This window comes from Ambystoma mexicanum, chromosome 8 (assembly GCF_040938575.1).
Source record: "Ambystoma mexicanum isolate Mex_15411 chromosome 8, UKY_AmexF1_1, whole genome shotgun sequence".
Taxonomy (NCBI): domain Eukaryota; kingdom Metazoa; phylum Chordata; class Amphibia; order Caudata; family Ambystomatidae; genus Ambystoma; species Ambystoma mexicanum.
The window spans coordinates 809,896,382-809,968,470 of NC_090929.1; positions in this window are offsets into that span (position 1 = coordinate 809,896,382).

Sequence of the window (72,089 nt, forward strand, 5' to 3'; positions counted from 1 at the left end):
AAGACATGTATGTACGCAGAGAACAGTTTTCACTAACTCTAGCATACGCAGTTACCATTCACAAATCACAAGGTCTTACCCTAGATAAAGCATTCATAGATATTGGTAGCACAGTCTTTAAAGAAGGCATGATCTATGTAGCACTATCACGCTTACGTACACTTGACAGACTATTTCTAATCAACTTTGATGCAAGTAAAGTAAATGCAGATATTCCTTGCATTCTAGAATACAATAGGCTGCGTTCACTCTACACCCCATCTAAAAACCTATCCTGTTCCACAAAAAGCAAAACGTTGTAAAAGAAAACTACTTCAAACTGAAACGATACAGGATATCACTGCGCAATAAATATTCTATTCCAATTGCCACCAATTATTGAGAACATTTACTTACACAGTACAGACCAATTGTATTTGCAAATGTTAGTCCTTCATAGAAACACAACCAACAATCCAGACAACACTTACAGTGTTCATGAAATAAGACAAGAATTGGACTACTGTGCTGGAATGATCACACTCGCTATCCATTCACAAGAAGATCCACAAGAATTTTTAATGTACCTACTACAGGTACTGGAAAACAAAAACATACCTATAAATGCAATCTTCCAGATTTCATACATGTGGAAACATGCATGCACTCTCTGCAGCCATGTGGCACAGGAACAAGTCCCTAATGAACGCTTCGTGTATGTATCCATACCTAACTGTGAATCCATTCCATTTCAGCAACTTGTACAAAATGCAAGCCATGGCAGATTATGTACTACCTGCAATTCAGATAATCGCTCCACCTTACAAATACAGACACATAGTAAATATGTAATAGTAATGCTTCTACGTTACAATGCAGATGGTACCAAAAACAACTGTAAATTGGCTGGATTCACACATGGTCAAGTATCACTTGGTAAGAAAACCTTCACAACAATAGGTATAATCTACCACGCAGGAGCCACAACCAATGTAGGTCACTACACTGCATATATAAAAAAATAATTGTGGATGGTTCGAATGTAATGATAGTACTATTACTCTAAAGCAGAGATTACCAGCAAATCTTGTAAACGCTTACTTAATATTCTGAAAACCAAAATTTAATACGTAATCTGTGTATGAACATAAGCAAAACTTCAACTTCAAAACTGTGCACAGTTAGAATACGCCAACATGTATCTAACTGCCCCAAGATTCTGCAACAAGCAAACAGATAAATAAATGCCACTAAAATGTAACAAGAAATACACAGTTAGAATACACCAACAAGTATCTAACTGCCCCAAAAAATCTGCAACAACCCAACAGATACATGAATAGCATAAAAGTAGAAATAAACAATTAGAATACGCCAACAGGTATCTAATTACCCCAAAAATCTGCAATAAGCCAACAAATAGAAGATTAGCAAGAAATAAGAAATAAACAGTAAAACAATGAAAGAAATATATTGTACCACAACATAAGTTTTTTTTAAATCCAGCATGGATTTTTTTCCCACGGACCCAATGATTTAGAAAACAAATGCAGAACCTGAGCAAATTGCGCAGTACACTGTTTTGAACTATAGTACTTTTAAAGTACTAAATATGAGGGTCAAAAAAATACAGAAATGTCTATTATGCAACGCAATAACTAATTATGAACTACCTACTCTAACATATGATCTTTTCTTTTATCACAGAGATCGAAAAAGTATGTCTGGTCCAGTTACCCATGTCATGAAAAAACTGCATACAACCACAAAAAACTCAACCAGTAAATATAGAAAAATGGACTCACAAACACTGCCGCATAACACACCCATTCAAGCAAACATCTAACCATGCACCACAATCCAAAATGTTTTCTTCCAGGGCTATCTTATGACGCAGTCCTTGTTACAAACACTACAATCTTAACTGCATAGCTTAGCCAAAACTTCACATACAAACTCTACAAATGAAACAGTACACAAACCTTTGGGTTGTGGATATTTGATGGGTGTTTGATTCTATGGGTGTGTTATGTTGCAGTGGTTGTGGCCAGAGCCTAGAGTCTTGGGTGCATGGCCTGCGGCCTACGGCCTTCAAGCATGCACCCTAATGTATGAATGTATCCTTTACTATGTCTGCCTATTATTATCTATGCACTAACTGCTTTCTTGTCAACTATATATATGCTTCACTACTGTACAAATGTTCCTTACCTCTGCCTGTAACTTATGTTTAAGCACCCATATACCCCTGGGTCAGGAGCGCTATACAAATAAATAAACAAACAAACAAACCACCGCAGCAAAACACACCTATGCTACCAAACATTTTGACTGTGGTATGTGGGCTGCTTATAGGGGATATTAATTATAATCATTTCTCTACTAACAACCCAAAACCAACATCATAGCTAGTAGTTCATTTATTATGTCCGCGGAGAGCCGCGGACATGGCGAACACATCAGGGGCACCTGCCACCTAAACAAATACAGTATTTGACCAATCTCTTACTTCCCAACCCTCCCCAAGCACTCCTGCACACCAACACACTCCCCAAAATTGCATTTTGCCTCTGTTCACCGCCGCGCTGTGATCCAAGATGGTGGGCACATCGAAACAATGTGACGCACCTCATGCTTCACCGTGGACATGACGCAAGCCGATTAGCCAATCGGTGTCCTGTCCCCGGAGCGAACAGGGAAGTGTGTCCACGGAGTGGACATAGATATCACTAATTTTTTTGACTTACTTTTTGGTCATTTTAAAAAAAACTACTGGACGGATTTACACCAAATTAACAAAAGCACGCTTTCGGGACTAAGCCGCCATCCTACTGTAAATTTGGTGGAAATTCATCCAGGGGTTTGAGCTGTAGGCGTGAACAAAGTTTTTTCCCATTTTGTCTATGAGAAGAAAATACATTTTGGAACCCCCCCTATAACTTTGCCCCCCCCTGGACCAAACCTCACCAAAATTTGCAAAATAATTCAGAGTGGGCCATATACACTATACAAAGTTTGGTGAGGATTCGTCCAAGGGGAGCGAAGTTATAAACTGGCCAGAAAGCAAAGCGGTCTTCCTATGGGATTAGCAACTTAACCATAACTAGACGGCCACTACTGTGGGCCATGTAATTCAGTGAAACAACTTTGTTAAAAGGACGTTATGGTTACAAGTAAAACCGGAAACCCCCTGAAATTCGCCAATTATGGTAAGCTAAGCAACCATAACTTGCGCCACCACTGTGCACTGGTAGGAATGACACCCATGATATCAAAGATGGCATCACAAATATGACTGGTGACATCACTGATGACATCACATGTCTAGCCCCTTCTTTTTATGTTCACGGACATATCTAGGCCAGGTGGGTTTATTCACTAAAAGTCAGAAACTTAAAATTCAAAAGGTATTACTTTTGTAGACGTCACCATTCTCACTTGTTCTTACATTACTTTCCTTAGAGTTCAATCGCATCTTATGATGCACATACATAGGGGAAGAAGCAGGCCTGAAACACAGCAATCATTTCTACATGTGAAGATAACCATGTTGGTTATACACAGTTGCTAACGACACTGCTTCTTGTTTACTTACTCTACTCTCCCTGTAGAAGCCCCTTATTTGAATGCATTGTTGTCTAGTAATGAATTGTGTGTAGTAGTACAAATATGTAGTAAGTGATGCATTATTACCTACTTAGTATATGTTTCACAATACGGAAAAGTCTGATACAGAAGCATTCACTGTTTTACTATTCAACATTGGAAAATTACAAATATTACACCTCTATGGTGTATGCTGCAGCCAATGTCTGCGTTTCTGTACGTGTAGGTTCCTGTACTAGAAAGAACACTACAATGGAATGTTCTGTTCTTTGGAGTAGTACATTGTGTAATCAAGTATGTAGTTCATCACACATCTTCTGATCACCCCTGACACGTTCTTGCCAACATTACATTCACAGACCCTTTTAGGGACCTCCTATGAAAAGTAAATGCACATGTAATGTCATCAGTGATGTCATCAATCGTTTTTGTGATGTCATCTTTCATAACTGGTGAATTTCAGGGGGTTTTCAGTTTTACTTGTAACCATAATGTCCCTTTAAAAATGTTTTTTCACTGAATTTCATAGGTTTTTAGTAGCGCAACTTAATCATAACGTCCCTTTAACAACTTTTTTTCACTGAATTTCATTTCACTAAATATAGATATAGATATCATGATTTTGATAGGTTTTTACTACCATACCCATAGTTTATATAGATATACCATACAACATACTGAACCCCCTTTCCCATGCTAGTGGCTGCAATGTCTGCGGACCATGTGAATGTCCACAAACGGATTCGGTCAACAGCACCACTGTCCAAAAGCTCAGGGGATATCTTACATTTTTGTATCATACAACAAACACACTGAACATGTTCAAAGAGCAGCATATAAATAAATTACATTAAAAAATAAATAAGAAGTACAAACTGTATATGTAAGACACCAACAGTCCAATTACATAGCATATGAAACATAATGGAACCTACCAAAAAAAGAAAATAATATGTGTCTCCAGCAGAACAGGAAAACTGAAAAACAAACTGGTAACTACAATACATTAATTCCTATAGTTATGAACTTTCTTTAGTAGGATACAATACAAAATAATTTATCTTTTTTTACACAGGAATGGCTAGCACTCTGGAGTGGCTTGAAGAAAATGTTCCCCGGGTGAAATGAGTTAAAACAGTGATACTAATGGTAGACACTGCAGTTTTCAAAGTAAGCCAAGTAATACACATTATTTTATATGTACCTAACACATTTTTCTTTCTTTAACAGTAGATAAGAAAATAAGAATAACACTCAAACAGTACATCATGTACTAATGGAACAACAAACGGACACTCTGGAAAATCATCTACAGCATTTAGAACAAACAATTGATCAATTAATGACCAATTTCATTATTTTGAAGAACTTTGTAGAAAACCCTATCATGGAAAAAATTCAACATCACTGTCCCAAGTGCACCTGTACCCGTTCTCCATGTCCCAGACAACAATCCCCAAAAAATCCCCATCACCAAAAACGTTATGATGAGAGCTCAATCCCTTCCTCCACTACCATCCAATATGTAGAAAACCCTAATTCCCCTTTATAGGTCTTCTTTTCTGCTTCCTCCTCTCTTTGATATTTTCTGTATGCTTGTACATTAATAAAGTATTATGTATACTGTTCCTATATGTCTCTGTGTTTTTTTTTTTTAAAGGCCGTTTTGGTGTCCACAGACTGTGCGACTGTCCGGGATGTCCGCAATTAATCAAAATGGGGTGTCCTAAGGACACTCCCCCTGTTCGTATTGTCTGCAATCAAAATGGATGTGTCCGTAAAACAGATAACAAGTCCGCATGTCTGCAAAGTTGTGATGCACCTTTAATTAGTTTGGGGACCCGAACCCTGTCCGTAGAACACCCATGCGCATGCGTACAAACGATCCTGCACATTAGGTCTCCTACGGACAGCCGTCCCATTTGCGAACATGTCCGCAATGTCATCATGTGACCGCACCCACGCTAAATGCAGGCCCTTGTCAGCGGACACAGTCGGGGCCCTGGACACTAAAAAAGTGCTTTTTTGAGCAATCCAAGGTATTTTACTGTGAAACTTCACCCGTACACATGTCCCAGACCATGTCCCTAGCGATCTGGATATTTTTTGGAACTTTTTTAGCCCTTTTGAGTGTTCGAAGTGTTCGTGGACAGCACGGGTGTCCACAAAGCGTGCACCCCTATAAAAGGCCACTCCCCAGAACTGCTTCTCATTCTGTTTTTCGAGTTCCAGGACAGACACTGCTCCACATTGCCGGATTGCATTGCTCTTGCTTGCTCTTTTGGTGGTTCCTGACACCATTGAAGATGGCAACCATGGCTGGTGCTGCTCATGCTAGTTCTGCCTCAGCATCACCCCCTCTACCACCAGCACCTCCCCAAGGGCCTGGAGAGGGGAACAGGCATGGCGATGTAGAGAGTGATGGAGAGGATGACTAGGTTGAGGTAGTGGAAGTCCCTACTACTCACAGCCACCGTGAATCTTGGGTGTAGATGGTGTTTACCACTGAGGAAGGGATACCCAAAGCTTGTGCACACAAGGTGCACTGCACTGAGGACCAGATGGAACTCAGTCATGGCAAACCGGGTTTGTACAGCTGCGGGACTACTTCCATGCAGCAACACCTAAGATCTTTCCACACGGCAGCAATTCGGGGGGTCGTCCCCTGCGATAAAAGTAGTAGGTTGAGTTCCTCTACAGCAAGCTCCATTTCTGCTCCTGCCACCACAAGAAACACTCCTGTGAGGCAGCACATCCCTGAACCAGCCTCGCAGGCCATATGCACCACAGGAGACCCTTACCTTTCGAGGGTCACTGTATTGCGAATGTACTGCAATGCAGTACTCTGCAAGGGGGAGGCACTTCAAAGTGCTTTCGAAGCTACAGTCTGGGAGCATGAGAACGCCTGCCACCTACCTGATTAAGGCCCACCCAACATCTTCCTCTCTCCACCTGCCCTTTCTTACTTTCTTATCCCCGTGGTTGGTGCCCCTTCCTTACCCGCCCTTCCCTTCCTTGTGTGTCTTGTTAAAAAAAAATACTAAACAACAAAAAACGAAAAAAGGGCTCTTTTCAGAGCCACCTTTCACAGTTTAAAAATAGAAGTGCCAATTAAATGCTGCATGGCCCTGTGCATTTTTAGAAGTCAGCGGACATTAACATTGGTGTAATGCACTATCAAAACCATTGCACTCTTCTCCGGGAGGAAGTGGTGGCTCTGAAAAGAGCCTTTTTGTGGTATTTTTCTGTGTTTCAAAAAATTCAAGTGTTTCGAAAACTTCACCTACTGGAAAAAGGATTGCTATAATTCCAAAAAGGGTCGCAATGCATTCTGTATATTTCGCAGACAAATCTGATTCCCAGCAGGAGTAAGATGGATTCCATCTTTGCGAAAAAATGTGTGTGCTATGAAACAATCTTTTCATTGTGAAAAGAGGGTATAGCAACATCTCTCAAAAAAGCGCAAACAGCCTTGTTAACATTGCACCTCGCTTTCTCCATTTGTGGACCAAATGAACAAGAATGCAGGCACATTTGTCTCTGCCCAATACGAGAACAAATTACTTAGGAGTTTGGAAACATGTCTGACTTTCCAAAGTCCTTTTTTCATTGCAAATTGCTAGGAAATCCCAGAGACATGTCCTAAACTGTCCCTCCACAATGGATAACAATAATGTCTGAATGACAGTGTGTCATCAAAGTGGGACAATGAGGAACCAAATCTAAGCCCTTCATTCTGCGCACTCCATGCAAGTGCATAATCACATGAGGGAATCCAAGATGTGCATCCACTCCACAGCGATCTACATGCACCTCCAACCAAATGATCCACGAGTCACTCAAAATCCAGACAATCTGCCTTCTGAATGACACAGCTATAGCTATCTGCTCTCCTCTCAGGAAACAGACTTTCTGCCAAAGGGTACACATCACACCCAGTAATCCTTATTGACCAATCCCTTGGCCTGCACAGTCTCATTTGCATGTCTCTCAGCCTCAAAATCCCTGTATGTAACACACAATCCGCAGAAAGCCGCGGTGTACGCAGACAAATCGTGAAATCTGTGAGTGGAGAATGAAAATTTAAATAGTGTACTCCTCTTCCCCTTTGATGGTGGCTCTGAAAAGAGCCTTTTTTGTTTTTTTGGGGATTTTTTAAGGCTTTTTTCAGATTGTGTCTGCTACATGACTTCACAACAACGTTCTGATTGAGTTCTGAATATTACTAAGAAATATTGCATTACCACAATCTGTGAAAGTCATTCCATCACAAAAAGAAATTGCACCATCTTCCAAAAGGTTCTCATTTTGGAATGATGACATGCCTACAGACTACATAAAAAAATATATTCCTTCATTAACAAGACATTTTGCTATGTCTTGTTGAGGATTAAAGACACCACAAGACATCCATGCAGTCCTAGTAGTATTTGGGAAACAATTATCTTTGCAGATGGAAATAGGTACATCAGTTCCTTTAGCAACTGCTTTAGTGCACCCTGCAAACTTATTGCACTCAGATACCCCAAATACATTCCTCCACAATTTACCACCAGGATATCTGGAGTGTTAAAAACAGCCATATTTTTGACAAAGTGTAAATACACCTTGCATATTTCTCCCTGGCACATCACACCACATAGCCTCCACTCCCTGCAATCCAAGATTGTCAGAAATGCCACACATGTTTGCATACCACTGCAGATTGGTGATAAAACCATCTCCCACTATCCACACGCTGACTCTGTCCATCTCTGCAACCACAGCCATCTTCACTAAATACAGCAATGAAAAAAATTGATTACCCTCTCTCCCTATGAATGACACCCTCAGCACCTGATTGGCTAATCCCCCTAGTCCTATTTCCATGTCAGGTATGCTGAGAATGCCCCGGATGTGGCACGCCCTGTCCACAGACAACTGCTGTGTCCGTGGACCCCATAACATGGGGGCAGCTCTTCTTCCCTTTCCACTTCACTCTCTGCACCATTCCCTCATTGGCTACTGTTAAACAGTCACACAACCATCCAACAATCTCATCCAAGAACTCTACATCTAACTCTGTCATCAAAGTTTAGCACTTTAGATGTGTTGTACATCACTCTGAGTACAAGTGTCCTGTGATTGCAAAGCACCTACAGCTAAAACTACTGTAAAACTCTTCAAGATTTCTCCTGCCAGATTCATCCACATCTATATACATCAATACAAACTACAGGTTTGAATATTTTGTTTACAGTAAATTTGCAATTTATAAATGCATATGAACAGGATACCTGCCATTCACCTTGCATAATCTGCAAAAAAGGATACTATAATTTCTCCCATCTCCAATAATCAAGTTCACTTACAAATCTGTCTGCTTTCCAAATTTTAATTTACCCATATTACTCATTGCTATGTCCAACCTATAATTCTCCTATTTCCTTCTGTCATTTTCACAACCACTTACCTCTTAACACACTATTATAAATTCCTGGAATGCACACAAAACAGGAGACCAGCTTTTATCTTACAAAAGCATTACAAGTGCATAAAATGCATGTATTTAAACAGAATGCCTGACACTTGCCATACTTGCAAAACCAAACAAATACAAGTGTACATTCAGAACAGTGCTAATAGAAATGTGGATAACAAAGTCAAAGAACTGATAGGTTTCCAGCACTCATATTGGAAACATCTATGCACAAAAAAAAATAATGGGATTACACCCGCAAACACATTCTCCTTTCCAATCTGTACATTTTTCCAAGCTTTTTTCCTCTACCTACTACAACCTCCACTAATCTATTACCACACTAAACAGTGCAACAGCAAAACATACTTTCAAAAGTGCACCTCATAGGACACACCTATAAAAACTTCACTAACCCCCTTAGCAATGAAGCTGGTGCTCCAAAATCCCCATTCATATACAAAGCTATGCAATTTAACACATACAGTACCTCTTCCTACAATTACTTTTGCAAGTGCAATACTGTCATAATGTTCCAACTGTTACTCAAACACTGTCAAATTCTAGTATTGTAGAACAAACACTTTTATCAACCCTACAGCATTAAATTCAGTATTACTGATTGCACCTCAACAGGTGCACACTTTTATTGTTATCTCAACACCAGTAGAGCAACACACAAATACGAGAATAGCCTTCCCAACCTGAAGTAACAGCTCATTCAACAATCACACACCTCTACATACATGCCTACCATCATATTCAGACACTCATGCACACATACATTGCACAACATCCCAACCCAGACTTTGTTTTTTCTCTAACAGACCCCAAAGAATGCCTACCAAAAAGCTACTCCATAGGAAGCAACGCAGAAATAGAGCAAATCAAAATAAAAGTGTACAAAATAGGCATCTGCCTCTAGCAGAATTTATACAAAAAATTCAAAACAAAACAGTTAATACAGTCACTAAGCGAAACTAAAGCAGCTTGCAGTAAAGAAACATTGACTCCTCTTTCAAAATGTAAACCTAAACAGACAGTTGTTAAAAAGACTGCAGCTACCACTAGTGCTAATACTGCACCTATAAATCTTGATGTAGCCACAAGTAAACATACCAAAAAATGATTTTATAAAAAATGTTCAGCCACAGAATCCTTCCGAACCTTATAAAAACAGTAGAGAAATCATGCTCAACCCTTAAAACCTTCAGCAGAAAACTAATCCTGGAAGCTCTCACAGACAGTGCAATCCTTCTCAAAAGGAAATGATTTATATTAGTTTTAAACAGAATGAAACCACTAACAAAACTAGCTACTAAACTACAACAAGGACTTCTCAACAAATGGAATATCAACAAAGATAGCTTCGCTAACATCTGTGCAGGTCAGTGGAGTCACACCACCAGCACAGAACCATATTTCAATGAAGAAGCATACAAACAAAAGCAAACAAATCCAATTGCCATACATAGCAGTGGACGAGGGTATCAAAAAAGGTTAATACCACCATCATGGAACAAGAAATGCTGCTCACACAAATATCTCCAGCAAGCTTAGCATCAACTCTCCATTCCACTGAACCAATACGTCCAGTCTACAAATGGCTGTGCACATCAATGTGTAACATAGGCAAAAAATCTTTCACATCTTTACACCAGTTCCTCAATCAGTATGTGAAAGGCAAAGACAAATTGAAAATAAAACTATTACAAACTATGGACTCCTGTCCAGTGCGAAAATACACAGGACTACAAGGCTGCATTTCTGGACCTATTTGCAAAAGCACCTTCCACAAAATCAAAATGATAGGAACACACCATTCAACTGTAAGAAATCTCGTTCATAAACTGACCTATGCCACAAGTCCTGCTTTAGCACTGGACAATTTAAATAACATTCTTCTACATGGTAGGTACAGCCAAAGAACTACTCGAAGAAATAGAGCACATCCAGAGAAAATATTTTGGAAGTGAAAGCCACTTACAAAATTCAATATCTTTAGGACAGACTAGCAACAACTTTACAGATGGCAACCTTCTACTACACACATACAAAAAAAGAAAAACTAAAGTTTTTCCCGCAGGACTTTTTATAAAAACAGTAAAAAATAGAAGACAATAAAGATTCCAAGTGGTTCCAATTGGCTGTCTATCTTATAGCAGAAAACAAATACGAAATTACTAACCCCGCAATAATTTGCAGATACTGCACTGCAAAACTTGACAACAATCAAATACCTTCACGTGCTATCACCAATAACTTGGAATTATTCCCACTTCCAAAACCACTGCAACAACTTAACTTGTATGAGAGCATTATAATTCAAACAGTGCACCCGTTTCAAGCAATAATACACCTTCAACCAAAGACAGCAGAACTACCTCCCTCTGAATTACTAAAAGGCATTTGTGGCAAAGTAGTTTATTTGCCATTAGATCTCAAAGAAAATATACACACTCTGGGAGTGCAACGGCCAATAAATCAATCTTTGATTATCCTAGTAAATGGCGTACCTACAAAAGACAAAAAAATTGGCAGCAACTAGTGGACTTACATAAAGTTAGAGGAGCCATGCGATATCTAAAAGACCACAATGAATAATACAAAGAAATATACATTGAAGAAAACCTGAGGGAAACCACCGAAATAAATCAAGACTCATCACAAACTGGCCAATTTCAACTTCTAGATCCTACAACAGAATCCAATATTTTAGACCATTATACAATTCACCCATTGCACTCTAAAGACACCATAGATGAGGCACTGGAAACTTACCAAATGCGGCAAGCCAAAGGATCTCAAATCAGCATATGGGGAAAAAGTGTAGAAGCACAAGCCTTTCCTCTACTCTTTCCTCCTGGAAAATGAGGAAGGTACGATGAAAGAACCACACAAATAACAGCATCAGAATACCGCTCTTTACGAATGGATTCTGGAGACCCCAGATTCAGACAAAATGTGGAATACATATTCCACCTTATTTTTGAAAGTGAACTAGCAACTCTATGCTACGGAGTTGCACATACATTGAAATCAGGTAACAATTTTCAAGATATGTCTGCTACGCAATTACTACAAAAAGTGCAAGAAAAAGATGAAGTTTTACAGTTGAGCATTACAAACCTTTTAGCAAACATGCATGGTACAAAAGAATACTGGTTCAGATGACACGCAGAAGTACGGTGTATGATAAGAAACCTCGGCCCACCCACATGGTTTGTAACATTAGGTTGTGCAGAATATGCATGGGAAGATTTGCACGATTTCCTACGCATAGCAAACAAAAACAAAACAAATATAGATATAAAAACACCAGGAGAACTCTGCTCTCTAGATGCTGTAAATGTATCAAGAGTTTTCCATCATCGCTTTATTGCCATGCTACACTTCATTTGTAATAAAACAGTGCCTCCCCTCAGAGAAGTGCAACACTTCTTTTGGAGACAAGAATACCAAGCCAGAGGAGCACCACACATCCACATGCTTTTGTGGATTAAAGATGTTCCTAAATTTGGACAGGACAGTGATGCCACTGTTTTGCAGTTCATTCAGAAATGTCACTTGTCTTCACAAATTACACATAGTGACCTACATGCACACATTTTAAAATTTCAAAGACACAAGTGTGGGAAGTTTTGTCAGCGCAAATGTAAAAACAAAGGGAAATACTACATCAAATGCTGCTTTGGTTTCCCTAGACCAGTTTCAACAACAGGTCAAGTGAACAACTTCATGTCCTCAGTTAGAGTGTCAAAGGTAAATCACCCAAGAACACATTCTACATAAAAAGAACAGAAGGATCAAAGTACATCAATGATTACAATGCAATCATTGCCCTCCTATTCAATGCAAATATAGATGTGCAATACATTGCAGATAATTTCACTGCAGTTGCACGATATGTCACAGCCTACACAACCAAAGCAGAATAAACAGAGCTCAAAGACCTCTGTGGCGACATATCATCTGACAAAACACTGTCACAGAAGTTGTACAGTTTAGGCATAAAAATGCTCTCCCATAGAGAATGTGGCTGCTACGAAGCCGCAGACCGTTTAACCGGTACTGCCTTGTATGGAAAATCTGAAAACATAGTATGGCTAAGCCTTGGTCCTGCTAAATCCAGAAAAAGAGTTGTCAAATCATATGACGACCTCGAAACAATAGCCAAAAAGGATACCAACAGCCAAGAAATTTTGAAAAACAACTTACTAGACACAACTACCCAAACAGGAGTACCACGTTGGAAACCATGTGTAATACCACCTAGCCCAAAACATCACATACAAAAATATAAACCAGATGAGAAGAAATGTAGATACAGAGTCAAAAATTGTGAAGGCAGCCTACTGAAACTTACCAAACGAAGCTTAATTAATCATATGAAATTGTCATTAAAACCTCCTCAACATAAATAACTGTGTTACATGTCCCTACTACAACTTTTTAAACCATGGAGAAAAGAAGAAGATTTGGTAGATACCCATGTGTCCTATGAAGATGCTTTCAAAGCAAATGAAAGCACTATAACAGACAAACTTTACACAGTACAAAACAATGTTAAACAATGAACAGCAACAAGAGGAAGATCATAGGCACAACTAAATATAAACACTCCTGACAGCAGTCAACCTTTTCTAACAGGAAGCCAAGAACCACGTGGACAGCCACTCATAGCAAATGAGGCTGAATTAGCCATGACTGAAGTAGAAAACATCATGTACCAGTATGAAGGGTCTACAGACGACTTTGCTATACTCAAATCAGAATTAAACAATGAACAGCATAGCATTTTCCTAGAAATAACTAAACAAATTGAACATGGTATGCAGCACGAAACTAAAACTTGTACCTGCCAAGACTACAAACCTATACTGCTATGTGTGAGTGGTCAAGCTGGTTCAGGCAAAACATTCTTAATAAAAATCATCAGCAAGTTCCTCCAACAATTGATAAACAACAAACTGTCAGCTGTTGTAACTGCCCCACAGTTTTAGCTGCCTACAACATAGGCGGTGTCACTTTACACCGATTACTACTCCTTCCAGTAGAACACCAAAACAAATTAGACTGCTACAAACTTTCTCCAGTAGCTGCAATGGAACTAAGTAGAGTTTTGAAAATGCTGTTAATAGATTATGCGAGCATGGTCTCCAACCTAATGTTGGCTTTGATTCACCTCAGTTTACAAGAAGTCCTCAAAACAGACTACGAAGAGCTCTTTGGAGGAAAACACATTATTTTTTTCAGAGATCTTCTTCAATTAACACCAGTTAAAGATGAACCTATTTTTAAAACCTTAGGGCACAAACTATGCCGTAAAACTCTCGGCAGCATAGGAAATGTCAATCTTTGGCAACATTTCCAATACAAAGAATTAACTGAAAACATGCGTCAGTCTGCAGACATCACCTATGCCAACATTTTGAAAAAGTATTCGGATTGGTGTACTATCTAAGGAAGCACAGAGTATATTGAATACCAGACGCATCCATGACCTATACGGCCATAACTCATGTGCTACTGATGTCATGGAACAATTAGCACACAAAAATGTAAACTGTATGTTCTTGATGCCAACTCTTGCAAGCTGTGCACAATTCAATGAAACAATATTGAAAAAAGAAATGCAACCAATAGTTCAAATTTGCTCCACAGACAAACTGGACGTGCACGGTATGACACTACCCATGTGCGAACAAGCCACAGATTGACTAAATACCTTAGAAAACTATCTCTAATAGAGCTGATTTAGAGAAAAAATTGAAATTATATTTAAACTGTAGAGTAATGCTCAAACGTAAACTTGGCGTGAAGCAAGGACTAGTTAATGGAGCACTTGGTACAGTTGTTGGCTTTCAAACATACCCATGTGACAACAACATTCCGTTTGTCAATATTCACTTTGACAAACTGTCAGAGGTTAAAAGGATAGGACGTTCAACTGCCCAATTTCTTCTTTTCAAAGACATGTATGTACTCACAGAACAATTTTCTCTATCTCTAGCATACACAGTCACCATTCATAAATCACAAGGTCTTACCCTAGATCAAGCATTGTTAGATATTGGCAGCACAGTGTTTAAAGAAGGCATGAGCTATGTAGCACTATCACGTCTAAGTACACTTGAAGGACTATTTCTAGTCAACTTTGATGCAAGCAAAGTAAATGCTGATATTCCTTGCATTCCAGAATACTATAGACTACATGCACTCTAGGCACCCCATCTCAAAACCTATCCTGTTCCTCAAAAAGCCAAAGTTTGTAAAAGAAAACTAGTTCAGACTCAAATTATACAGGATCTCACAACCATACCGCCAAAGAAATTAAAAGAAGCTAATACTTCATCATTGACCACAACCAAAGAAGAATCTACTGCACAAACAAAACCAACTACCACTTCAAAGAAACAATGCACACTTCCAACAAATGACTTAGAAACAGAACTGGCTGGTCCATTCACATTTTCAAATACAACTGGTGTAAATTGCTATGCAAATGTAGCAATCAATATTCTATTCCAATTGCCACTAATTATTGAAAACATTTACTTAAATGGGACAGATCAATTATGTATAGAAGTGCAACCAACAATCCTGACAACATTTACTGTGTTTCTGGAATAAGGCAGGAATTGGACTACTGTGCTGCAATGGTCAGATTCACTATAAACACACAAGAAGATTCACAAGAATTTCTAATGTACTTAACTACAAGTACAGGATAACAAATAAATATCTATCTATGAAATCTTCCACTCTCTGCAACCATGTGGCACAGGAACAAATCCCTAATGAACGCTTCGTGTATGTATCCATACCCAACTGTGAATCCATTCCATTTCAGCAACGTGTACCAAATGCAAACCATGAGAGATTATGTACTACTTGCAATTCTGATAATCGTTCCACTTTACAAATACAGTCACATAGTAAATACGTAATAGTAACTCTTTTGCGTTACAATGCAGATGGTACCAAAAACAACTGCAAGCTGACTGGATTCACATATGGACAAGTATAATTTGGTAAGAAAACCTTCACAACTGTAGGAGCCAGAACCAATGCAGGTCACTACACTGAATACATAAAAAAGAAATGTGGATGTTCGAATGTAATGGTACTTCCATTACTCTAAAACAAACATTACCAGTAAATCTTGAAAATGCCTACTTAATATTCTTAAAACCAAAATGTATTCACTAATATGAGCATAAACATATACAAAATGTCCTAAATAACCTTTAAATCCATAAACTAATAGAATAAGACAACAGCTATCTAACAGTGAAAAACTATAAACAGTTAGAATACTCCAACTGTTATCTAACTACAACCAGACAACTGCAATATACATTTTTCTAAGGAAACCGCATAACATTTATTACGTATAAAAAGACCCTCAACAACTTCAAAACTATCAACAGTTACAGTTAGAATATGCCAACAGGTATCTAACTGCCCCAAAATTCTGCAACAACCAAACGGATAAATGAATACTGCTAAAATGCAACAAGAAATAAACAATTAGAATACGCCAACTGGTATCTAATAACAATAGTACCACCACTTTCAAACCAAAAACCATACACCTATTCAATTCCTCCTACTGAAATCAACAAACACAAAGTATTGTACCATAAAACCAAAAACCATAAACCTATTTAATTCTTCCTACTGAAATCAACCACTGAAAAATATTGTACCATAACGTAGAAAGTTTTTTTTTATCCTGCATGTTTTTTTTCCCACAGACCCAATGATTTTACGAACAAACACAGGAACTGGGAAAATTGCACAGTACACTGGTTTGAAGAATAGTGCTTGTAAAGTACTAACTATGAGGGTGAACAAAGTACAGACATGTCTACTATGTAATGCAATAACTCATTACAAACTACCTTAACTAACATCTTTTCTTTTATCACAGAGAATGAAAAAACAATGTCGGCTCCAATTTCCCATACTATGAAAAAAATGCATACAACCTCAACAAAGCAAACAGTAAGTATGCAATGATTGGAGTCACAAACACTGCAACATAACACACCCATGAAAACAAACACCTGACCACTCATCGCAAGCAAAAATGTTTGCTTGCATGGGTATCTTATGCTGCGGTGGTTGTGACCAGTGCCTACAGTCTCTGGTGCATGGCGTGGACAAAACACAGCATACAGCCTCAACAAAGCAAACGGTAAGTATACAATGAATGGAGTCACAACCACCGCAACATAACACACCCATGCAAGCGAACACCTGACCACTAACTACAACCCAAAATGCCTACAGTCTTAGGTACCAACATTCTGAACACAATCCTACAAACCAACTACCACACACCACGTCCACTGTCCTATAAATACTATTAAACTACTGGCAACCAGTACACAAACCTTTGAAAACATACCCCCTATGCAGCTCACATACCACAGTTAAAAATGTTTTCTTGCATGGGTGTGTTATACTGCAGTGGTTGTGGCCAGGGCCTAGAGTCTTGGGTGCATGGCTGACGGCCTTCGGCCATGCATCCAAGATTATAGGCCCTGGCCACAACCACCGCAGCATAACACACCCATGCAAGCAAACACCTGCCAACTGACCACAACCCAAAAACATAAGACAACCACCTCAAACCCTATCCACTTCACTTGACATACTAAGACAGTACTTTCAGCCAATGCACAAACTCTTGCATGTCCTCACCACCCAATACTCGACTAACTACCAAAAACCAATACATTAGAGCATAATAAAATACCCAGTAGTGCAGTCAGTGGTTGGTATGTCCGCAGTGACCGTGGACACCGCAATCACATCACAGCCTTCTTCCACCTAAACAAATATAGCATTTGACCCATCTCTCACTCCCCCACCCTTTCCAGCTACTCTTCCACACCAACATACTCCCCAAAATGTGTTTAAAAAAACCACTGGACGGATATCCACCAAATTTACAAAAGCATGATTTCGAGACCAAGCCGTCTTGCATGCTACAAATTTGGTGAAAATCCATGAAGGGGTTTCGGCTGTAGGCGTGAGCAAAGTTTTTCTCCATTCAGCATATGGGAAAAAAAGAAATTTTAGGATCCCCCTGTAACTTTGCCCCACCCTTGACCAAACCTCACCAAACTTTCCAAAACATTCCAGAGCAGGACATATACTTTTTTTTGTGCAAAGTTTGGTGAGGATTCGTCCAGAGGGAGCAAAGTTATAAGCCACCCAAAAAGTGCTCTTCCTATGAGATGAGCAACTTAACCATAACTACACGGCCGCTACCGCAGGCTGTGCTATATATATATATATATATATATATATATATATATAGCGATCCTGTAGTTGTGGTTAAGTTGCTAAACCCATAGGAAGACCACTTTTTCTGCGGCTTATAACTTTGCTCCCCCTCACCACACTTTGCAAAGAAAAGTATATGGCCCGCTCTGAATATTTTTCGGCAATTTTAGTGAGATTAGGTGCAGGGGTGGCAAAGTTATAGGGGGGGGTATATTTGCGCACGGCTACAGGCCAAACGGCTGGACGGATTTTAACCAAATTTACGGCAGGAGCGGGGGCTTAATTCAGAAAGCATGCTTTTGTGTGGGTGGTGGAAATACAACCAGTACTTTTGTTGCAAATAACTGAAATGTACGTCTCAAATAATTAGTGATATCTGGCTCCGCGGATCCATTTCCCTGTTCACTCGGCGGACAAACGTCTCCTTGGCTTGCAGTATGCCGTGTTGTCGGCAAACACATTTGACGCGGCCGGTGGTTGGCTGGACGGAGGGATACTGTGCGTCAACATTTTTTGGGAAATGCCATCATGGTGTATTGGAGGATAGTGCCACGCTGAAGGGGTTGCAACACATGATTTGCAGGATTGGGTGGGTGAAAGAGGGGATGAAAAATTTGGGGGAGTGAAAAGCGGAACATATGCTATAGTTGTATAGGTCGAAGAAGACGGTGGTGTGCGAGTGGTGTACACGAGCACTGCTGAAATTTTACCACACCAGAACGGGTTGCAAAACATGGTTTGCAGGATTGGGTGGGTGAAAGAGGGGATGAAAAGTTTGGTGGAGTAAAAAGTGGAAAATATTATATATTTGTTGAGGTCAAAGAAGACAGTGTGCGAGGGGTGTACGTGAACAATGCAGCAATTTGCGGGTAGCTCCTCAGGCGACAACCTTCTGTGGCGACTTCATGGACGCTCCTTTGGGAATGGGGACTGCATTGATGATGCAAAGAAATTGACAATTTGTTATGGTGGTGGCTAGGGGTGTCGGTGCTTATGTTGTCTTTGTGAGTTTCTGCTGTGTTGTGGCAGTGGGTAGGGATGTCGGTGGCAGTGGTAGGTTAGGCAAGTATGGTACATGGCCAAATGTTCCCATGCATGCCTCCATTGCCTTGTAGTGGTTGTGGGCAAGGCCTAGGCTTTTGGGTGCATGGGCGGAGGCCGTAGGCCTCTGCATGTACCCAAGAGGCTAGGGCTTGGGCACAGCCTTGCTTCAGGGAGGGCAGTAAGACATTGCCACATGAAAGGAATTTGTTTCCATCACACATTTGCGTTATGGACCATTTATGCAGCTACTCGCATATACTTTGTCGAGTAGCTGCACAGGCGACTCTTATTTTTTTGTTGAGTGTAGGCAGACTCCATTGGGGATGGGGAGTGCATTGGAGACAATATGAGAATATTTCTAGTCAGTGTACTATGTTGTGTTGTGCCTGCAAAGCCCGTACTGCCTTGTGTGCATGGCTAGGGCCCTTGGACCTAACAGTGTGGCCACTGGTTGGAAGTAGGTTTCAGAATGTTGCCTTGTTTGAGTCCGTTATTATACCCATATGTACCTGTAGTCAGGAAAGTTACGTGGCCACATGTTCCCATGCATGGCTCTATTGCCTTGTAGTGGGTGTGCCCAGGGACTAGGCTCTTGTGTGCATGGGTGGAGGCCATAGGCCTCCGCATGTACCCAAGAGCCTAGGCCGTGGGCACAACCCCCTCAATGCAATGCGGCCATGTATGGGAGCACTGTGCTATTGGTATGTGCATTGCACACATATGTATACAGAGTGCATTTCTTTTGATTTAGCTAATTTGGATAAATTATTATAACCATACCTACTTACATCCCACAGACTTTTAAATATGTAAGTGTTCTAAGGTACTCACGTTTGCAGAATCATTGTGGAGGACATGTTAGACTTCTTACAGCAGCAGTGATGAGACATGCCACTATTTCACTTTGGAATTGTGTGGCCGTGAACAGAGCCTTGCTTCAGGGAGTGTAGTAAGCCATTGGGACATGTAAGGATTTTGTTACCATCGTACTTTTGAGATATGGACCATTTATGCAGCTACTCACATGTAAATCATTGTCGGGTAGCTGCACATGCGACTACCTTCAGAGCTCATTGGGGATGGGGAGTTTATTGCAGATGAGATTGGGATATTTCCATTCGGTGTACAATGTTGTGTTGGGAGTGGCAAGCCCCTACTGCCTTGTGTGCATGGCTAGGGCCCTTGGAACTAACAGCCTGGCCACTGGTTAGAAGTAGGTTTGAGAAATGTTGCCTTCTTTGGGTCAGTTCCTATACTGATATGTAACTCCAGCATACACTCTTGGAACTATGTATCTCTCCTGTGGGTAGTCACCATTACATAATGGGTGTGGAGGACATTTTGCAGTTGGTACACCACCAGAGGTGGTGTATACTGCCTGCACTTGCATATGATGTATGTCATTGGACTTGTTGGCGTTCACAGACTGACATGCCACCATTTCTGTTTGGTATGGTGTGCCCCTGATAATACCCTGTGCTTTGAGAGTGAAGAAAGATATTGCGACATGACATGAGTTACTAAGCAGCACACATTTAAAGTATGGATAATGTACCGACCGACCCACACAGAGCTGCACCGGACAAAACCATCTTCGCTGTTAAGTCCTGCTATATACAGGACAGCAGGACATCACACTGTTAGATTTCTTTTGCGTACTTGTTTAGCTGGCCAACGAACACGGTTGCCATTCCTATTGTGAGCAATTCTTAGGTGTGCATCGCTTCCATTACCTATATGTGTGGGCGTGATACACCATCGCAACAGTCACTGGCATAGCTGACTTTAGTTGTGGAGAGTTGTTGCTCACGGCGGGCACTCCAGGTAGTTTCGTAACGTGTGTGGCAAGTGTAGCGCACTCTGTCATGTGAGTACATAGCTCTAAAAAGGAACATATACAGACATGCGCACACAGAGCATACGGTTCCAGAACATTGCCATACTTTTCGAACAACACTGAATTGTTGCAAGAGCTTTATTTTGCTACAGAACGATCACGAGAACGTGCAAGGTGGCTGCAATCACCGCGCTTTTATTTATCAAACAAAATCCAGTGTGCAATGTCGTCTCTGCACTTCTGTAGTTCTTTTGTCACCTGAGAAAGTGGAAAGTGGAGTAATTTATGATCCTTGGTGGGTTGTGTGGAAGAAGGTATTTTATTTGCAAGGTAGACAAGGTACCAGCTGTTGCCTCTGTGAGGCCTTATATCAAAAACGTTTGCAGGTTGGTTCGTATTGCCGGAAGCGCAAATGGACATACAGGCCCATATCGGTCGGCCCAGATAACGACAACAGAAAACACATTGCTTATGGTAATCTTGGTATGCTTGGTCCACCACCCGTCTGTTGGATTGTGGAAGAGGAAACACGCGCAGTAAGGTGCAAGGTATCTAAGAAAAAACAGGAATAAGAATAGAAGTAAGTAGCCATTATAAGTGGTAGCGTACAGGATAAGAGTTTGCGGGAAGGATGTCGTAATAGGTATCTGCCTCATGGACCCTGTTCTGTGTGTCATTGAGTAGTGTCATATGTTAACCCACTGTCTTGCTCTCTGCTTTGTAGGTGATACTGTCCTTGTACGGCTCCACACAAGCAAAATGTCTTTGAAACGTTGCCACCAGACGCTCCTTTCATGCGTTTCTTTTTTATAACAAATGACAGTGCTAGCGACTGTTGTTAGACCCACGGCACAATGTCTCTGTGTGTGCCGAAAGGAAAAAAGTTTTTTAAAGAACCATCGTGGGGGTCCCCTTGGATTGCAGGAGAATGCAGGAGCTGTTTTGCTAAAAAAATGGAATATAGATATGTGACCTGTCCATGTTCGTGTGCCAGTTGACTGCTGCATGCACCTCTGTCCGCTATTACTTTGAATACAATGAGGATGCGTAGAACTGGTAATTGTGTTAAAGGGCATAATAAGGGCAAAACAGGGAATGTAGCACTGCACGAGTGAGTTTAAGGTGAGCTGTTTCACACCACGAATTGCGTTCCCTTTTCATCTTGTCCTTTATGTCTGGATTTTCAGGGGCTGAGGAAGAATGGCAAGAAAACAAAGTACAATCACAGTTGCAATGTACGGGGAATGGTGGAGACATGGCACTGTAATGGTGTGTGATTACTGCCATGACAAACCTCCGTACAATGCACACAGAGAAAGTGTGCAGTAAAGTAAATTCATAATTATGCATACAGAACTGCAGCCTAGTAAATTTGTAATCCTAATACACATTTGATGTAAAGTTGTACTTACATAACTTCGGCAAATTGCATGCTTGTATTGGGTGGACAACAAATTGGAGTGCACGGTGTATTGAATCGTTGCAGACTACCTCTGGGGCACATGGGCAGAGCAACTGCACTGTAAGTTATCTTTCCTTTTTTTCTACAATTCCATACAATGTCTTCCCTTGGCGCTAATCATGCTTCCCACTCAAGGCTGTTTTACAATGAGCATTTGTCCTGTTGAACGAGAGGTATGTTAGGTTTCGCTTTCCGGAGATGATGCTGGAAAAAAAAAAGGATCCAGATGGGAACGTGTTTCGATTGTACCATGCATTTCTGAATGTTGTTAGTGTCATTACAGTGAAGTTAGTACAACGTATAAGGAGAAATGATGGTGCCGTACACATGCTGCACTGAATGCACAGATGGCAACATACATAGAATTTGCATTTACAGTCCGTAAGGAACATTTATATGTGTAATGTGTTACAAGGCGATGGTGGACGATGGCAAACTGTGTGTGCACTGGATCAGCATACGTGAGTGGCTGGGCCAATGTACGCAGTTTGGTGTCTTGCAGTATGAACATGTTTGGGATTGTGGTTGAAGAAAGAAAAGGAATTACTTTGTACCTCCTTCAAACATTGGGCCTGTGCTGTGTTTTGTGTATGGAATGTGAAATGTTGTAGTACTCATTGTTGCCTTATCTATGGGAAAAGAGAATAGAACATGTTGGAGCAGGTATTTTGTTACTTTGCAGTCCACACCATTGCATATATTTATTTACTTTGTGGACCCTTGTAAATAGTAGTTCATAAGTACTATGCTGTGAACCAGTGTACTGTGCAATGTGCACAGTTCCTGTGTTTGTTTGCATAATGATTGGGTCTGTGGGGGAAAGAAATCCATGCTCGATTAAAAAAGAAGTTCCAAATGTTTTTGCTGCTATGGTGCACAATGATTTACAGTAACGTTTGCAGTGGTTACAGCAATTTTTAAGGTGTGCTCTTGAAGTTTACAATTTCTGGCATATACATGTTGGTAGGATGGGTGGAGTTCTATAGCAGTTGGTGTTTTGTAAATGTTTACCTGCTTCCTTTTTGTAGCACTGTTTCTTTATGCGTTTGGTTGCTGCTGGTGTTTTTGTCACGATTCCAGTGTGGGTAGAAGGCAGATGGGTCAGGGCCAGGAGGATCTTCCCCCCATGACAGTGTAGGGAGATGATGGGTTTGTGGGATAGCTGTATGGAACAAGACTGCAAACCATCACAACATGGCTGCCAAAGAGGAACCCACTGTGCAACCCAAGATGGCACCGGAGAGATACATGGATCTGACATCCTTGGTGGTCTAGTGCTGACAGGGCACGGCCCGTGGCTATTAAAGCATGCCCCGGACCACACCCTGCTCTTAGCGTTTCATCTGCTTCCTAACAGAGCAGTGTTAGCCTTACTGCTCCTGCTTATTTAGCATGTGCGATTGGCACCTATGCGAATTTGCAGCATTCTCACCCAGAATTGAAAAACTACTTGACCCAGTGGACTCCTGCTTCGTGTTTGGTCTTGATCCTTACCTTGACCTCGGTAGAATTGTGGCGTCCCATTTTGGTAACCCGGTGTCTCCGGTCCTTTGTCTGCAGTCCACAGTAATCACAGCTCCTGGGAACCTGAAATCAGAAAACGACAATAGTAAGAGACTGAAATACCACATACTTCCCAGTTCCGGTACGCGGTTTAACTTGGACTCACTTGCATACAAGTTCCAGCTTCTTCGCTCCGCTCTGAGTCCAGACAGCTTGCCGGTGTTTTGCCTAGAAGTGACAAAATAAAGAGACTATTAATATTCAACACATCAACAAAGACATTGTACATACAAGCTATGTTTTCCGTTGAGAAGTGGCTAAGATCTGGAATAAGGCCTCACCAGAATTTACCTGCTCATCATCCGAATCCAGTGCATCACAGCTGGTCTGGACCACTAGTCTTCAGTGAAGTAACTGGAGTCGGATACCTACCAGCTACCATTGGCCTTCAGTCCTCAGTTAATTACGGTGAGCAAAAGCCGTAATGTGCCAGCCAGCTACCTCAGGGAAGGGGAGGGACAGGAGGAGGAAGAGAAAGCAATAGAAACCAATACTAAATACATACACTTACCTTTAGGTTATCCAGACCCCCCGAACACCCTTTTCTAGAGAAACCAAGTTCATCCAGGTCCCTCCCAGCCTCAGGGTCCTCTGGAGTTTAAGTTACTGGCAGACTGCTGGGGAAGAGAGTGGCTGGGGTATTCATCAGTGCACAGTTAACCCGATTGAGCGGGCAACGCGTCAGAACAATCCAGAGCAGGCACTCCTGCTGGGAAACAGAGGTAAGCGGGACAGTTTTGCAAGTATTGTGGCATTTGTACTGTGCTACTGCAGAATTGTGGCGGTAGTTACGTACCTGTTGGCGTACTGTAACTGCTCATACTTTGGAAGTGTTTGAGGATTTGTTTGTAGCGCAGTGGTTGTTGAAGGATGAGTTGGGTTGTTGTAATGCTGCAAATAACTTTGTAGTATTCTAGTTTAAGTTACATACCAGGTGGCATATTCTAATGTTTACAGTGTCCCATTCCTGTAAGGTAGGTTTACAAGCTTGTGCATTCCTGTTGCTACTTTCACATCTGTGTTCATTCTGAAGTGGTGATGTACCACTATGGGTTTACGTAGTGATAGTTCCATATGTATAGCATTTGTATGTGTATTCTCAGAGAGACAGTGACTCATTTGCGTACTTGGTGGTTTCAGAGGTTACTGAGGATAGTTTTGAACCCTCATACTTAATACTTTCCCTTTTAAGTATCATGTGGAAAATAGTGCTACTGTCGTTTGTGTACACGTATTGTTTGTCTGAGTGTACTCATTGGGTTCATTGGGGATAGAATTATCCAACACACACTTTAATGCATTTCTTGAATGCGTGATATGATATGATATGATATGGTATTTGTAACGCGCCTATACACAAGTGTTTCAAGGCGCGACGAGGCAGGGAGGGGGGGACAAGGGGAGACAGACAACGATCCTACTAGGCCAGGTGTCATTCAGATCGCGCAAGTGCAGGGGTAGGGGAGGGGGAAAAAGTGCAAGGGGAAGGGGAGGGGGAAAAGTGCAGTACAAGGTAAGTGGCGTACGTAATAAATAAATAAATAGGGCCAGCTGGTGGCAAGTGTGAGGTAAGTGCAGAACAAGTGCTGGGGGAGGGGGGGGGCTGTAGGGATACAGAGACAGTCCCGCAGTGCAAAGGGGTTCCAGGGCATCAGTGCAAGTGGAGAGTGGCAGGGCCCAGGACCGAGGCCGTTTAGAGTGGTCCAGTTGCAGGATCAGTGCAGTTTCAGTGAAAATTAATTAGCAGTTCAGCAGGGGAGAGGGAGAGGGAAAGCAGAAGCAAAGAGGAAGGTTTTGAGGTGCTTCCGGAACCGGAGATGGTTCTCCTCAAGTTTCAGGGAGGCAGGAAGGCTGTTCCAGAGGGAGGCCCCTGCCGCGGAGAGAGATCTACCCCCAGCTCGTTGCTTCGAGAAGCGGCTAACCCTGAGGGAGTTGGAGGCGGATGAGCGAAGGGCTCGGGAAGGAAGATATTTGGGAAGAGAGAGTTGAAGGTATTTAGGACCCAGGCCCCAGAAGGCCTTGTGGACAATGCAGAGGGTTTTGAACTTTATCCTCGCAGCCACTGGGAGCCAGTGTAGAGATTTCAGTCCTGGAGAGATACGGTCCCCGGGCTTGAGGCTAAGGACAAGTCTCGCAGTTCTGTTCTGGATGAGTTGCAGAGGGCGGAGAGTGGAGGCAGGCAGATTAAGATAGAGGCTGTTACAGTAGTCCAGCTTCGAGAGAACCAGGGCTCGGGAGACAGTGAGCTTCTGGGGGAAGGAGAGGAAGGGAAGAATACCTCTGAGGAGGTGCAGCTGGTAGTGTGACCTCTTGGCGACGTCAGAAATATGAGGAGAGAAGGAGAGTGTGGAGTCGAAGATGACCCCAAGGTTTTTTGCCTTGCAGGTAGGAGCAGGGAGGGGGCCAAGGGAGGCAGGCCAGAGAGCTACAGGGAAGGAGGGAGTGGGAGTACCGATGAGTAGAATCTCAGTCTTACTGGCATTAAGGCAGAGGTCATTGGCGGCACACCATTCTTGGATAGCAGACAGACAGTCAGAGATGAGGGAAGGAGAGGGGGAGGCTGAGGGTAGCCTGAAAATGAGCTGGGTATCGTCCGCATAGCACTGGAAATTAGGGCAGAGAGCGGCGATGCGGTGGGCAAGGAGTGCCAGATACTGGTTGAACAGCCAGGGAGAGAGATTAGATCCCTGGGGGACACCACAGGTGGAGAAAAAGATGTCGGAGAGGAAGGACCCCAGTTGGACCTGGGAGGGTCGATTTGAAAGGAAAGAGGTCAACCATGCCAGAGCCTGACCAGTGATACCCAGGTTTTCCCGGAGACGGTTGAGCAGGATGGCATGGTTGACAGTGTCAAAGGCAGAGGAGAGATCGAGCAGAATGAGAACACACGGGGTGTTGGAATCAAGGTTCAAGAGCAGGTCTTCACGGATGTTCAGGAGAGCAGTTTCCGTGCTTCTGGCAGCTCTGAAGCAAGGATATCAAGAGTAACAGATATAGCAGAGTGGAGCATGGAGAGGGCTGTGTCAGGGTGGGAGTCAGCCGAAGGGGTAGGGGGAGGCGAGAAGGTAGCAGCGAAAGCCTCAACTGACACACGCTTCATGGGTCGGATGACCGAGAAGGTGGGTGGCAGTGATGAGGGTGGCTTTACCTGTGGGGTAGGCAGGGTGAGGTGGGAGGATAGGAGAAAGTGATCACTCCAGGAGAGAGGAGTGGAGAGAGGGACGGAGAGGGGAAGGTCAGAAGAGATCAGAGCATCAAGAGTGTGCCCAGCAGAGTGAGTAGGCCCAGATGGGAGAATAGAGAGTGAGAGAGAGTCGCAGAGGTCACGAAAGAGACCAGTGGGGGGACTGGAGGCATCAAGGTGGATGTTAAAGTCGCCAAGAAAGAGGAGTTGAGTGGTTGAGGACAGGAGTGCGGAGGAGAGGTCAGCCCACTCAGAGAGGAAGGAGGAAATTTGACCAGGTGGCCGATAGATAGTAGCCACGGTAAGGGAATGGCTAGGAGAGAGAGAGAGTCGGCAGACAAGGCATTCAAAAGAGGAGTAGGTCTGCGTAGGAGTGACAGTGGCAGGAATCCACTCAGGGAAGATAAGGGCAACACCACCCCCTGCACGGTTGGGCCTGGGCACGGAGAGGATCTTGTAACCGTCAGGTAGGAGTGTGTCAAAGCTGGTGGCAGAGCTGGCTGTGAACCATGTCTCAGTGAGACAAAGGACGTCGAGGTCCAGTTCCTCAAGAAGGTGACAGATATTGGAGGAGTGCTTGATGGCAGAGCGAGTGTTTAGTGTGGCAATGTGGAGAAGGCTGCCATCCTTGAAGAACTTCCGGGGAGGGGTACAGATCAGAGGTACGCCCTGCGGAGGTATTGAAGAAGGAGGTGAAGAAGAAGGAGCACGAGCATGAGGTGAAGAAGGAGCACGAGAGGGGGCAGGGAGGGAGGGTAGAGGCAAGGTAGCCAAGGATAGAGGAGGGGGGACAGCAGGAGAGGAGAGGAAGTTGATGAGGTGTGGGAAGCGTCTATCGAAGAGGTGAAGGTTGGCCTGAGGGCCTTGGACCAAGACGGTCCCGTTAGCGTAGACATTAATGATGGCCTTAGAGGAGTGGAAGGGGGCCAAGAGGACATCCCAACGGGTGCCACCATTAATGGGAGAGGAGAAAGGAGAGAGCACAGAGACCATATGAAGGGTCCATAGGTCAGGCGAAGGCACGAAAAAGAGGATGTCAGTGAGAGTTTCCTTAGAGCAGGCATTAGTGTAGGTGTCAGCGATAGGGAGGCCTGGGTTGGAGACCAGGATGTCCTTTTTAAACTTTTTCCTACCAGATTTAGTGAGGAAAGCAGGATAGTCAATGGAGAAGCAGTTAGAGAAGATAGGCGAGACGGAGAGCACCATGGAGTAAGGAGGGAGGGAGGTGGGGGGGGGGACAGACGAAACGAGAGCACGCAGACAGGAAGTGAGCGGCAAGCACAAGTTACCACAATTAGAGCAGCACCCTAGTATACCACAAATCAGAGCAAACAGTAATGCGTATTAGGTACCGGGCCACCTAAGTTTGAGAATCCTGCGAGGGGAGAAAAAGCACCCTAGTATACCACAAATCAGAGCAAACAGTAATGCGTATTAGGTACCGGGCCACCTAAGTTTGAGAATCCTGCGAGGGGAGAAAAAGCACCCTAGTATACCACAAATCAGAGCAAACAGTAATGCGTATTAGGTACCGGGCCACCGAGTTTGAGAATCCTGCGAGGGGAGAAAAAGCACCCTAGTATACCACAAATCAGAGCAAACAGTAATGCGTATTAGGTACCAGGGCCACCTAAGTTTGAGAATCCTGCGAGGGGAGAAAAAGCACCCTAGTATACCACAAATCAGAGCAAACAGTAATGCGTATTAGGTACAGGGCCACCTAAGTTTGAGAATCCTGCGAGGGGAGAAAAAGCACCCTAGTATACCACAAATCAGAGCAAACAGTAATGCGTATTAGGTACCGGGCCACCTAAGTTTGAGAATCCTGCAAGGGGAGAAAAAGCACCCTAGTATACCACAAATCAGAGCAAACAGTAATGCGTATTAGGTACCGGGCCACCTAAGTTTGAGAATCCTGCGAGGGGAGAAAAAGCACCCTAGTATACCACAAATCAGAGCAAACAGTAATGCGTATTAGGTACCGGGCCACCTAAGTTTGAGAATCCTGCGAGGGGAGAAAAAGCACCCTAGTATACCACAAATCAGAGCAAACAGTAATGCGTATTAGGTACAGGGCCACCTAAGTTTGAGAATCCTGCGAGGGGAGAAAAAGCACCCTAGTATACCACAAATCAGAGCAAACAGTAATGCGTATTAGGTACCGGGCCACCTAAGTTTGAGAATCCTGCGAGGGGAGAAAAAGCACCCTAGTATACCAAAACGTGCTGTATGCTAACTTGCTTTCGGGCGACAGTGTGGAAGGTAATTCTTTATTTGTGCATTTACAAGGGCACTGGTTGGTGCTGGGGAGTAAGGTATAGTAGTTTTGTACCAAAATGACTACATTTTGGCTTCAAGAATATTAAGTAGGCATTTGCAAGATTTGCAGGTAATCTCTGCTTTCGAATGATGGAAGTATCATTGCATTTCCACCATGCGCATTGCTTTCTAATGTATGCACTATAGTGGCCTCCACTGGTTGTGTCGCCTGTGTGGTAGATTATGGCTACTGTTGTGAAGGTTTTCTTGTCAAGTGATACCTGGCCATGTGTGAAGGCAGTAAGTTTGCAGTTGTTTTTGGTTCAATCAGCATTGTATCTTACGAGCATTACAATTACATATTGACTATGTGAGAGTATATGAAGCGTCGACCGATTATCAGAATTGCACCATGTACACAAAATGCTATAGTTTGCATTGTGCACCAGTTGCGGAAATGGAATGGACTCACAATTAGGTATTTCTACATACACAAAGTATTTGTTGGGGACTTGCTCCCGAGTGAGATGGTTGCAGAGACTGCATGTATATTTCCACATGTAGGAAATGTGAAAGATTTAATTTATGAGTATGTTTTTCCTTTCCAGTATTTGTAGTAAGTGCATTAGAAATTCCAGTGGATCTTCTTGGCGGTTAAACGTGACTTACATCATTCCAGCACAGTAGTACAATTCTTGCCTTACTCCTGAGACACTGTAAATGTTGTCAGGATGACTTACTGCATTTCTGTGAAGGACGAGCTTTTGTAAACACAACTGGTCTGCACCATTTAAATACATGTTTTCCACAATTGCTGGCATTTGGAATACAACATTTATTGTGACATTTGCATAGAAATTAACACCTGTTGTATTAGAAAATAAATTAGAATGGACCAGGTCCTTCTCTGTCTGAGTACTTTGGTGGAAGGGTGTGTGGTGTGTTTGAAGAGGCACTTTATTTTATGTGTGGATTTGGGTATGTCTTGTCTTTTTTACTCCTTTTGTCTGTGCTTTTGGTAGTTGATGAGTTCAATGACAGTTCTTTGGCTAACCACCCCATTACAATTGCAACTTCCCCGTGAGGTAATATGGGTGCTATCCAGCTCCCACCGCCACCCCGCAGAAATCCCCAGCCGACAGAATTGAAGTCATTGAAGAACTTCCTAGGCATCGCAATTCGAACATTCACAAAGTGCCAGAGGAGGCGGGGGACCACCATTGTCAAGAGGGCTGCCCTACAAATCATTGACAGTGGAAGCCGTGCCCAAAATCCCATGGTTTTCACTATTCTATCCAGTGTTACCTGTGTATTGTGCTCATGAAAGGACTTAGGGTCATGCCAAACATCGACCCCCAAATACTTATATTAGTCAGTCGACCATTGCTGCGCCAAACTGGGGAGCTGTTCTCGACATCACTCCTTCAAACCAGCAAGGGGGAACAAACTGGACTTTTCAAGACTGACAGTAATGCCAGAGAGCCCCCACAAAGTGGTCCAAAACGTCCAGCAGATATTGTAGATTAGTCTCTGGGTGCTGAACATAGAGCAACTTATCAGTATACATTGATACCACCTGCGTTACCCAGTCTATAGAGATACCAGCATCAGTGTATTCCACTCTCAGAAACACTGCAATCGGCTCCATTGCAAGAATAAATAACAGAGGGGACAATGTGCATCCCTGTTTTGTGCCCTTCTGTAGCTCCCAGGCCCCAGAGTCATGTTGGCCGGTCCTGACCCTAGCCATCGGTTTATCATAGACCAACTCTACCCATTTCCGGAAGCCTGGCCCAATACTATATCACTACAGTGTAGTGTGTAGCCAGTCCCACTTAATCGAATCAAATGCTTTTATTGCACTGAACAGAGCCACTGCCATGGGTTCGCTGGAGGACGCGGCCTATCAATAATATGGGGCAACCTTTGCAAGTTCCAGGCATTTCTTCTTCCCGGGACATAAGCCGTCTGGTCCGGGGGTATCAGGGCACCAAACACAGATTTTAACCAATTGGCTAACAAAGCCGTAAGAATTTAACAGTCCTGATCAATCATCGACAATGACCTATAAGAGCCACAATCCAGCTTGGGTTTATTAGGTTTAATCATAGGTACAATGATAGATTCTCTAAGACTCAGGGAAACAGGCCCTCCTCAAGCTCCCTCCAACGTTACCAGAAGTATAGTCGCTAGCTCTGCCTTAAACTCTTTGTAAAACTCGCCCGGCAGCCCATCCGCCCTTGGGACCTTGCCCGAGGGCAGCCACCGCATGGTGAACCGCAGCTCCTCCACAGTCAATGGGGTGTCCAGGGCAGCCACCACATTACTATTTAAGCTGGGTAGCACCATCTGGGAAAAGGCTTCATTTAGACCTGCATCGCAGCTACTAACGTCCGCCAAGGTCAGAGAGCTATAGTATCGCAAAAAGACGTTGATCTCGCTCTGGGCATTGCAGGTAACGCCACATTCGTTCTTGATAGCATGCATCACCTCTCTTTGGCACTCCAGATGACACAGTCACACCAGTAACCTCCATTGCTTTTTTTCCCCTCATGCAGCTTCTCTGTATATTTTGCATAATCAAACTTGACCAATCTATCCCAGTACGCCATGCATTTGTTTCAGCACTGTGAAGTCCTGAAGAACCACGCCAGCATACATATTTATGCGTAGTACAGGCTCGATTTCTTGTTTGGTTTTGGAGATGGCGTGCACTAAGTCCTTCTGGACACCCCCCATTTTCCCAATTGCAGACCCCCGAGCACAGATTTAAAGGCATCCCACAGAATACTAAGTTTGTCCGGCATTGGTTTCAAAACAGCGCACAAGGGTATCCCTCATGCATTCTCTAAACATCTCATTGTGTAGGGAGACGGCCCTCAACCACTGTGTGGGAATCGGTAGTCTACCGGATGACCTTTGCCATGTGATCAGTAGCGGTGCATGGTTCGAGCGGGCCCTGTATTCCACCTCAATAAAAAAAAGAAAAATAATGAAACTCACCCAGATGTTCGCTACCTGTAAACACATAGTCGATCCGAGTATATACAGGGGCGCAGAACAGTGTGAGTAGCCCCGATTGTCCACATGCAATGACCTCCAGACGTCAGCCAACCGAAGATGCTGCAATAAGGCACCCAGTGTCTTTGCAGGCAGAGGTGTCAGACCTATTCATGGCAGGGCAAAGCGTGCAATTGAAATCCCCACCCCATAACCACATCCATGTTTGATAGGGGGAAAACGTAGGATACCAAGAGTGGGCAAAGGCTGAGGCCTCACGATTAGGTACGTAGTTACAAACCAATAAATTTCCCTGTTATCAAAGTATCAGTGGACTAGTACCATCCTACCCTCGTCATCCCTCTTTGATCGTAGAACCTTGAAGGGCACTGACGGCGCTATCCAAATAAGCAACCCTCTGGTGAATGTCGAGTAGGTAAAACGAAAGGACGTCCCACCCCACTTTTTCGCCATCACCTTTTGCCGCTCAACAGTGAGGTGTGCTTCCTGCAGCATCGCAACCTAAATCTTGTTTCTACACAGGTAACTGAGCACTCTATTCTGCTTCACAAAGCTATTAAGACCACGCGCATTCCATACAACTGCCCGCACTAGGTGATCCATGAGTTACGTACACCATATGGGGGAACCTCGCATCTAGGCCCTCCCAGAACAGCCACCCGATTCATAAGCGGGTCCAGAGCACAACCCGGGTAGGAGGCATCGCTAACACCATGATGATCAGAAAGGGGCCACTGAAAGGGCCCACGGACCGGCAGGGGCAAACCACACAAATCCAACCCACCAAAAAACAAAAAAAGAAAACCAAAGAGGAAAGGAAAAAATAATGAATTCACTAAAACCACACAATAGCCCAATAGTACACAGCGTATTCACGCTCAGCCGCTTTTTCCACATGCCTTACAACCTAACTCTACCCAGGCCATGAGTAGCAGCAGACACCTCTGAACTGGTGTCAGAAAGTCAACAGCAGCGGGGGTACCCCAACTGCAGCAGCCGTAAGCCAGTAAAAATGAGCCAGCAGACTAGACAACGCCATAACTCCAGTCCCCTGCACCTCGCAAATCCTCCAATGTCATGCACATCGTTAAGAGTGTCACTGACTTTCTTTCCTCGTGGGACACACACCTGCCATCGCCCTGTCCCTCCGGGAGCTAAGTGATCCCATTTGTGTCCATCCAAGCATTCGCTTTGTTTGTGTCCTCGAAGAAAGTTGCCCTGCACTTGTGCAGCACCTTCAGTTTGGTGGGATATATCAACATATACCACAAAAATTTGCCTTGCGCAGGCACTTCTTGGTGGGGTTGACATGGCTCTTTTTCTTTGGACCTGCAGCATGTAGTCAGGGAAAATGGAGAGTCTCGTGGAGGACCATTCTATGATTCCTCCATCCCAGCCAAAGGCAAGAATTCTTTCCCTATCTTTATAATTCAGGATGCATGCAATCAATTGTCTCAGAGGGGCCCCCGGGGGAGGCTGTTTAGCAAGGGATCAATGCACACACACTGCTGCAAAGCCCTGCAAGAGCCTGCAGGGACCCACCTCCTGCAATAGCAAAGTCACAACATACCCCGTGGGGTCTTCACCTTCCACACCCTGCGGGTGCCCACTATTTTTCCTCCTGGCCCGGCCTTCCTGATCCTCAGCGCAGAATTCTAGGATCTTGTCAACTGTCGAATTTCCGACTGCACACTCATGACATTTGTGGTAGTCACTCGCACCTGCATCTCCGCCTCATTCACACTATCCGCCAATGTTCGCACAGCCTGCCTGAGCAAGCCAACATCCACAATCACTTAGTCAATCTTGTGCTGCACTGCCGACTGTAACACCACTATCGCAGCCAGCACCCTGGAATCTGCATGCTGCTCCACTGGATGGGCGGGGGCCGCAGCACGCTTCTCACCAAGCGAGGGGTCCCCAAAATCTACATTCGCACATGCACAGGCCTCCATCTTGGTTTGCTTGTAGTGTCCCTTTGTATGTTTCCGAGGCAGGTGTGCAAAGGTGAAAGCGGCAAGTAGTCACAATATCCAGGAGCTACATGCTCTCAGAGGCAGGCACAGCAGGATTCCACACACAGTCAGGAAGGGACTCCGCAGGCCTCCAACCTTCCCCAGCAATGGTGCAGCCCACAGGGGCCTCTGTCGTGCCCGCCAAGCAGGTGTCTCTCAAACAGGTCCAGGGCCCCGCCAAGATCGCTATGCACCAAGGGAGGCCCCAACCATACCTCCAGGAGACCAGCCAAGTTACGTATGGCAAGCCCTGACTCCGAACCAAAAGTCCACCAAAAGCAGATCACAGCTCCCCATCTCACCCACAAATCGTCACAGGAGCAGGCGTGCAGGTTGGTCCCAGCACGTCAAGCACATGCACCACTTCTGTCCCGCTGAGCAGCCTCTAAAAATGGCTTTAACGTGCATCCACCCAGCAGGCGCTAATTTAAAAAAAATAATAATTTCAATAGTTCATTACAAACTTTTAAAATATAAATTAAAAGCCAAAGAAAGAACAAAATCGTCACACTTTTTCTCTCTATTTTTCTCTTATGAGTCCATCTGTTGTCGAGTGACATTTTCAACACTACCTAGAGTCTTTTCCATTGCTTCCAAAAAGAAAGTTAAGGCAACCGTTACTTGTTTATTTTCACCTTTGTGGAATAGACTCCAGGCGTCGTCCATATTTTTTCAGGTTTTTAGTATGTTTACTCTCTCAAGGATGGATTGTCTGATGTCTTCAAACTTAGGGCAGAGCAAAACCAAGTGTTTTAACGATTCATTTGGTTTTTCGCAGAAACGGCAATGTTCATCAATTGTTAAGCCCTTATTCCAGATATTCTTTTTTTCCTTAGTTCGATACAGGTTTAGATGGAACATCATAAATGATCTTCTCTTAAACTTGGAAGGACATTTTTTGAGGTAGTTTGGCATTTTGTGGCATTCAGGAGCTTCAGAAGGAGCGTTCTTCATACACCGGTGTGCTCTTCGTTGTTCTGATGTTTCAAACCAATCTTGGTCCCATAACTTCCTTTTGATGTTATTGGGTTTTGGATTAGCGTGTCAATATCCGATGCCAGGTGGATTAGTATTTTTTCACAGGCTTCTTAACCCAGTCCAAATATGAAATTTCTCTGCTTAGGTCTTCTAGAATCTAAGATTTGGAACTGCGGCAGATCATCCGCCCCCATGATTTTTCGGTATAAAATTAAGGTGTTCCATTGAATTCGGGCATTTATCGAGATCATGCCGAATTCATACCGGAGACCCGCAAACGGGGCTCCCTTTGGCAGTTGCAAAATCCTGGTCCAAAGAGTATTTTCACACCATTGCCAAATTTTATGGGTGCAGCCCAGCATAGTTTTGGCTCCAAATATGAGTGATGGTATTACTTTGGCTCGATAAAATTCCATCACTGGTTTTAGACTGAATTTGCCATATTTCCTGTTAATCACTGCCCCTTGGGCCATTAACACTATGCACTCTCGCCTTATTCTTTGAATCCTTGGGTCGTCAGTTATATTCGAATTAATTGTTACGCCCAAGCATTGAACTTGGTTTACTCGGGCTACTAAATCGGCTCCAATATACCACTTTGGATCTTTCGTATTTTTCTTCACCTTCTTGGTCCTCAGGTTTTGTAGAATCAAGATCTCCGTTTTGCTCGCATTGATTGTTAGACCATTTTTTTCCATGTAGATTTTCACAGCAGTTAGTTTTCGCTGCAGTCCGATAGGGATTTGGTCTAATATAACCATATCGTCTGCATAGACCATGTGGCCCAAATCTCTTTCATTGATCTTGGGGGGAAAAGATCTCACTTTGGAGAAAGCCCCACCCACATCGGAAATTAGGAGATTAAACAGCGTAGCTCCGAGCGGACATCCCTGCTTTACACCCCTAGATGTCGGGATTTGGGTGGAGAGAAACCCAGCCTGATTTAATCTTATCCGGATTGATGTCTCGGAGTGTAGATCGTAGATTGCTGTGATGAGGTCTCCTGGGCAGCCTAACTGCTCGAGCTTTTGCCATCGAATTTGCCGGTCCACACTGTCAAATGCATATGCTAAATCTAGGAAAGCTACATATACCTTGCTGTTGGTCTTAATTGCTTCCATCTTTAGAATGTTCAGCATCAACAGGTTTAGGGAGCATCCTACTCCCTCACAAACCCTGTTTGTATGATGTCGTATGTCTTTGTTTCTTTTATCCACTTGACTAGTTGGTTAAGAATCTGAGTGGAGAAGATTTTACCCACTACATCAAGCAATGCTATTGGTCTGAAATTTCCTGGCTGGGCTCTACCTCCTTTTTTTAAATATAGGCACAATGATGCTCTTCTTCCATGAAGTTGGAATTCTTTTTTTTGTTTGTATGTTCAGGAATAGGTTAAAACAAAATTTTGACCAAGCTTCAGGATGTTCTTTAAGGAGATAATTTGTGAGCCCGTCAGGACCTGGGGCTCTTGAGGAACTAAGGTTTTTAATGTTCTTTAAAATATCTTCTTCAGAAATTCAAAGGTTCCAGTCTTTTTTTGATTCAGGTAGTTCATAAACGGTTTTAGTTTGTTTAGAAAACAGCTCTGTGTAGTGTGTTATCCACTATGCTTCTGACAACATACTTGATAAGAGAGTTCTTTGTGGAGCCTCAACTTTGTTTATGACCGCCCAGTATTTGCCCAGGTTTCCATTTGACATTACATTTAACATTGCTTCGGCATCTTCTTGCAGCATGTTCTGCTTATGCGATTTTAACCAATTTTTATATAGTTTTTTGCTCTTATTGAATTCAATCCACCATTCCGGTTTTCCTTCTCACTTTAATTGCCTTTTAATTTTTTGGCGGCTCTCGTTTTCCTAGTACTATTTTTTGGTCATACTTGTGTTTGCAGTTAAAATTGGCCTTTCTTAAACCATAATCCTTCTCAGAATATTGGTCAAACAATGTGGTATACTCCAGTGTCTATGCCATCCTTGTGAGTATTTTCCAGAATTTCAGTCATTTTTGAGATTTTCCTTTCATTCAATCGAATTCTGTTTCTGCCGGGTTCAACAGTAATCGGAGCTCTCTAATGCTCTCTATCATTTCGGTGAAATCCATTTATAGTGACCATTACTAAGTCATGATCACTTTGAGGGTAATTCATAGAATTCAGCGCACAAGTGGCACACGCGGCTGGCGCACAGTGTGCGCGTGTGAATTTCTGTGCCAGCCGCGTGTGCTAAAATCCATTTCCGCGCACAGCGTATTAATGGATTTTAGTTTCCAAAACCAGCCGTGGCGCAGAGTGGCGCAGCGACCCTGCAGCAGCGCCAGTTACGCCCCCAACCCCTCCCCGTGCGCCATGCACAGCGCACAAATCCTGTACATGGCGCACAGGCCCCCAACCACGAAAACGCCTGTAAAACTCCCCGCGCACCCCTCCGAATACACGTACCCCGCTGCATGGGGAGTGTCACATGCGATTGGAGCGGGGTACGTGTATAACAGGGGTTCGCGGGAAGTTTCACATGCAAAATGCCCTGTGCGAATGGGGTATATGTATTCCTGGGGTGCGCGGGAAGTTTCACACGCGATAGGGCCTGTGCCAGTGAGGTATGTGTATTCCTGGGGTGCGTGGGAAGTTTCACACCCGATAGGCCCTGTGCCAGTGGGGTATGTGTATTCCTGGGGTGCGCGTGAAGTTTCACACGCGAAATGCCCTGTGCGAGTGGGGTACCTGTATTCCAGGGGTGCGTGGGAAGTTTCACACGCAATTGGAGATGGGAACGTGTATAACAGGGGTTCGCGGGAAGTTTCACACGCGAAATGCCCTGTGCGAGTGGGGTACGTGTATAACAGGGGTTAGCGGGAAGTTTCACACGTGAAATGCCCTGTGCGAGTGGGGTACGTGTATTCCTGGGGTGCACGGGAAGTTTCACACGCGATAGGCCCTGTGCCAGTGGGGTAAGTGTATTCCTGGGGTGCGCGTGAAGTTTCACAGGCGAAATGGAAGTTTGGGGGTATGTGTATTCCTGGGGTGCGCGGGAAGTTTCACACGCAATTGGAGAGGGGAACGTATATAACAGGGGTTCACGGGAAGTTTCACACGCGAAATGCCCTGTGCGAGTGGGGTACGTGTATTCCTGGAGTGCGTTGGAAGTTTCACACGCGATAGGCCCTGTACCAGTGGGGTATGTGTATTCCTGGGGTGCACATGAAGTTTCACACGCAAAATGCCCTGTGCGAGTGGGGTACGTGTATTCCTGGGGTGCACGGGAAGTTTCACACGCGATTCGAAAGGGGAACGTATATAACAGGGGTTTGTGGGAATTTTCACACGCGAAATGCCCTGTGCGAGTGGGGTACGTGTATTCCTGGGGTGCGCGGGAAGTTTCACACGCGATTTTGCAGTCAGAGCGGGGTACGTGATTTTCGGGGGTTCGCGGGGAGTCCTACACGTGAATTGGCAGTGTGGGTCCTCCCAGGTGTTCCCTCTACACCCTCCATGGCCCCTACAGGCAGCCCACACTACAGGGGACTACCCTGCACCCCTGGTCATGTCCCGCAGGCAGCCATTCCACCATGGGCATGCCCCCCAGCCAAGCCAAATACCTTGCACTAGTGATCACCAACTCATGTTCCCCAGCACCCCCACCCCCCAGCAGTGAGGGGCACCTGCCAGCAGGCCCCCACTCATGTCCCCCAGTGCCCCCACCCCCCAGCAGTCAGGGGCACCTGCCAACAGGCCCCCACTCATGTCCCCCTGCACCCCCACCAGTCAGGGGCACCTGCCAGCAGGCCCCCAATCATGTCCCACACATGTCCCCCAGCACCCCCACCCCCCAGCAGTCAGGGGCACCTGCCAGCAGGCCCCCACTCATGTCCCCCAGCACCCCCATCCCCCAGCAGTCAGGGCCACCTGCCAGCAGGCCCCCACTCATGTCCCCCAGCACCCCACCCCCCAGCAGTCAGGGGCACCTGCCAGCAGGCCCCAACTCATGTCCCCCAGCACCCCCACCCCCAGCAGTCAGGGGCACCTGCCAGCAGGCTCCCACTCATGTCCCACACATGTTCCCCAGCACCCCCACCCCCCAGCAGTCAGGGGCACCTGCCAGCAGGCCCCCATTCATGTCCCCCAGCACCCCACCCCCCAGCAGTCAGGGGCACCTGCCAGCAGGCCCCCACTCATGTCCCCCAGCACCCCCACCCCCAGCAGTCAGGGGCACCTGCCAGCAGGCCCCCACTCATGTCCCCCAGCACCCAACCCCCCAGCAGTCAGGGGCACCTGCCAGCAGGCCCCCACTCATGTCCCCCAGCTCCCCCACCCCCAGCAGTCAGGGGCACCTGCCAGCAGGCCCCAACTCATGTCCCACACATGTTCCCCAGCACCCCCACCCCCCAGCAGTCAGGGGCACCTGCCAGCAGGCCCCCACTCATGTCCCACACATGTTCCCCAGCACCCCCACCCCCAGCAGTCAGGGGCACCTGCCAGCAGGCCCCCACTCATGTCCCCCAGAACCCCCACCCCCAGCAGTCAGGGGCACCTGCCAGCAGGCCCCCACTCATGTCCCCCAGCACCCCCACCCCCCAGCAGTCAGGGGCACCTGCCAGCAGGCCCCCCACTCATGTCCCCCAGCACCCCACCCCCAGCAGTCAGGGGCACCTGCCAGCAGGCCCCCACTCATGTGCCACACATGTCCCCCAGCACACCCACCCCCCCCCGCAGTCAGGGGCACCTGCCAGCAGGCCCCCACTCATGTGCCACTCATGTCCCCCAGCACCCTCACCCCCAGCAGTCAGGGGCACCTGCCAGCAGGCCCCCACTCATGTGCCACTCATGTCCCCCAGCACCCACGTCATGATGATCCTCAATCATGAGCCTCATGTCCACCCACACCACACCCCATGCCACCCCAGCCCAAAGACCCAGACAAGTATTGCATCCACCCACAGAGAAATGGCCATTACATGATACAACCCGAATGCAAGTATGTACATGAACACATGTCCGTCACACACACACAATGGGTACAAGTGAATGTGAAAACCCATATCATAACATGCATGAAACCAATGAGAGAATACCACACATCGAAGTATGAAACAAAAATGTATTGAACACAACATGAATGTAATGAAAAAAAAATGCAACAATGGGAATAAGAAATAAAATGCAGCATGTCTGGAAAAAAATAAAAAATATGAAATCCGAATCCAAAGAACTCTAAATGAAAATTTGTCCAAAGTCTCAGTCCAACAAAGCAAATCCAAGGGAAAAAAATATATGAAATCCATTGCACCATGGTGAAATTAAAATAAAAACGAGAAACATCCACTGTTCAACTATATACAAATCACCAATCCAGGATCCATGAGCCCAACAAATGAAATGAAACCTACAAAAAAGACCTACCTAATAATGAACTATATACAAAAATGTGGTGCATTGTCCAAGCGGCCCAAAATAAAAAAAAAACAGAAAGGAAACCTAACACTATCTAACTACTTACAATGGCAGTGGGCTAGTCCGACGGCTCACTTATTGATGTCCCGGGCCAGGGCATCATCGAACTCCCGCTCAATGTCCTGGAGGTGGTCCTCTTCCATGTCATCGGCGGTTCGCAGGGACGCCGACATGTTCACCTCCAACTCCCTGCGAATTGCCTCGAGGCACTCGGCCTGCCTCAGGGCCCTCTGCATGGAGTTCTCCATCCTGACCATTGTGAGCCATGCCTCTTCCGCCCGCTGCCGCTCCCCATCTATGGCGTGGCCCAACCTCTGCCACACGGAAGACACTTGCAATCCGGGGTCCTCCTGCCCTATGGCCGATGCCTGCCCCTCCGATGTTGAAGGCCCCGAGCCATCATTGCTCCCACCATGTTGCTGCTGCTGTGCCTGCGCCCTGGCTCTTGCTGCCTGCACGTCCTCCTCCGGCTGGGATGCAGTTGTTGTGGTGGCCACCCCTGCTGGACGTCTGACTCCCAACTGTGGCAGGGATGTCTCCTCCACCAGCCTGGCCGCTGGGTCAGGGGCAGCTCCACAGGGTACCCAGGTGACACATGGGTGGGAAGATGGCATGGAGGACGATTGGTGTGTAGGGGGTTCAGGTGAGGAGGGGGTCGCAAGAAGGTCCAGCACACGGAGGAATCCAGCACCAGTGACCCGTCCCAGTAGGTCAACGCGGTCAAAGAGGCATGCGAGACGACGTGCAGTCTCTCAACGAAAAGATTGCAGGTCACCTCGCATGCCCCGTTGATGCAACGCTATCCCACTCAGGACAGGTCCCGGATAGCCACGTCCGCAGAGAGAGGAAGGCCAGTTGTCGTGCGTTCAACCCCTCCCTGAAAACGGGTCTGGACGTAGGCATCCCTGCTGGTGCCAGATGATGCAGTGACAGGATCAGGGACAGGATTACACACAGGCACCTCCGCGGCGCCCTGTGCTGCCTCCTGTCCCTGCCCCTGCACTGCACCACTAGCACCAGTGGAATCCCCACCTCCAGACCCCGTGTGTGTCCCTTCTGCGGCCTCCTCCTCCACCAAACCCCCCACCAACCTGGATGACTCTGTGCCATCTTCCTCCGTTGGACCCTGTGGGGTGTCAGCTGCCCCTTCTGCTGCCGAGGAGTCCACCTCCGACCTCTGCCTGGACCTACTCTCGGCAGCTGCGGCCTGGGACGCGGCACCAGACTCCTCACTCCCAGACGAGATGACAATCTGGGAGGGGAGCCGGGCCTTGCGTCTCCGGCTGGTGGTGTGATCCCTGCCACTGTGCTCCACAGCACCCTCTCCGCCCTCTTCATCAGTTGACGCTGCAGACAGGGAGAGATAAAACACAGACATCAGGGCACTGTACAATGGACTGATACACACATGACAGTTGCACATGAGTGGCAGTGCCAAACTTCAGACATGGCATCACACTCCACGACACACATGTAATTTCAACTCACACACATGAGCATTTCCACAGCAATATTGCACCAGGCAGCAACATCCATACACATACAACAGCATGAACAGCCGAAGGTGAGCCTGACATCACATGAAACACAGGGAGTGCACTAGACATGCACACATGCCACCACACTTACATGCATGTCTACATGCATGTCTACATGTCTACAACTGTCGCAGTGTTGCACACTTGTCAAAGACTCACACATGCACATGTACAGAGTGCAGATTCATGCAGCAGGAACCACCATCCATGTGTGACACCACAACCATGCCAACGTACATACACAGAAATTCAAACATGTGTGCTACGACACCTGCATTTGCCCAGCATGCTTACCAACACATACACCATCGATGTGTCTCACACCTAAGAGGACTCCCATGTGGCATCCTCATGCCCCTGTTCATACACATCCCTACGAAAACACATGTGCAACCTGCACACTACTGGCACACCACCACACGCACAGGGTCCAATCAGTATGCATGTACACTTACCGCTCGACTCCAGATGGGTCTGCCTCTCAAGGACCTGGACGTGGAGCGCTGGGCATATGTGTTCCAGGATCCTCATCTGGTGGTCGGACAGGTGCCCCCAGAGCCCCTTGGCATCTGCTGCCTTCAAGAGGCGCTGAGCCTTGTTGAGGGTCCTGGACCAGAAGTCCTCCCAGCGCTTCTTGACATGGTGTAAGTCACGGACTGCCACCCCCTCCGCGTTGATGGCAGTCACGATGTCCATCCAGATCATGGTCTGTACTTCATTGTCGGCGCGCGAACATCCAAAGAGAGCATCACACTGCCCCAGGACTTGCTCCACCAGGACACCAACTGCCCTGGCACTGAAGCTGGTGGCCCTCTGCCTCTCTGGCTGGGGGTTGCCGGTGGTGCCAGATGGTGTTGTGCCCGACATGGCAACCCCAGAGGCAGGAGTGGGTGGGCAACTGGGTCCTGGGGCTGGGCTGTGGAGCGATGGTATCCCAGTCAGGAGTCTTCGGTTGCAGCAGGGGTGGTCACAGCAACTGCACCCCTGGCTGACGTGCAGGCAGCAAATAACAGGGCACATGGGCAGCAGGCAGTCAGGCAGCAGCAGATGGCAGGTGGGAGTGTGCTCGGGGCTATGGGGGGCAGTAATTCGGCCTTCTGGGCAGGAGCGTGATCTTCTGTGTGTTGTTGCGTAGCCAGCTTGATACTGAGTGATTTGGCACGTGAAAATCTTGCACGTCAGCGTGTAATTCGAGGAAAGGCCCTTCGCGCATAAGCGCAACAGCACACGTACGCGGTTTCATTGGACCAAAGGCCCTTAGCGCGTAAGCGCTTCTTTGACGTGACTCGCGCGGGTGTTTCCCTCGTGACGTGGGCATCGTGGTTCAGCGCATGTGGAAAAACTGCACGTCCGCATGTGGATGCGTGTAATCGGAGGAAAAGGCCTACGCGCATAAGTGACGTGACGCGCTCGTTTCCATCAACACGGGTGCATGTTCATCGTACACGTCCAAAAACTGCACGTCCGGGTGTCAGCTCGTGTAATTGAAGGAAAGGGCCTTAGCGCATACACGCGTAAGTGACGCTGTACATGTTGGCCGTTTTAAAAAGGTATGTGTAGGACCCCATTCCCTTGTACGTGCTTTTCGTGGAGAGCGAGTGGGTGAATTCTGTACTTCTTGTCGGTTCACACGCGATTACGTCACAGCGTTTCAAGTTCGTACTCCCTGTTCCCTCTGACAGCGTTCTTTTTTTTTTTTGGGCCTGTTTCCTCAAACAGCGTTCACTTTGTCTTTTGTGCTGTCTCCTCAGACAACGTACAGTTCTTTTGGCGGCGGTGTTGCCTATGCGCACATGCGCGTTTTTTTCACGCTATTTTTCCAGGCAGACGGTGAGTCGCGCACGCATTTACCAACTGTGCTTGCCCCGTGTGTCGCGTACCCCTTCAGAGGTCATTGTAGGCTGCGTGTAACACGTGTACGCTTGTTGTGTTTCTGGGTGCCACAGCATAGTGCGTGTTCATTTTTCCACACACGTGGTCTACGAGGGGTTGCGTGCACGTTACTTTTTGTTTTTGGGGTGCCTGTGCGTTGCGTGACCCTTCATCTTCCCCCAGGGGTCACAGACAGCCTTGCTAGAGCACTAGGGTACGAATTCCATCTAGTACCCTACCCCTTTCACCCCCAATTGCCCAGGACAATTGTTTACTGCAACTACCATACGCACAACAACATCAGTGCCATGGTTGGGAGGCGACCTAGCGATAAGGGAGGCAAAGGTGGGCGACCTCCAAAAGGTGGGCGTGATGGGCGCGGTAGGGGACATAGCCAGGATTTGCAGGGTGCCCCTGGACCCCCATGTGTGGAGGACCAATCAGGGACACCCATGCCCCCCCCCAGGTTGAGGGAAACGTGGCTGACACCATCCCAGCTCAGCCCTTGTTGGACCAGCCCATTCTGGCACCTGAGCCGGCACAGGATGACTCCCAGGCTGACTTCCAGGTCAGCAATTCTAAGCCACGTGTGTCGGTGCAAGCTGGTGTCACCAGGCCACGTGGATCTGGGGCAGCGATGTCATCTGCTGCCCCAAGTAGGCAGGGTGGGGAGGCTGCAGGGGCAGCTGCAGCTCTATCCACCCCAGCTCTGAGTCTCCCAGCCGCGACAGTGTCGGTCATGGTCCATCAAACTGACGTTGCCCCTGCCAACATCACACTTCAGCCAATGCCTGCACCAAGACCTATGGTCATTGTGCCTTTGCACACTCCCAGTACCCAGTCCACCTGCGCTTCTGCCCCTACTGACCAGAGCGGCGCAAGCCACTCAGGCTCAGCTCCACCTTTGAAGAAGAGGAAGAAGGGTGCTCTGGCACTACAGGCTGAGACCCCAGACACAGCTACCCAGTCCGGCAGGTCAAGGAAGCCTAGCTTTAATGACCCCGAACTTGATGCACTTGTGAGCTATGTGTCGGCATATAGCCGCAAAATGTTGGTGACTGCAGGGTGCAAGACCACACCTGGTCAACGTAGGGCACACTGGCAGACCATCGCGCACCGCATAAGTGCCCTTGGATTTGTGAGGCACACAGCTGATGATTGCTACAAGCGGTGGAATGACCTGAAACGCAGATCAAAGAACAAGCTGGCCTCAAATCATGCCACTACTCTGGTGACTGGCGGTGGGTCTCCACAAGAGGACAACAGACTCACTGAACATGAGTCTGTTGCTGGGACCTTCGTCACAGAGGAACAGATCCAAGGTGTGGGAGAACTACCCGATTACGACGCATTGTCCGGCGAGTGCCCATGCGTGTATGTGTAATTCATGTGTATGTTGTTTGGGTGACGGGTTCTGATTGAGTGCCAGGTGAGGGTGTGTACTCCTGAGTGTTATGGGTCACCCATTTGCTTCCTCCCATACATTCACGTGCCTTGGATTTGGGTATGACTGTATCCCTTCTGCACACAGTGGCCAATTACGTCCACATTAGTGCACTTTACCTTGAACGGTCATCTTGCAACTACATTGTTCAGATTTTGTAAGTTTTCATTCAGGCTGATTGTTTCCAGTCTCCCATTTTTACTACGCATTATTCTGCCCTATTGCAACATATGTGATATGCTTCGGTCATTGTTTACAGCCCACACTGGGCCACTACTTTTACCTGGTTAAGTTAATGATTACACCATTCAGGCCGATGGAGTATTGGGCTGCAGACATTTTTATTAGGGCCTGTTTGCATGTGGAAGATGACAGATGTTTCCTGTAATGTTAAAGTGACCAACCATTAATCAGCCCACAATGGCTGTGTTATTGGACACTAGATGTGTTTCAGTGTGTGGCACATGCATATTTTGCAACACTATTCAGCATCATTCTTCGCATCATGTCGATGTGACATGATGTGTGACAGTACTCATTCACTGACATATTGCTGTAGTTTTGTAATTTACCGTGGCTATGCTACATGACATCTGTGTGGTGGCATGTGTCATGTATGTGTATTGGACATGCCACTCACAGCCTGATGTGTGATGCCAGTGCTACCCAACATGCTGCAAATGTGTTGCATATCCATCTTGCTCTCCCCAGTGTCTGCCTTTTTGACTCCACTTCCAAATCTTTGACAGTGCATGTATGGCAGGGTTATAGTCATGTGGGACATGTGTAATTCATGTACTGGATCTCTGGCTTGTCACGGCCTATGTGTGTTCTATGGTGCTCATGCCTGTTTCCATTTTTTGTCTTTCATGTTTTTGCAGGTGATGACACACTTGGTGCTGTTGAGGTTGAGGAGATGGTGCAGACCCAGGAGGAATCTCAGGCATGACCGGACACCAGTGGGGGACGTGGTGTGGTGGTGGGTGAAAACCCAATGTTACTGCAGACCATACTGTCCAGGGGTGCCTCTGGGTGCACCTCCCCAGACCTCTGTTCAGGTGCTGAGTCAGATGATGAGACTTATGTGCAGTCGCAGGTAAGTGTTTCTGGCAGGGATTCTGTTCTGCCCAACCCACCTGGACCAGGGGTAGAACCCTCTATGGGGATGTTAGTGTTGGTAGGTCCGCCTTTGGCGGTTACGGATGCAGGGTCACACTCCACAGCATCTGATCCTGTTCCTGGGCCAGCAGATCAGAGGGGGAATGCAGTCCTGCAGCCTCAGGCAGTGCCAGCACAGCAAGGTGCAGATCGCCTTGCCCCAAACAGGTGTGGTGCCCGTCGACGCGGTGGCCGTGCGCCACCAGGCAATACTGTATGGGAAAACTCCATGTACAGTATGGCAACCCAACAGGCAGCATCAGTAGAAATGATGGCTCAGGCAATGGAGAGGGTGGCCATTTCCATTATCCCCTTTGAAAGGCAGATGGAGCAACAACAGCAGGCAACAGACTCCATTTGCCAATCACACAGGGAAGACATGTTGGCGTCCAACAGGGACAGATGGGCGGCACTGGAGACTCTGCGTGAATCCATATCAATAGAGTCCCAGGGCCAGAGGGAAGCCCTGAGGGTAGAACTACATAACCTCAGGCAGACTCTGGTTGCACTTGAGGCTTCCAGTAATTTAAGGGCAGAACAGCAGCTGGAGCAGCTCACACCTTCGCTCTCAGCTGAGCTGCATGCAACACGTGAGGAGATCCGGGCATCACGTGAGGCCATGCGTGCAGAAATGCTGGCAACCGGTGATGTGTTGCATGGGGATCTCCGCACTTTAATCCTCCAGAATCAGACCTTCCAGACCTGCATGCTTGCTGCCATGGAGGACCATACCAGGGCTTTGCGTGGGCTGCCTCCCATAGTGCCACCGCCTCCTGATGCAGCAGCAGAGGATGAGCAGAGCGACAGCAGTTCTCCCACAATGGCATAGCCGTGCAGGCCATGAGCCCAAGGAGGTATTTTTTTTTTCGCAACATCCACGCAAGTGGGTGTTGGTGTGCACCCTGTCCTCAAACCTCCTGGGTGGCCTCCCCCACAGCCCACTGCCCCCCACATGGCCATTTTTTTTTATTTTTTTTTACCGTGTGTTGCCTTGTGTGGCTCCCGTGGGCATCCACTGTATTCCGGCTGGGCACATGCAGGCTTGTCCTGAGTTTGGGTTAGATGCTTGGGTTCGTGAGACACACACCCCTCCTGCTTCCCGTTTCCATGGGCTTGCAAAGGGTGTGACCAAGTGAGAGTGAATTACACAGTGACGTTGGGCTCCCATGAGCTGTGTGGGCAGTCTGTAGTCAATACTGTGTAGACATCCCTAGTGGATATTGTTGTTGTATTGTACACTGCATGGTGTATTGATATGTGCTTGTGCATCCATGTCTTACTCCTAATCTGCAGGTTCCTTCCTCATGTCTTCACAAGGCCGTCTACTTTGCAGATGCAGTTCATGTTGTATGCAGTACACTGAGACATTTGCGTGGCAGCAACACTCTACAGTTGTAAGGGGTTGATGTGCTGGCGTATTCAGGGTGTAAGACTACCACTACTTGAACTTAGTACTGTCATGTTTTTGCATTTGTTCATGGTGTGTTGCAGCATTGTGTTGGTGGCAAGTATTTGGTAATGTGTGCTGTTAGTTATACATTACTGGGAGCATATTGTGTGTGGGCAGTTTCCATTAGGGACAGTGTACTTTGTGACACTTGTGTCAGGTCTTGTGCATTGTTTTTTTTGCTTTCACATTGCATGACATGCCATGGTGTGTTTGGTGGTGGAGCTGGGGAGGGGTTGGGTGACATGGTGCTGTTCTCATGTTGTATTTAGCAAGGGGGTAATGAATTTAGAAGCATAGATGTATGTCTTTTGATGACACAGCATTGGTGGTGTTTGGGTAGGTAGGGATGCACACAATGTAACACTTCCAGGTGACCAATCTCAGACTGGTATGGTTGTGACAGTGGAGTGTCCCTTATGTCATCATCATTGAATGTCAGCTGGTATGTGCCAGGGCTGTGTGCACTCCACAGGGGTGTGATTTTATGTGAAGTAATTAGCCACCAGCTGCGTACGGGCTGCCTCACCACGTGCCCTTTCCCCACCCATGTGCAGCAGGCGTGCATGTGGTTGGGGATGTGGGGGCACCACCATGTCCACCGGCAGGCCTCGACGTGTTGCAACGTTGTGCAGGACACATGCTGCCACTATGATCCTGCACACTACTGGGGGAGCATATAACAGCTGCCCACCAGAGCGGTCAAGGGAGCGAAAGCATGACTTGAGCACTCCGAATGTGCGTCCACTATGCCCCGCGTTGCAATATGGGCTGTGTTGTATCTTACCTCGGGTGGCGTGGTGGGGTTCCGAATTGGCGTCATCATGTGGGTGCTCAGAGGGTAGGCACTATCCCCTGGGGAGGTGGTGATGGGTATCATTAGTGGGGTTGTGACATTACTCAGTATCTGACATGCATGCATGTGCAGTGGCATTTATACCCACCAAGCAGCCATGTATCGCCATGCCGCCCAGCGTCTAGGTCCCGGTTTAGGGTTGACATTCTGTAAATGAAACTGTCGTTGGTGGACCCTGGATAGTTGGCATATACTGAGGTGATGATTCCCTTGGCATCACATACTACCTGCACGTTGATGGAATGCCAGTGCTTGCGGTTTCTATAGATGTGCTCAGATGACCTGGGGGGACGTAGAGCCACATGGGTGCAATCAATGGCACCTAGCACTTTGGGGAATTGTGCCACCCCATAGAAATCCTGGACGGCAGCCTGCCTTTCTGCAGGTGTTCTGGGCAGGTATATGTGCCTGCGGACTGATGGGCGTGCAGTCATGATGGCCACTGACTGCGTGGCCTGTGACACCCCCCCGACTTTAGCAGTCCATTGAGGACCTTCTCCAGGGGGCTGAGTGCTTGGGAGCACAGGGTGGGTGATGTGAGGTCATCCTCCCACTCACTCACCAGGTCGAGTATTATGTGAGGTGGAAACCTGTACCTCCCATACACCTGGTCATCAGGCATCCCAAAAAGGCTGGTTCTGGGTGTAAAAAATTCTGGGCCTGACTATCCTCCTCCTCCTCCTGCGGTATCCCATGACCACTGCTGCTAGGAATGATATATTCATCTTGGCGTCTGAGCTTGTTTGTTGTTTGCGCGCACTTTTATGCTGCGTGGGTCCACGTACGCCTGCTTCCTGCTGGCGTACGTGTTTCCGGATAAGCGCGTCTTTTTTGGCACACGCATTAGCCACGTTCGATTCCATGAATACGTGTTGTAGAAGCGCGTGTGGGCGTTCCGCGCATTTGCCTCCTGTACTTCCCCCGTGACGTCCACATTTTCACGCGTTGTTCCCCATTCCGCGTGTTACACCCCCTGTTCGGCCTACTTTTGTTGTGTGCGCTGCGCTATGTGCGCTTTCGCTGTGCGCTTAGCGCACGCTGTTTGGAGACGTGTGCGCCATGCAGAATTTTAGCGCACATCCAGGGATTTACACGCGCACGACTTCCATGAATCGCTGTGCGCAGGTTTCACTGCAATTTTCGCACTTGCACTGCGATTTGCACGCTTTCGTACGCTTGCGCCGGAACTTTCAGCGCACATTAATTCCATGAATCGGCCTCTTAGTTTCATCTCCATGACTTTGAGGGTTGTGATTTGGCCAACGATTGAGTCAGATACATAGAAGTAATCTAGAATCGATTGGTACTTTCCGTCACTCCATGTATTTTGCGGCGGAATGTCCCCGCGTATGTTTCCGTTCAGGAGCTACATTCTCCTGCAATCCATATCTTCAACACAAGCTGATTTTATCAGATATGCATCCTTTCGGTTATCAACACACGGGTTTATTTTTTTAGAGTCTGCCAAGTGACGTGAAGTCATGTTTAAATCGCCACATAGTATTATATGGGCTTTCTCTTCTTCACTTTCTATTGAGTCAATCAGATTGCATATTTGATCTAAAAAGTCTAATTCATCTGACGCACTGTGTTGCCAGTATACGTTTATGATGGCAATTTTTTGTCCTTGGCAGGTTTCATCACTCCCTATTTCAATTACCGAAACTTGGATGTATGGAGGTATATTTTTTGAGGATCTCAAAAACATCTGCATTCCACTTTTGACTAAGGTAATCAGACCAGCTTTCGGTCGTCCTTTCGTTTGTTTTACTGCTGGATTGAAGGCAATTTCATAATTTGAAGCAACTGGGCATTCCGAGACCCAAATTTCTTGTAAACAAATTATGTCCAATTCTTCGAGTTCGTTTGGCGCTGTGTTAAAGAGGTGAACAAACCCTCGAGTATTCCATGATCCAATCCTTATGTTCTGGTCTGTCAACTACTTCTGGCGTTATACTTCTGAGTTAACGTTTAAGGCTCCCGCAAGCCAGGACCAGGAGTCTTTTTCCATGGAAGCATCTGAACTGGCTATTTTTGTGGTATTACTCGGAGTAGTCACGTTAGGCATGAAGGTAACCTTAATTACATCACGTTCTGCTGTTCTGGTCATCACCTCGTTCAGAATTTGTCTGCCATTTGTACCTAGTAAGTGGTCAGTCTTTTTGGGATTCACTTGGCCTCCTTGGGTGAAATTTTTCTAAGGATCTCAGGGAGTTCATCACTCCTTTTAGGGTAGTCAGTTCCCCTATTCACTCTAGGTGTATTAGGTCGCTCTATATCCTTCTCGTGCCATTCTGAAAGGTCAAATCCCAGAGAATTGAAATCTGAGCTGTTGTTCAACATCAAGTCTCGCACAATTCTTGAATGAATGTGGAGTTTCACCATATCCATTATGTTCTCAGTAATAAATTCAACTGTCTTTATGTGCTCAGAAGCGATGGATCTCAGTTGTGGTATATGCTTAAACAGTTGTAGAATGGTTTGACAATTTAGGATTAATTCGTCCTTTCCTCTTAAGACTCTTTCCAAAATTAAACAATAACTAGAGGAGCTTGTTAGTTTAGTTGTTGGATGTTGAGTCCTTTGCATCTTCTGCATCCATCTATGTTTCGAGTGTGCTGTTTCTCCTTCTTCGTAACTTGTGCACATTTCATCCTGCGTCTCACCAGTCGAGCAGCATTTCTCATTATTTTGGAGGTCTAGTTGTACATTTGTTCGGTCGTCTTTCGATCTCCAAGTTTCAGCATTACTTGGAGGTTGGGAAATTAGCCTTTTTTTTCATTTCAATACTAATTAGCCGCTCGCTTAAGGTTAAATAGATGGGTTCGCCGAGCACTTCTTCAGCGTGGTTGATTGAAGAGCCATTAACCTCAGGGATCGGCTTGATTATTTCACATGATTGCTTTGGTCTTGCACCTACATTTCCCATGAAGCTGACCTTTTTAGACGCTGCTGCCGAGAAATCGGCCAGACTTTCACAAGACTTTTCTGATCGATCCGACAATGGGGGGATATTCAAGAAGTCTTCATGAATATTGTTGTGTGTGGAAAGATTTACCAGTAGTTCAATCATATCTGCTTTTGCAGCTTCTCCATCTACAATTTCGATTGTTTCCCCAACGTTCGAATCTACTGAATCTGCTTTACTGTTTTTATCGTCTACTTTAGCTTTAGTTTTGATATTGTCGGCAGATTCAGTGTCCACTCTTGTCTGCAACAATGCGCTTAGCATCTTCAAGTTTCTTAGAAATTTACAAGAACCTCGTGCCTGAAGGTTTTTTCATATTTGGATGTTTTTTGATTTCCGTTGTTGTTTCAAAAGGAGGCCATCGGCTTGGGCCGAGGTTGAGGGGAGACTTTCGTAGTCAGTTTCGGGTGATATATGATGTTTTAATGGCGTGACATTGTTAGCTGGCCCATCGTTTTTAGTTTGGGGCAAAACGACCCATGACTCTGCTATTAGCACTTCATTATGTTCTACATAGATCAGAGTCTTCCTCGGCATTAAGGTTTTTGACCTCCAATGGAGCACGTTGTTGTGTTGCAAGACTTTCGGTCTCATCACTTTTATGTGTTTGATCTTTGGGTACTTTTACTTTTGGTGCTCCTTCTTTATAAGGATGTTTGTGGTCATCATATGATGGTTATTCATCATTGAAACAGTTTCTCGAGCCACCTCTGCTAACAATCGTTTGTCCTCAGCATTTGTTTTTAGTTGCTCTTTAATTATTTCCATAAGGTTCCGTGGAACTTTGTATCATTTTTAATATGGGATTTTAGACCTTTAATTTTGTCCTCACAGTTTATCATTTTGGTGTTCAGTAACGCCAGCAGAGTGGTTTGGTCTCGACACGTCTAGTTTAACTGTTCATAGAGTTTAATTAAGGGCGCCACTGTGATTGTCAGTGCCGAGGTTAAGCTTGGCCGTAATTCATTGATGATTTGCTCAACTAAGCTGAAGCATTGTTGTCAATTTCCATTAAGACTGGCATTGATGCCATGTGTGTGGGTGATTTGCGAGCTTTTGATTCCGCTTGTGGTATTGTTCCTATCACCTGAAGATTCAGTGTCACAGGAGCTTGTATCCGAACTGGGGTATAGTCTGTGATCGACATCATTTTTTGAAATTTTAGACAGCACTTTGTTTCTTATTGATCTTCCCTCTGTGCACAAGCGTTTTTGCGATAACGGAATGTTCCTGTTAAAGCTATAATCCATTCTTCTGCGCTTAAGTTGCTGAAACGTGTTTTCTTGATAGCAGCGGTCATCATTCACTGCTTTAGTCGTATTGGAAGGTGCAGCAAAATAGAGTCCAACTGGTACTTGTAATTCAGAGTTCTGAGGCACATGGCACATGTTTTATTAGGTTGTAGAGAAGAAATTGCTTGATTGATGGTTCTCAAATCTTCTATCAATTTGTCGGCTACTACCAAGGAGTCACGTCGTCTTAAAGGCAAGCCAGCAGCTTCATATTTTTCTTGGTCTAAGGTGTACACAACATCATTTGATTGCTTCTTTAGGCTTGCAATTTCTTCAAATGCATTTTGTGTTGCTTTTTCAAAAACATCATCGCTTGATTGCCTATTTTGCCGCTCATCATGGGGCGGCTGGATATTTGGCTTCGATATACATTGAAGTTGCTCCAAGGTATTTTCAAGGTTAACAGAACTATTGTTGTTCTCAAGTTCTTTGTTTGACTTGTGCAGGAGGGCACATTGTACAAGTGTTGATAACTAGCTTATTTCCCTCCCAGTGTTGTTCTGGTCACGTAATGTATCACAAGTGATATTATGTTTCAAGGTTTTTCCACTCGTACATTGAATAAGACTGTTGTTGGGTTGCTGAACTTTGCTACAACAGGAGTCATTTAATGACTCTCCCATTTTGGCATTATCGTCGGAAATGTCGCCCCCCCTGTTTATTAAGTCCTGGTTTAAAGGCATTTACGACGGTACGCATTTGGTCGTCAGTTCCCCGCCCCCCGTTTCACTTACTTGTAGCGATCAGGTGTTCTCGCGGGGACGAGGGCGAGGAATTGCGGTCTCAGATTTACAGTGCCGCGGGGTGGCAGAGAGTAGAGTGGTTGGGGTAAGTATCCGCCGCATTGCAATGGGCTGAAGATCTCTTGTGGCCATCTGCGACCCCAGCGAACACAGCAAACACACTCTGCTCACTCCGCCTCAGCTCCGCCGAGGGGTGATGCTTTGTAACTTCGCCTGCAGAGTTCAGTTGCCACAGTGAACAGACTCCAGTTTGTGACGGCATGGCAGCAACAAAAAGAAAGTTCAGGTTCCAACGTTCCAAACGTAGAGCAGCAAACACACTCTGCTCACTCCGCCGAGGGGTGATGCTTTGTAGCTCCGCCTGCAGAGTTCATTTGCCACAGTGAACAGACTCCAGTCTGCGACGGCACGGTAGCAACGAAAAGAAAGTTCAGGTTCCAACGTTCCAAACGTAAAGAGCAGCAAACGCACTCTGCTCACTCCGCCGAGGGGAGATGCTTTGTAGCTCCGCCTGCAGAGTTCATTTGCCACAGACTCCAGTCTGTGACAGCACGGCCGCAACGAAAAGAAAGTTCAGGTTCCAAACGTAAAGAGCAGCAAACACACTCTGCATTGCCCCAAGAGGTGCACGAATTCAGTCCTTCCAGGCAGCCCATCGCCTAGAAACCAGCCAGCTCCCAGGCTGCTACAGCCAACACAACAGAGCAGTGGGTGAACATTATGTGCAATCACAGAGGTGAAAACACCCCCTCTCGCCGAAAAAAACAGGCAAAATATCACTTGCCGCAGCAGTGTCACCCCCATGTGTACTTCAGTCGCCAGCCTCTGGGCAGCAATCAGTGAGGGCAGCGAAAGACCGAGCCAGCCCTAGCAGTAGTCTGCCCCAGGCCCCAGGCCATGCAAAGTACGGCCCGATAGAGGGCCTGGGGGGTTAGGTGCGGGGTGGGGGTGAGATGGCGCAAAGAAACATGGGGAGGGGCAGCCAGTTGGCGCCACTGCCCCAGCGTTGCCAGGCAACACCCCCTAACAAAAGGCAAGGTGTGAGGGGAAACCTGCAGGGGGGCTGGGCAGGGCCCGGCCCCCAGGAGAATAACAAAAGGACAGAGGGGGTATAAGTATGGCCAAAGGACAAGGGAGAAAAACAAACCAGGCAAGACGCTCACCTCGTACGGGTAGGCGTCTTGGGACCTGGGCAAAGGAGAAGGAAGCGTTTTGCCACCCAACCCACCCTGCAAAACTTCAGGAAGAAGGAAACGAGCGGAGAGAGGAGCAGGAACGCCGAGTACTTTCTTCGGTACACGGTAGAAGAAAGTCGTAGGCGGCACGTGTCCAGGAACGGATGCCCGAGGGTAACCGAGACTGACCAAGGAGAAGGCTGGCATCGCTAACCCTGGACACGGTGTGCCCAAAAGCACAGACACATGTTATCATGATTCTTGTTTGTGTTATTTTCTGTAGAAAATAAATGCCTACGGCCAATCATTTTTCCACAACAAATCTGTCTGTAAGTCATTCCATAGTATAGGAGGTAGGAAACAAGAGCAAGGAGAAGCCCACACTACACAGCCTATGCGATCCATGAAAGGGCCCACGCCTGGGTCCCATCAGGCAAGGGCTGCCCAGAGCGCTCCCGCGGTACCCCCACAGCAACCCAGGGGGGTTCAGTTGCCACCTGTGCAAACCCTGTTGCCAGGTGGGTGACTGGGGGGGAGCCGCCAAGATCAGCATGCTCACTGAGCCTTCACTCCCGCTTTGCACGTCCATCGGCGCTCCTCCGCCTCAGACTCTCTGCCCTGCAATGCTCTCCAGCACCCGGCAGGGACACAGAGCCCCGGCAGGCAGAGCAGGACACCAGCCTCAGCCCCTAACACTCTAGCGGGCTCTGCACAGCCTCTCCTTGTATGACGGATGCCATGTTTTTAGCAGGCTCAGGCACCCTCAATCGCTGTGTCTCTCTCCTCCTCACTCCGGGATGTCAGATCAGCCTCAGGAACATTTGTGGAAGTGTTCCGACACCTAAATCTGGTCAGACAACTGCTGTGCCGCGACAGAGAAGCTTATCAATACCGGATCGGGCAGGAGCTCGAAGAGATGGCATCCTTACTGCATGGCAGCTAGCCATGCCCCCCTTCTGGGACCAACATAAAATGCAATTGTATACTCCCAGCACTCGGCCGGCCAGACTGGAGTCAATCATTGAAGACCTCAAGAATGAAGTCAGCATTATGGCAATGAAATATAACAAAGGCAGGATCTTAGGCTCCAATAATTCTTAGCGCTTCCATCCCAGCCTATATACCTAGGGTTTGTCGATCTCCAGACAACTTTCGACACCGTCCCCAGAAAAACTCTGGACGGTCTTGGTCGATCTCCAGGTTCCTGTGTCACTCATCAAACCCATTATTGCCCTATACTCCAGCAATTATGCATGTGTAAAATGAAACGAAGGGGGTGTACTAACAAATCCATTTGCAGTCAATATAGGGTTAACACAGGGCTGCGTCCTGGACCCCCTTATTTCTTTTGTACTTCAACAGTTTTGCTGCCGATATGTTGCATCATCGTTGGATGCACCAAGATTAGGTTCCGCTAAGCAGAGCCTTCTGCTATTTGCAGAAAACTGTGTGCTTCTTTTTAAAAGCCTTATGGTCCTACAAATGCAGTTGACGTCCTTTGGGTTGCTTTGCTCGTATAAAAACCAGACTATAAATTCAGCAAAAACGAACACTATGGTGTGTTGCCACCAGACTGGTCCGTCCAGGACTAAACGTACATTTCATATGAATAACTCCCTACTACCCTCTGTGAAGCGTTTTGAGTATCTGGGGACATCATTTGCTAATTATTTGAAATGGGACAAACAGTTGAAAAAAAGTAATTTATTGGGTGGGCAAACTGGTGCAATGGCCACCTTCTCACCTCACCTTGGAGGCAGGTAAGTGTCCTCAGAAATGGTGGTATATAGGACTCAGTCGGTCCCAGCCATAGTCTATGGTGGAGAAATATGGAGGCCTATCTCAACTGTTTCTCTACAGACAATGGAGATCACATTTATGAAACGTCTCTTAGGCCTCACAGCCAGCACTTCGTCAGCCCCAGTGGCCCTGGAAGAAGGGCATGTAGAAATTAAGTATGAGATGATGTTGAAACCTCTCCTGTACTGGATAAAGATCTGGTCCATGGTGTAACTTGATCCATATAGAGAGGGCCTTGTGGACGTTCTAACAAGTGAAGGTGTACAACATATACCGTGGTTGAAGCATGTTAAGCACCTCCTTTTGGTGTTAGATCTTAATTCTTTGTGGTTTGACCCTTTTAGTATAAACTGCCAATCGAAAAATGTGCAAAAGATGAAATTCTACGATTGGGTCACAGGGACAAGGCTGGATATTTGTTTTGCAGGCAGATTATATGCTGGCTATATGCTGTCTAAGTGGGATCTAGCTATGGCGCCATACCTTGATTACCTAGTGGGAAGAAAGAAGCCTTGTTTACCAAATTTTGCTTGGGTATTCTTCCATTTGCGAAATTCATGAGACACTGCGGTAAGGGACTGTCCACATACTGTTTAGTTGAAGATGATTTGCACGTTATGCTGTTTTGCCCCCTCTAAAAACCTGAGATCCAAATGATTGAAGCCATTACTATAGCACCAGGAGAGAGGGTCATATTGCTATGAAAATGTGCTTGTCTCGCAATACCTTTAATGCAGTTTCTATGTTCATATTCATTGCCCTCAAAAAAGTGGAGAGTTTCGCTAAAACTGCTAAGAGTACAATTTCCTCCATGGTGTAAATACTAAAAATGCTCATGTGTGATATACCCATAACTAGGAATTGAGACGAAAGAAAATGCTAATGAAATTGTGCCCATTAATCGATACCTACCTCAACTGTTTTAATGACTTTTGTAAAGTATTATGAGTTCTGATTTTATTATCTTTTTTATATGCTTGGTTGTTCTGCTTTTATGTAGCACAGCCGAAATAAAGCTGAATTAAACTGAACAACGGCGATGTACATATGGACAAATGTCAGGAAATTGTAAGAACGCTTGCTAATAGGATAACATTTACCCTATCTGAAGCACTACAAGAGGAGACAATATGTCGCACAAGGATCAGAATCACAACAACACCCAAACTGGAGGTCATCACACTATTATCTAGAGACAGGGGCCCGTAGGACCAACAGAATAACACAAAAAGGGTCAGAGGCTATATGTTTTATTCATCCAGTTCCTGATCCATTTTTACGTGTAGGTGTCAGGCGTGCTTTGCGCACACAGGCAGCACACACACCCTGCTAGTACCAATGGGTACAGCATGCTATTCACTGTTCTGTAGGCTGTGTTCTCAGCCCCGTGCAGGACATTAATTTCTGCTGGGTAAAACGCCATCAGTGGCACCCACACTAGCACACAGTGAAAAAGATCCATGCATGCAGATGCACAAGGCAGCTTGCAAGTTTGTTCCTTATTCACAAAACACCCAGGCAGAATGTATCACCCTCGGACCACCACACATGGTGGGTAGCTTTGTCTGTGTCTGGTAGGATTCTGTGGAGTCTGGCACTGTTGGTGGGCAGCCAGTGGTAGGAGGACCCAGGTGAGTGCGGCAACCAACAGAGATCACTAATTGATGCATCCTTAAATACCTTTCCACTGGTTTCCTTTTTCAATTCATTTTTATCCCACACACATTGTTTCTCATATTGCATTTTATATCTGACAGGCACTCTTGACTGAGTTTCCTACCACCTTCCATGCTCCCATATTCTTGCCCTGAAGGCGGCTTTATGTGACCATAACTTCCTTTGTCACAGCGACGGCCGAATCTCAAGTTGGCACAAGTCGATTTGTTTTGAGATTAACATTCTCCAACTTCTTGAAGCCTTGTTATAAATTACTCTGACATGGGTGTTGAACTCCCTCAATCGCCACGTTGTACAGAGAAATGGTGCGGAATGTACATTATTGACAGCGCTTGCTGTATTTGTATAACAGATAAGCGGAGCTGATCAGACTGCTCAGCCCCTAATGGAGTTTCTTGTTTTTGCTGTTGTAATGGTTATTTTACAACATTTTGGCCTCTACATGTATTATTGTGTTAGTATGAAAGGTGGCCACAAAATAAACAAACAGAGAATGCTTCGCCCAATGACGGAGTGGCTGAGGAACAAGGTGTTGAAATATCGGTGGGGGTTCCCAACTACACTTACTTTTTAATATTAGGGGACATTGTGGTACAGCAACTCCATGAAGGATGGTGAGCACCTGTTTAGATCTGAGAGTGGGGAGGCCAGTGTGGGGGATAGCGAAGCAGGCTACCCCTAGCATTCCAAAGCATCAAGTAGTCCAAGTGGGAAGGGGGGCGCGTGGAAAATCAATTTACTTGATGTATAAGCGCCTTACAAATGCAAAATAAATAAAGCAGGGAGAACCAATAAGCCCTGGGATCCTCTGCACAAGAGGCAAGGGAATGACTGACTCTGGGACCATAACAGCACACTGATGATCTACACTGTTTACTCTGGTGCGAAGCCTTACTGGTGCCATACGCTGTTAAAATGGAGTTTTGTGGGGTTTTTATTCTGGTGTGGGGGAAAGTTTCCAATATTGAGGAGTCGTAAATACCACCAGTCGGTGTACCCGTTACTAAATTTTGACAGATACTCTTAGACTGTTAAGTTTATTAGGTTTGGGGTTAGTTGGTTCAGGTGAGGGGGAAGATGGGATTTTGTTATTCTTGGAAAAAACAGATTGTCTAGTTGGCCATTTTTGAAGAATTCTGCAAAGTGGATGTGAGTTTTGTGACTCGTGTGAAAATAATGTTCTCCCAATGGGTGCTCTAGCTTTGTCAAGCGTTTTATTTACTGGGTTTTTGCCCCAGATGTTGCCAGGTCAAGAGGGGAGGAGGATATTACTCTTGGAACCTGGAATGTGCAGGGACTGAATTTTCCAGTGAAAAGCAAATCGGTCCTCCGGAAAATGTTAGAACTATCTTTCTCGATTGAGTTTTTGCAAGAAACACTCTTGCTTCGGGCTGATGAAACAGAAGTCCTTCCCACTGCATTACTTTGCCTCTAATGGGGAGAAAAAGAGAGGGGGGTCGCCATTCTCATGGCAGGAAATGTGCCGTTTACTAAGATTAGGGTCCTGCAGGATCCATTGGAAAGATTTGTGTGTGTTATGTGCCATCTGTCGGATCACAAATTCACTTAAATGTCTCTGTTTTCCCCTAATAGTGGACAGGATTGCTTCCTCAAGTCCTTCATTCCCCAAGCGTTGACATTCACAGAAGGGCAACTGGTGATAGAGGGAGATTTCAATTTGGTACCTAATCCGGTGCCTGAGACATTCCTACAGCTGACCAGAGCAAACTATAAAAACGCTATTTTGTTTGTGGCCCGTTTACCCAAGTTGGGGGGTGGTGGATGCATGGAGGTTATTCAATGGGGAGGGACGAGATTTTTCGTACATGGGACTCTCTCTGGAATTTACCTGTTATTGATCCCTAGAGCGCTCTACCGGTGTATCCAGGGAGCTGAAATTGGCTTTACGGACACTATCGGATCACGCTCCAGTTTTTCTATCCTTGGCAGTTTTGGGTAGGCCCCCACAGTTTAGATGCTTTTTGAGGTTATATGACCTGATATTGAGGGCCCAGGTACTGTGCCAGGAACATGAAGAAGTCATCTAAAATTATTTCAGGGAAAATCTCAGCACAAATCACAGTATGGCCACGATTTGGGAAGCTATAAAGGCAGTTGTGGGGGGGGGGGGGATAATTCGCAGGACTGCTGCCTTTACCAGGGAACCTAAATTGGTCCAAACGCAATTGGAAGCAGGGGTGCGACAAGCTGAGTCTACCCATAAGCGGGCGGGTTCCAGGGCAGCACTCTGTAATCTGAACTTAGATGTAAAAAATTAGAGGCGCATGTATCAGAAAGATCAGCACATGCGATACTCAGAACCAAGCAACATTACTAGATCCATAGCAAGAAGGCAAATAGTCTCCTGGTGTACACATTTTAAAAACACAGGACTCAGAATAATATTTTGGCTTTGGGATATGTACATGGCACCCACTATGCTGTGATGAGTCAGGGAAAATCAATAATAATTCAAAATGACTTTGTCTCTATGTTCTAAGACGAGGATCTATCACAGGAAGGCCAAATCAATTACTTGACTGATGCGCAGGTCCGTAGGCTACCATCAGTTGAATGTTCCAATAAAACTCCGAAAAATAAGGCTCTCTGGTCGGGTGGCTTTACAGCTTTATTTTATAAAAAAGGTTTGGTCTCTCCTGGTCCCCCACTTGACAGCCCTATTTAATTATTTCTCCACCTCTGGCAGCATTACTCCTACCATGGGGATGTCGACAACCATACACCTACCCAAACCAGGTAAGGATCCAACCAATTGTGACTCATACTGTCCGATCACTTTGACGAATAAGGGCACCAAACTGTTCTCTAAAATGTTGGCTCACAGACTGATTGAGGTGCTGCCAGATATTGTTGAAGTACATCAAACTGGATTTATAGCTGGCCGCAGCACACATGCCAATGTCGAGATAGTTGTTGATCTGATTGAATTTGGTCACAGGGAAGGGATACACTTGGGGATCATTTAATTAGATGCCCACAAGGCGTTTGATAGGCTAAATTGGAATTACATAGCGGGTACTCTCAGAGACTTCAGATGTGGTCCTAATTCTAGCAAATTGGTCCTTGCTAACTACCAGGTCCAAGCAACCACATTTAGAATCAACAGGCGCCATACTCCAAAACTAGCTATCTTGCGGGGCATCAGGCAGGGTAGTCCCTTGTCGCCACTGATCTTTGCATTGACCATGGAGCTCTTTGCCTGTCGAATCAGAAACAACGCAAGAATACAAGGGGTTATTGTGAGGAATCCATGTGAGTCCTTGTAGGCACTGCTAGGGGAGTTGGCAGATTTTAGAACTATTTCTGGATTCCTAGTTAACCATGCCAAATCACGTGGTGTCAATTCTCCTGGGGTTAGACCCCGCCTAGAAGAAATCTGTCCAATACAGTGGAGGCGGAAGTGGAAAAAAGTGGTTTGCAGTGGTCACTATGCTTGTTTGTTTGCTGTGCAGCAGTGAATCTGCAATTTTGGAAATGTCTTGGTGCTGCAGAAATCGTACTCCATTACGAACTCTGGGTCCTGCGATGTTTCCTGCAGGGTCATCACGGATCCCCAGCCTAAGATCTCCTCCAATGTGGCCAAAGGAAGGCAGCCACTACCTGGTCCTGACCCTGGGGGTGGTATTCTGAGGATGGATCACATGGGAGGAGATGGCTTTCAAGGGAAAGTGGTGACTCCATAAGGAGAGAAGCAGAATACCTCTCTTTATTGTGAAGAAGATTTGTAATTGTGTTACAACTATACAACCATGGGATTTAAAAACCATTGTAACTTCCTTGGACTCCAAGTTCCAGCAAACCTCAAGTATTGTGTTAGGGAGAATTCTCTGTTTAGGCTGAATTTCCTAACCTAGTGAGTCCCCCAGCAGCTTTGCTGGATTTTTGGGGTTTATTTTTTTCTCCTGCCAAGAGTGAGACTCTTTTACCCTCACTCTTGAGCATGATTTGAGTGTGTTTCAATGACTCTAGATGTGTTTAATGGGCTATGGGGTCTTTTACTCCATAGGGCTTCATGTGTTTTCGTATTGTGTGTTACACAGCACCCTCAGTGCAGTAACACAGGGGTGTCATAGTGACCCCCAAGTATAGACTCCATACCCTGGGACTGCCTACTGTCTCCCAGGGCATGTAAAGTCACCATTGACTTTACTAGTCTCAAATTCTGAACAGAACCAGTACAAACCATCATACTGTGGGCGTACTGGCCGGGGCAATTCGATTGCCCCGGGGTCTGTTAGTCGAGGGGGCACATCTCCGTCCCCCCTGATCGAGTTTTGGCTGGTGGCAGTGGATACTACTTTTTATATTCGACCGCAAATATTTTCCTATGGGATTTTCCCATTGTGCGAGGCTACCAACTTTAATTATTTAATTCCTATAGCCTCGAACATACCGCCAGTTTATTTATTTAATATTAATTATCCGGTTGTTTTTTTGCCAGAACTCGGTTCTAAAATGGCATTTGTGTTCGCTTCTGTGACTCCAACCCAAGTTGAGCCCTTTGTTCCACTTTTTGGCGGGCTTCTCCACAGAAGCCTCCAAAAGTGGTGCCACTCTGTCTGGGTACCACAGGGGGTGTGGGAGGGGGTTTAGGCACCCTGGACTGAGTTACCTTGGTAACTCAAGTCGCACTCTTGTGTGATTGGCCCAAGTGGTGAGCCGGCCGGCTCACCACTTAGCATGTTTGATTGACAGCTAGGCTGAGTGAATGGGTGTATGCTGCATAAAAGCAGGACTTTGGGGACTGTAACTTTAGAAGTCGCCACAGGACCTAAGAATCCGACGAGGGAGAAGCTGAGCCGACCTGCTACGACGACACCACCGATGGAGCTCTGCTGAACCGTCTCACCACTTTTCCCAATGACAGAGGAGATCTCCAGCCCGGAGAGTCTTCTTCCTTCGACTGGTGGGGATAACCAGTCTGCTTCCTTTTTCGCTTCCTGGAGCATCTCGTGGCCGCCTTGCCTGTGCAACCGGGATATCACGTTTTACCACTACCGCAAATCAAAGGGTAGTACCTTTAACCGGAAAAAACTCTGCGGCTGGTTTCTTCCCTGGCAGTGCAACGACCTTCAGCTTTCCTCCACGTCGAGATCTTCTCTTCTCCTGGACGACGCTGTAACTTGCACCCGCTGCCAGGAACAACTGCCCCCGCTGGAGGATCCTTTCCACATAAGGTACCGTGTTCCGCCTGGCTTCCCTTGCAACCGACTGTACGGGGTAGATTTAGCCCCCGGCTTTCGAACCTGGGTTAGCCTGGGACACCCTGGCTAAACTTTTCCGAGCCTAACTAAAACCTTTCTGAACTCCCTGCAAGACTTTTTAAGCCTGTTGTCATTGTGTGATCTTGGGTGCATTTGTGCTCTGCTCTCTCCAAGAGTGGGCCCGGCCTATGGACTTTGGCTCACAAGTAACTGTTGACTTTCCTGCCTTGCTTAAGAGTTCCTTAGTATTAGTGTGGTGTATTTTCCTACATTCTGCCTTTTTCCCTCCCTTTTTCGTTAACTTATTGGAGTGCCATCTATAGTTAAGCGCTCACCTCTGTCTGGAAATAAGTGGTGTTAACTAAGACTTGTCTGATAAGGAATAAGGGATGTATATATAATAATAGTAACTGTGTTGAGAGTGATTTACAATAATAGTGCTGGAGTGTTTCAATCAGTGTGTTTTTAAATAAACAATTATATACCTCGATACCAAAGCTCTGGTCAGTGTTTGCTTGTGCTATTGTGTCTGAGTGCCTATTGTGTATACTTGTCATACTGCCTAACTCTTCTTGAGGGAAGTCTGACTGCTCAGCCAGAGCTACCAGGTAAATCTGGGTGGTACAGACTGCTACCAAGTGGGTTTACTGCTAACACCTGTAGTCCTAAATCTTTTGCAGTGTTCCCAAAGGGAACTGCACAGGTTTCTGCCTAACAGGCATCGAGCGGGAAGCGTGACCAGTGTCAGAGGAAATCCCACAAGAAGCTATGGCAGAGACGCTCACCAGAAGCAGCTTGGCGGCGTTCAGGACCGAAGGAGAGGAGCTGTGCATGGCTTGGCAGCAAAGGTAAGACGGTCCGACGCAGAGACCCGACAAGACTCTGCCTAGGAGGGGAAGCTGGCCCCTCGCAAAAACTCTTCAGCAGCCGCACAGTGAAATAAGTGAGTCTGCCAAACTGTGTAGCGGTCCCCGGAACATACGAATTGGCGAAAAAGCATCTTGGCAGTACTTGTGAATGCTGACATAAGAGTTGAAAGGAAATGGTGTTTGTGGTGCAATTCTCCTGACATGAGATGTCAGTTGGGGGCAGCCTGGAACAAGCATTGCCAAGAGTCAAGTGAGATTGGAAGAAAGGCCGACAGACAGAACTTGGGATGTCAGTTTGGGGGAAATTGGCGCAAGGAACAAATGAAGTCAACAAAAGCGTGCTAGTGAAAAAGCACAATTGTGTTATACTTAAGTAGAAAGTGAATGTTGCAAAGAAACCTGATAAGGGTATCAGGTAGTGAAGCCTTTTTGGAAAGAGATACCTGACAGGAGAGTAAACCAGGGGATTTAAGTGAACCAAAAAGGGGATATTCCTGGCAGGAGAGTAAACCAGGATATCAAGAGTTTTCGTCTGAGGAGTTTTCTGGCAGTAGAGTGAACTGGGAAAACTCAATTTGAAGTGGTGTGTTGAAAAGAGACTTAGTCACATTAGGTTATTGCATCCTTTGAACATTTTGTCCACCAGAAACTTTGTAAAGGCGTGCCTTTTGCCCTACTTTAATCTTGGTTGTGAAAAAGACATTTGTTTTGCCATCCTGAAAACCAGTAAAGACTTTCCTTTGCCTCATTCCAACCTGCATTGTGGAAAATACATTTTGTGTTGCCATTCTGAGAGAGTAGGTGATACTTTCTCTTTACCAATTAATCTTGTGGGGTTTTGTCATCCCGAGGAGCGTATTAGGTAAAAGACATTTGTAATGCCTTTGCAAGACTGGTTTTGACACAGAACATTGTCAATAGTTTACCTGAAATAATCCAGGGGAAGGGAGCCCATCCATGGGTACCAGAAGTGTTTTGGTTGATATAGGTTTGATTTGTTGCACTTGCTTGAGTGAAACTTTGAAACATTTACCTTGCATTGTTTTGTATGTTAGTGTGAGGGTCGGTTTGAGTTTAGACACTAGGTCATCCTATTTTAGTTAGGTTTAAGGAAAGTGTTATGATGCCTACCCCCGGGGCACCAGACCAGGTCCAGCAACCCCAGAAGCAGGCATCAAGTTATTTTGAGCAAGCCCAAAAATCCCTGCTAGGGGCTTTTTGGGTGCGGTCCTGGCGCCTATGGCGCCAGGCTCATATGGAGAGTCAGTCCTGGTGCCATAGGCACCAGGCTCATAGAGTAGAACTTACCTGATGCAGACCATGCTGCAAGCTTACCTGATGCAGACCATGCTGCAGAGCTCCAAGCCAAATGAGGCTTGGAAGGGACTATTTTACCTTGGGACTATTTTTTACTCGGGTGGGACTGGGGAAGAATACTTACCTGGGACTACTTTGGAGGCTATTTAAACCACGCCCGAAGAGCAGCACACGCTTCGCGTTATTCTGCATCCAGCAGCGTAACGCTCACCGTGTCTGCAAGCCTGCATCCAGTCTTCTGCCACGCCCGCCTCGAGTCTGCAACTCCTAGAAAAAGGGTGGAACAGAAGGAGAAGATGTTAGAATAAGAGCAAAACCTCCGATCCTTACCTGAATTCTGGATCCACCGCGCCTTCGAGCTGGAAGAAAGAAGCATTTTACTTGCGCCGCCTCGCCTGCTGCAGTGCTGCGCTGAACTCACTGGCTTTCGCAGCATCTTCACGATCCACCGCATCCTTCTGCACGTTCCCACCGCACTCTGGCACCTAAGGGGAACACAAGAACAGCAAAGGTGAGCCAAGGGAATAAACAGAGGCAATAATAACTACCCCCATAGACTTACCCGATTACCGCCGGGGGTACTATTCCTCTTCACGGGTCAGCGCAGTCTCCATTGCATCCTCAAAGTACCCCAGCCCCTAAGGGGAACAAAAGGACAACAAGGGGAGACAAAGTGACAAACAAGGGGAACTCTTCTCACGACAATAGACTTACCCAATTTTACCGCCGAAGGCATTATTCCCCAAACTTCATATTTTCTCTCCACACCTAAATAAGGGAGCAAGCAACAGGTTACATTCTGGCCTTATTTTATTGAACTGTGTAGGATAAGCCAAATCCTTACCTGAACTTCGTCAGCTACCACGAGGAACTCTTCGCTGGGGTCAAGCTGCAAACTGCAAGGAATCAGACAAGAGTGAAAGTCAGACATGTGAACTCTTACGAACTACATACTTTTCGGAGTCAATATTGTTCTGGAACTCACCAATTCCTTCGAGCCAGTGAAGCAACTGTTTATCAAAGCGCCCCTGCGCTCAATGCAGGATGGAGAGCTCATCTTTTCAAACCATCAGGTGAGACTATAAGAGGGGACATCAAAGGTGATCTGTGGGGAGAACAGCAGGGGTGGGTGGATTTACGCTCAACTCCACGGGTGGTTAATCCCCTTTCTCCATTTGCAGAATAATATTCCTATGGGCCAAGCAAACGAAGCTAGGTGGGCCAGTCCAGTCCGTCATCTCGGCCCTATGTGTCACATTGGTGGAGACCGCAGCTGTCCAGTTCAGATCGACGCCTCTGTGGGAGCCAGGTGAGCGTTAACAGAAAGTTAGGCCTTTATTCAAACCCCTTTTCTTTAATAAAATGACTAATTTTGTGAAAGTTACCGCTTTATGCCTGACTCTCATAGCTGACACCTTGTAGTACTGCCTGCCCCTTTACGGAACTTGTGCAAGCTGCGCGCACCTGCAGGAAGAGGACTGAAATTCCCTATTCTACGCAGAAGTGCACAGAAGTGGGCAAAAGTGGTTTGTGGTGGCGAGCGGCTTATGGCGCTTGACATCTGTCCCGAAACTACGTGCAACTGCTGCTTCAAATAGGTGTGTTGTGTGAAGCTGCGGCAGTCTTTGCAGTCTCGATGGGAACAAGAGAGCGGAGACGCCAGTATTTAACCTAAGGTCTGTGAATGGCAGTTCCTAAAAATTCTGTAAAACTGCATTCTGTAGGTGTTCTGTATGCAGAGTGTGTACCATAATGCCTGGAAAAATTCATTATAATCTGCGTACAAAGAATAAAATGATTAAGGAGCCGTCAGCCCTCTCAGCGGGAGCGAGTACAAGTTCGGACAGGCTGTTTAAGAAAATTCCAACGCCTTTGCTGCAAATACAAATACGTCACCCATACAAGGGTTCTCAAGATTACTATTTTAAGACGGCTACCCAGGGTGACATTAATGTGGAAACTAACTATACCCGATATAGGAATACAGGAGGGCCTGGGCAATGCCTCATGTGAAATTTACAATAATAACACAATTTATGTTTGTCGCTGCAAGCAGATGTTCAGCAGCTCTATAATTGCTCGAAACAATCAGATGTGTGGAGTGCATCTAAAACCAATGCTCTGACTTATTCGAATTTATCCATCCCTTTAGCAGACATTAAAGAATGGTCCTCTTCTCCTATGTTTTCAGAGGAAACAGTCCTAATGGCGATTCAAAGGATCAAATCTTGTTCTCCTTCTGATGCTATCCCGGAGGATGTCATGAAGAAAATCGCTCCTGCCACTACTCACAGTGGCAGTGAATAATTGATGTCAGTCGGGGCTAGTCCCATCCAAACTAAAAGCGCCCAGAGTGGCCCCTCGGTTAAAGAAGCCCTCATTCGACTCTACTGTAGTGGCAAATTTTTCACCGATTTCCCTTCTTCCTTTTCTAACAAAACTCTTGGAATCTTTGGCATCACCCCTTCTATCATCGTTCCTTGAATCCTCACAACTCCTCGACCCTGCACAGTCCAGCTTTAGACCAAGCAGAGGCACGGAGAGTGTACTTGTCTCTGTCCAGGATGACATGGCCAGGCTGGTGGACTCAGGTGGGGTGGAGGCTCTGATCTTGTTAGATCTGTCAGCAGCATTCGACACGGTTGACCACCCAATCCTGCTGTCTCGGCTGGCCCAGATAGGCATATCTGGCCAGGTACTAGCCTGGTTCACATCGTTCCTGGCGGATCGGACCCAGACTCTCTCCATGCCACCCTTCCTATCTGCCCCTTGTCATCAGCTGTAGAGTCCCGCAGGGATCGTCTTTGTCTCCGATTCTATTTACATCTATATTTGGGCACTTGTATGTCTAATCCGCTCCTACGGCATCAGGTGTTACTCGTACGCCGACACTCAGATCCTGATCCGGTTAGACCTCAATCAGGCTGAGATGGCGTCGCACCTGCAGGGATGCCTGTCTGCCGTGGGTGCATGGATGAACCTCAATTGGCTCAAATTGAACGGAGACAAGACGGAGGTGCTGGTGGTAGGGTGCCCCCCTGATCCCTCACTCTGTATCATGATCTCTGCTTCCAAAAGGTCAGGACTTACCCAACTCCCTTGGAAGCAGATCCATAACCCAGGTTCCGAGTGCCAACCAGTCCCAATTTGGACCTTTTGGACCCTGTCCTGGCGCCAGTGGCACCAGGCTCATAAATATACCCAGTCCCAGCGCTGGAAGCGCCGGGCTCATAATGCTTGGGTGGACTTACCTGCAGCAGACCATGCTGCTTACTTACCTGCCAGTTGAGCCTCTATTCCTCTTCTGTTTGGGACTACTTTTCCTGTTGGGTGGGGCAGGAGCCACTCCCTAGGTTCAGAACACTGGAACTCTTCTGGAAAGCAGGGACTCTTTTCTTACCTAGGTGAGGCTGTGGGAGGAGAGACCTAAGCACCACAGGAGGCTATTTAAACCACACCCGATGGATGAATCTTGCTTTGCGTTATTCTGCATCCTCTGCAGCAGAACGCTCATCGTGTCTTCTGCATCTGATCCTGGGCCTAAGGGAAAAAGGCTTACCATCTGAATCCAGTCTTCAGCAACACCTATAAAGACAAGAAAGAACAGGTTAGCATTACGGTCTTCAGTAACAGCGCTTCTCTTACCTGGTCCATCGGCTGTCACCAACGCCTCGCGCTGCATTCCGGCATCTGAAAGACAGAGGCTTACCTACTCTTCGCGTGCTCCGGAGGTCTTCGCACTGCATTCCGGCATCTGAAAGACAAAAGCTTACCAACTCTTCGCACGCTCCGGAGGCCTTCGGCTCTGCATCCCGCATCTGAAAGACAAAAGAAGGTGCGTTTAAAGACATTGGGTAACTTTATTACTCACGTGCCATTACTCCTTCCCACGCCGAACCCAGTGGGTATTCCGGCACCCTTCAGCAGCTCCGAACTTGTACCTGCAAGATAAAAGGACAGTTAGTGCGCATCGTGAAGCAGGCAACAAGCGCTTACTTACGTGCTTCCAGGCGCTTCTATTCCTCACACGGGTTCCATCCTCAACTCACTTCAGCCCGTCATCCGCCATCGCCGGAACCCTGCAAAACAAGAGACATCATTACAAAAGACTTTTAAAGACATTTGAAATACTCGGAACTTACCGTTCGTGCAGTAAACGACGGACAGCAGTCCTCTGAGGTCAAGAGGCCTGCACCCTTATCCAGTGAAGAAACTGGTTAGGGCACCATGCCCCGAGGCAGATGGAGAGCTCGGCGTTCACTTAGAGAGAGACACCCAATAACCCCAGTTCATTAATCCCATATTTTCTATCTGCAGACATCTTACTCTTCGAGTCAGACATACAGTGCACAGAGGTCCAGCCCAAAGAGCCAACCGTGTGTTACACATCACCTTTGAAGATACGGTATTCGCCCAGTCAAGACCGGCGCCTCTGCGGGAATCAGGTGAGCGTTACACTCTGGGTCTCCTCCTTCTGGCCTATCTCCCTTGGTGTCCTTCCCTCCCCTGTGAGTAAGGTGAAAAACATGGGTGTTATTCTCTCAGCTTCTTTGTCCATGACCAATCAAGTTGCTGTGGTTTGCCAAGCAGGACCCTTTCAGTTGAAATTTCTAAAGAGTTCTTTCCCGCTCCTCTCCGCCTTCTAGTAGTAGCAGCCCTAATATTATCACGGCTGGACTACTGTAATTCATTGTACCTGGCCCAGCCCAAGGGCCTCATTCAGCTCTTACAACACCTCCAGAATATGGTTGCCCGGGGAGCGACTGGCACCCCATATGAAGCACACATTTCCCCGGTTCTACGTTCACTGCACTGGCTCCCTGTTATGCAGCACATTAGTTTTAAGGCACTATGCATAGTTCATCACGCTATACATGAACAAGGCGCTGAGTTCTTGCAAATTAAATTCTCACGCAATGTTCCCAGTCATCAGCTTTGCTCAGTCTCTGCCAACCTGCTTACTGTGCCTTCCTACCGTCGTATGAGACTCGGAGGCAGGGCTTTTTCTATAGCTGGTGCTAGACTGTGGAACGAACTTCCTCTGTTAATAAAAAAAAAAATCTCTCCAATCATCTTGCTTTTAGGAAAGCTGCCAAAACTTTTCTTTTCCAGTAAGCTATGTGCCTCCCTCTACTAATAGCTTGCTATGGATGTTTGCCGGTCTCTCCAGCGCCAAGATGCCTTTGGTGACCATGCGCTTAAGAAATATCAGCAACATAACAGGACATGTGTGTCCAATCCAAGATTGTTGGTCTCACCATGCTTAACCTGCTTAGTTGAAGATTCAATGTGCAAAGTTACAGCGCTGAGCCTCTTGCAGGAACAATGCGAAGAGAAGAACCAGTTACTTTCTTACCTGGTAACGTTCTTTCGATGGGATGGTCCGACGACGTATTCCATATCTATGACAGGTAATGTCCACAGCTGTGCTGCTTCGGAAAATCTTTGGCGTCTGAGTCCTGCGTCGATGACGTCGATGCGCCGTCCCCGAGGACCTCCTCCGACGGCCGACGTCACCCGATGTGATAAGTAGGACGCACAACGCCCATAGCC